General features: G+C 34.5%; 5 protein-coding genes across 5 annotated transcripts; 4 read left to right on the top strand and 1 right to left on the bottom strand.

Moving 5' to 3' along the window:
• Positions 1 to 1,221: 1,221 nt before the first annotated feature.
• On the top strand, positions 1,222 to 1,897 carry LOC115950702 (early nodulin-75-like). The gene has a single exon (XM_031067929.1). It carries the CDS (start codon positions 1,232 to 1,234, stop codon positions 1,607 to 1,609), a length of 378 nt encoding a protein of 125 aa, XP_030923789.1. The 5' UTR covers positions 1,222 to 1,231; the 3' UTR covers positions 1,610 to 1,897.
• A 3,868-nt stretch (positions 1,898 to 5,765) lies between these two features.
• On the top strand, positions 5,766 to 6,506 carry LOC115993948 (early nodulin-75-like). Its single transcript, XM_031117949.1, has one exon. The coding sequence runs from the start codon at positions 5,780 to 5,782 to the stop codon at positions 6,308 to 6,310; it is 531 nt and encodes a 176-aa protein (XP_030973809.1). The 5' UTR covers positions 5,766 to 5,779; the 3' UTR covers positions 6,311 to 6,506.
• A 17,040-nt stretch (positions 6,507 to 23,546) lies between these two features.
• On the bottom strand, positions 23,547 to 24,172 carry LOC115995386 (early nodulin-75-like). The gene has a single exon (XM_031119938.1). It carries the CDS (start codon positions 24,157 to 24,159, stop codon positions 23,725 to 23,727), a length of 435 nt encoding a protein of 144 aa, XP_030975798.1. The 5' UTR covers positions 24,160 to 24,172; the 3' UTR covers positions 23,547 to 23,724.
• Positions 24,173 to 31,575: 7,403 nt separating this feature from the next.
• On the top strand, positions 31,576 to 32,359 carry LOC115993851 (early nodulin-75-like). Its single transcript, XM_031117828.1, has one exon. It carries the CDS (start codon positions 31,590 to 31,592, stop codon positions 32,118 to 32,120), a length of 531 nt encoding a protein of 176 aa, XP_030973688.1. The 5' UTR covers positions 31,576 to 31,589; the 3' UTR covers positions 32,121 to 32,359.
• Positions 32,360 to 47,619: 15,260 nt separating this feature from the next.
• On the top strand, positions 47,620 to 48,563 carry LOC115995035 (early nodulin-75-like). Its single transcript, XM_031119444.1, has one exon. The coding sequence runs from the start codon at positions 47,634 to 47,636 to the stop codon at positions 48,366 to 48,368; it is 735 nt and encodes a 244-aa protein (XP_030975304.1). The 5' UTR covers positions 47,620 to 47,633; the 3' UTR covers positions 48,369 to 48,563.
• Positions 48,564 to 72,089: the final 23,526 nt, after the last annotated feature.

The following is a 72,089-nucleotide window of genomic DNA, read 5'->3' as shown; positions in this document are numbered from 1 at the left end:
CAGATTAGCTTCAGATGGGAGAGGTTGGGTCGGCGGTGTGGAGGACTGGGCGAGACGGATTCAAGGGATGAGAGAGGAGCTTTGGTCTGAGAGAGCAGAGAGGGAAGTAACGTGAGAGAGAGAGAGAGATGAGTTGTTAACGGAAAGAGAAAAAAAAGAAATATTATTTTAATGAGAAGTGTAATAAAATATTATTATTATTTTTAGCTTCTTGCTACAGTACACATTTATTTATAAATGTGCACTGTAGTAAGAAGCTAAAATTTTTTACTTATACCTTCATTGCTGTGGTGTAGTTTTTTGTATTTTAGTGGAGCTAAAATAGCTATATAGCTATATAGCTATTTAGCTATATAGCTATTTTAGCTCCACTGCTGTGAGTGCTCTAATTACAATTAGTCACATTAATTAGAATTATAACAATAGTTATGGTATAAGAGTTCTTTATATTGAGTCCCAATTAAAATATAATCATGTTAACAGATGCCCTAAAGACAATTGTTAATAAACTATAATAGAAAAATTTTAACACAATTTTTATGAGAAATATAAAAAATTATCAACAACATTTATTATTTTATCTCTCTCGATAAAATATTTTCCGCAGGTAATAAATATCTAAATCCTACATATCTTGCGCACTTAATTTTGAAAAGTAAATTACAAATTTGACATTATTATGGTTTAATTGAGAAATATAATACTAATAATAGGCTTAATAGCCAGTAGGGGGTGCTTTGTCATTTCCAGTCCTGTTAATATAGCGAACTCTGACATTTCTTTTCCCATTTTATCAAGTGCCATATTAATAGATATTTTCTACGAAATCATAATAAGCTCTCATGTAAATAATAAATGCATAGAATTATTTTTTTTCGCAGATAAATATCGTTAAATTAAGGAAAAAGTGTACAGTTAACTGCATCTTATCAGCCAATGAAAGAAAGAAAGAAAGAAAGAAAAAACATTGTATCTTATCCATTTCTTTCGCTAGGTTCAATTTTTTGTGGGCTAACATGTCAATATAGTGGAAATGAAGGAAAGATATAGTTAGGTGATTAGGTCTTACTGTTGTTGGGAGGGACCTCTGAAATTAATCTTCCATACAAAAACAACAAATGCTAGATCATGAATGACATCATTCATGAAAACATAGTTTCAAGTCCAAGCAATTATAAAAAGCCACCACATTGCACTAGTTTTGCACCATCCTTAATTTGAAGAGCCCAAAATGTCCTCCAAGTACTTGTTAGTGTTACTTCTTGGAGTGGTGCTTCTTAGTCTCACCACTTCCACTCTTGCTGATATAAAAAAACCTCCAGTTAAAAGCCCCCCACCTCACAAGCCACCTCCTCTTGTGGAGACCTTAGATGGCAAGCCACCCCCGAAACACAAGCCACCAACCCCACTCGATAAGGAAGAGAAGCCATTCCCTGGACAAAAGCCACCAAGCCCTTTCGAGAAACCTCCAAAAGGTAAGGGAGAGAAGCCACCACCAGAACACATGCCACCAAAAGAGCATTTCCCAGGACACCCTCCACTAGAGGATGCCAAAGACTCGTACGAGCCGACCGCTGAGAAGAAGCCACTTCCTACTCCAACAAAGTAGCCGCCAGTGCTACCATACAAGCCCCCCCACAAGCCTCCATCAGCCAACTGATCAGTGGTTTAGATGTGTATTTAGTTAAAAATAAGAGCTGCACAACTGCTGTGTTAAGTGTCGACTATGGTTCAATTACTTTAGCGCAGGGTCATGTGCATGCTTAATTTGTACTTGGTTTTTCGGTACGTAGTCTGCATGCATGGACTGATGGACATGCAGGTGGTCTTGTTACGCTTAATTAATTAATGCCATGTATGTTATTATCACCATCTATGACATACACTCTATTCTACGTAATGATTGTGGATAGAAACTCTAATTAATTCATTCTAAAATAAATTAATTATTCTCAACAATTCTGTAAAATATAAATTAAAGTAAAATGCACTTTTTGTAATGACTAGCTATTAAGAAATTTAATTTAAGTTATTAACACGTAAAACCTATATGATATCGCACTAAAAAATTCCGGTAAGTAAAATAGGAATAAATTAATTTAGCTGGCTTTCGGTGGTTTGTACAAATCAACCGGCTCAGTTTCCAATCCGATTAAGATAGGGAAGATTTGTACAAATCTCTTAAACAACTTCTCATAGATCGACTTTATGTGGAAAGAGAGTTGCACGTTATGCACAATTTTGTTTGGGTCCCGTTAATGTGTGTCTTTAAGAAACATATTAAACCATCAATTTTTAAAAATATTTTCTCAAGAATTGAAAAAACTGTCAATATTTTTTCAATTTTTGAGAAAATATTTTTAAAAATGATTAATTATTCTGTACCCTTAGGACACACTAGCAAAATCCATTTTGTTTTAACAATGGTTTATATTCCTATTGGCAGCAATATTATTGTTAGTTTGTCAAAGCCATCAGTTTACCTATACATAGACAAGTGACTTTTTTTTCTTTTTCCTACCTACCACACACAAGAGTTCATTGAGATGAAGGAAACCGATGATAAAGGAATGTCGGTTCGTTTTAGGAAAAAATAAAAAGTATCCATTATTAATGATAATACTCAGGGACGGAGCCAGAATTTGAAATTAGGGGGGCAGTTTTATTGTTAATTGCGTGCGGTGGCTCTAGCTTCCGGCTTAATTGCTTAACAGCTAATGAGTTTTTTTGTGTGTTTTTTATGTGTGCATCCAGGTATGGACAAAATTATTTTGTTTAAATTTTTTTAAAGGGTTAAGCTGTTTGTTTTAGATAAAATTGGTTGATTGAGTTTAATTGTTTTTAGCTTTACTATTGGTAATTTTTGTTGTTGAATAATTTTTTGGGCTTGTTTATTTTGCTTTAGATTTTAGATCTGGCCTTTAAAAGCAGGAAAATGCTAGAATTACAAACCTTTTTTTTACAAATTATTAATGTGGTGAGTGGTTTTTAGTAAGTAAAAATGCGATATAAGTGATGAGTCTAGATGCAGACTAATAAAAGTTTACTACCATAACAGTTTGTAAAAATGTTATAGAAAATTTTGTAGCTAGATTAGTACTCCTAAAAGAATCAATGATAATATTAAGGGGGCAAAATGTGATTTTATAGAACAAAATTGTTAAAATTAGTGACTATGTATATATTAATTAAAAATATATATATAAATTAGGGGGGCAATCCAAGTCTCCCTCCGTCCTTGACAACACTTCATTGAAAATATGAAAAGCATAAACTGGTGGTGCTATTCATCAGTCCAAAAAGAAAAATGTTATGGCTAAAATTATTTTTATAATTTTTTTTACAAAGTTAAAGTGGTGAATTGTTATTGGTAAGTAAAAAGTAATGTTAATAATAAGCTCAAATAAGAATCAATAAAAATTTGTCACAATATCAATTTGTAAAAATATAGTAAAATAATTTGTTTGCAGCATTTCTCATAAAAAAAATAGTATATGTAATGGGCCACATGATAAGTGTGCCTTTAGTCACACTCATTTGTGAATGGTTAATTAGTTGCTATCCATTAAGATATGCTTACTATGTTTCTCAAAAAAAGAAAAAAAAGAAAGAAAGAAAGAAATACTGTATATGCTTACTACATTATCTTTTGTATAAGTTTGATTTCTGTCAGATTATTAAAGGTTTTCGTAGACTTCACTGAGCCAGCTGATGGTGGCCAGTACTATATATTCAATTAAAATAGTTATGCATTATAGAGTTCAGTCAGTCACATGACTTGTTTTCATCCCTCTTCTAACCACCGCTGGTTTGATGTCTAGTAATAAAGTTGTTGTGCTAATAGTATATTTAGATACTGCTTATTTTACTGAAAATTGAAAATTGAAAACACTGTAATAACTGTAGTAAAATAATTTTTAAATGTGTGAATAGTACTATGAGACCCAGTTTTAAAGTTTTTTTTGAATAAAGTACTTGCGAGTCCCTGAATAGTACATAGGACCCATTGGAAAAGCATAATTTTGCTGAAAAAGCACTGTAGCCACATCTGAAAACGTGAAACGCTATTCTCAAAAAAAAAAAAGAAAAAAAAAAGAAATGCAGACGCAGTTTCAACACTATCCAAACGAAGGCTAAGTGAACGTTTGGATGCAACTGAAATGATTTTCAGTTGTGTTCAGCGTCTGTCAGTGGGTCCCATGCACTGTTTACGGGATCCATAAACCTATTTTTTCAGCAAAATTTTTATTAAAAATAGATTCCATAGTACTATACACATATTTAAAAATTATTTTGTCATAGTATTTTTAGTTTTCAATTTTCAATAATGAACAGTATCTAAACAGACTACGTAAAAATTCGAGAAACCCTACTGTGCACTTTTGTAGTGTTATTGGAATGTAGCTCAAACTGTATTTATCGTGCCAACATGTATTTAAATATCTTTTTTTTTTTTTTTTAATGGGATGTATTTAAATATCTAATCAACGCACGATGTGGGACTTCAATGCCATATTACAATGTGATAAAAAATGATGATTAATAATAGAACTAAAAAATTCATAAAAGCTTCGCTGGGCATGTGACCCATGGGACCAACCGCTAACTTTTTTTTAATTTTTAATTTTTAATTATTAATTATTATTATTTAATAATTATGAGAGAAGAGATTTTATCATTCAGGGTATGTTTATTTGGAGATGAAATAAAGTGGATGAAAATTTTTGCAGAGAAAATAGAAAGGAAATTTTTTTTTGGAGTGTGCTTGGTTGGGTAAAGAGGAAGGAAAATAAATAGTGGGGTCTAGGTGTTTTCTTCTTGGGTCCTTTAAAAAGTTTTCTCCTTAAAGTGGGGAGAAAACTGAGAGGGAGAAGCTCAAAAAATACCCCTTATGTTGGACTTCACCTTTAACGCGTTGGCTTTTTTTTTTTCTTTGATTTCTGGATGTGTTAGCTTTCTTCTTCTTCTTTTTTTTTTTTTAGAAAACAATTTTGGGTTAATTAATTAATTAATTTTTTACTTTAATAAAGTTTCTATCTATACACAATTTTCCATCCCTTTACTTTTCCTTCCTTCTAAACAAATACAAATGAGAAAAATTAAAATTTTTTCTATTTTCCTACTTTTTCATTATTTCTTCATTTTTTTATCTTCCTATTTTTTCATCCTTCCAACAAAATATATCCTAAATATTTCCGGAACATTACACAAAATCCTAGTTGAGGTATGAGACACTTGACAACACCAACCCTTTTTCCTAAATTTTTATATATCATGGATTCGACTGTTTTTTTTACTACTTTGCGCTAAGGTGTTTATGTGGACCACATACGTATTACGGACCAATATATAGATGTTTTTCCTTTCGGTGGGAATGATATCCAAGTATAGGATAGGATATAAAAAATCAAAGTAGGAAAATTGGGTACGTAACTGAGCTTAAACTTAAAAGATTCAAGGATTGCATGTAAAAGAGATCGCTGCATCAGCATGGAAAGCAAAGAGATAAATTCGTTTATGTTACTAGCCTTCACCAGGAACAAAGTAACATGCATTGCACATTGTCAAACTTTTGAACTCAGTAGGACCCAACTGGACCCCCTCCCCTGACATGAATAATTGCACATTCAAGAAGAAAAGATATCCATTTTGAACTGTACGTGTCTATGGTAGGGTATGTTTTACATGCTTAATGACGTATGATCTGACGAAATAGGCTCTAATATCCCTTATAAAAGGCCAAGAAGTATTGCTGTTTTGAACCATCCAGAGACCAAAGATGACTACCAGCAAATACTTTCTAGTGTTGCTCCTTGGAGTGGTGCTTCTAAGCACTGCCTCAATGGCTGATCACCATGAGTCTCCCAAATATGAGCGCAAACCTCCTAAGGGAGAAAAGCCACCCCCAAAACACAAGCCACCAACTCCACTCGATAGGGAAGAGAAGCCATTCCCAGAACACAAACCACCAAGCCGAGGTAATGAACCTCCAAAGGGTAGGGGAGAGAAGCCACCACCACATGATCATCACCCTGGACACCTTCTATTGGAGTCTTCTTCCATTGATGGCAAACCTCCTCCCAAGGGAGCAAAGCCACCACCAAAACATAAGCCACCAACCCCAGTTGAAGACGGAGAGAGAAAACCATTCCCAGAACACAAGCCACCAAAGGGTAAAGGAGAGAAGCCGCCACCAAAACACAAGCCACCAACCCCACTTGAAGATGGAGAGAGAAAACCATTCCCAGAACACAAGCCACCAAAGGGTAAAGGAGAGAAGCCACCACACAAACCACCAACTGCCAACTGAATGCATAGCTAAATGTTTAGAAAATAAGAGCTACAACTTATGTTATCTTTCATGTCAGTCACTGTTCTATGCGTGGAACAGTTACTAGTAGCAGTGAGCTATGTTCATGTTGTGTACTCTACCCGTTTTAGTGTATGTAGTTTGCTCTGTTGCTTATGAGTATATTGACATGCAGTTACGCTTCCTGGTACTACTATCTCAATGAGTTGATCGAATCGTTTTCTATCTTACATAGAAGAACAAAAAGTCACGTTTGCATTATATATTCTCGTAAAGATTCTAATTTTTCTTAATATTGACATCTTATCACATATCTCAATCGGGACCCGTGATTCTCATCCAAGGAAATTAAGATTTTACGAATATTATTCTCAGCAGAACGAAAAGCACCAAAAGTGTATTTCCTAGGACACCCTCCCACGGTTGATGCCAAAGACTCGCACGAGCCGACTGGGTACATTACAGAATTTTGGTCGAAATTTAACTAAGACAATTTATTGCTAACCCAAATTTGTGAGAGTTGTAGTATCTCATCATTGGGTCTAGTGGGGTACTCTATGTGGAGTCTGTGGACACCAGATTTTTGGGACCCACTTGCCTACCCCAACTTTTTCTGTATGTTAAGAGAGTGACGTGTGTGCATTGGCGACACTAGGATGATTTATGTGCAAGTGAGCCTCTTTATTTATTTAATTTTTAATCTAAGAGTAGACACTATCTATTTGTTTTTTTAAGTGTATGATTGATCATCTAAAATCTAATTTATTTTAATTACTTAATTAACAAAAGAATTTTCTAAGGCTTCTAAACTAATTACGGAAGAAAAAGTCTCAAATGAAAGATTTAGGACTCAGAAACTTGATTTTTTTTTTTTTTTTGTATGAACTCAGAAACTCGATTATATACAAAGAAGATGTTACACATCACATAACACCTGCCCAAAAGATAATACTGAATTTTAATTTAAGTAATTGCGGACAAAGGCCTTTTACACAAGTTGAAGAATAAACTTAAATTACTTGGTGGTATTATATTTATGTTACAAAGTTTCAGAATGAAAGTAGGAATTAATTTTTTTGTTACAAAGTTAGGTATTATATTTATGTTACAAAGCACGGATCTCATCGAGCACGTCCACCAAAATCTATCCATGAGCCGCCTGAACGGTCAAGACATGATCCAACGTACGTGAAATGTCTGAATCATCTGAAGTAGTCGATGGAGGAACATCAGCATCAGCAACAGCAACACTAGACACCTCAGCCGTATCAGCACCTGTAGAAGAGAGAGGATGGGGAATAGCACCAGATGACTCACCTCTAGGATGCGTAGAGCCAACTCTCAAATGAGCAGCCCTCTACCTAACGAAGGTGGCACCTATGGGAGCTATGACATGAACAGGCTTCACCAGCAGGGAAATCAGCTAAATCGAGAAACAACAAAATCCTATGAATGAAAATAGGATGGATAAGAGCATAAGCTACGGCAGAACTCCTATGAACTTCGTTCAAAGAACGAAGAAATAGATGAGGAAAGCTGATAGGCGCACCGGAAACAAAGGCATACAAAAACACATGTCGCTCAAGAGGGATGGTGTGGAGATGAGAAATAGGCCACAAAGAATGACATACTATCTTAAAGAAAAGATAGGCAGTCTCAGTAAGTTTAATTAGCAGACGTGATCTAAGGATCAGAACCCCACTGGATAGAAGACCTAGTGATGTAAGACATAACGTCATCTAGGGATGGAGACTCCTTATAAGGATAGACAGGCTCCCTAACGACCGGAACCCCAAGAGCTTCAGGCACTATTCGAGGGGTAATGGTGAACTCAACACCTCGTATCTAACTCTTAACCAGGGTGTTGGAATCATAGACGTGGCAAGAGAGATTCGAGAAGAACTCTCTAATTAGGGCGGTCAGGGGTGGATGATATACCTCTAACAAAGGCAACCAACCTCTACTCTCAAGGTTTGCCCTAATGGCAGGATCAACCTCATCTAACACAACAGAACGCTCAGCCCAAATCTTTCTCTTACAGTTCAATTTCTCATAGACCTCTCTGCTTTTGTCATTCCTGAACAACTCACTCCTAGGGGGAGACTAAGAGGAAGTGGAAGGGGTCCTATGGGCTCTAGTCTTCCTAGGCATGGTGCTAGGATAAAGACAAAGATACAAAGCAGAAGAAAAGAACAAAAACCAAAGGCAGACTGCAAGTTAGCACAAAAAAATAGAACAAAAATCTATATGATGCATGAACAATTTAAATATCATGATGCATGCCCTAATTCAGTGAAATTAAGTTTAAATTAAGTTCATGTTCACAAAATTGGCTTGAGCATAGAGTTTCTAACAAAAACTCCAAAAATTTGAAAAACCACTTATTCAATTTGTAACAAATTGACCAATTGATCATCACACAAGATTGAATACATAAAATAATGATCAATTACATCAATTTGACAAGCCAATTTCATCAATTGAAACCAATTTGAACAAAATCCCCAAATTCGGATAAATACAAGCCCTAGAATTTTCAATTTCTTACAAAACACCAAATTGATCAAATTAAACATCATAGATCATGATTATAACATTATAGGATCAAAACCCAATGATCAATTTTTAAAAAAATGGCTAGAATCATCAAAAATCCCAGTTTGAAAAGTTTCGAAAATACCCAATGAAATGCATGAAAAAATGCATGAAACCATGAAATAAAATGCAAAAGGAGGCATAAAGGACTTACCGGCTTAGAGAGAGGAAAATCTTACAAAAATTTTGGAGGAAAACGACAAAAAATTTGTTGGTGAGCCTTGTCCAATTCAGAGAGAGAAAAGTTTGAAAAACTTTTTGAAAAGTAAGTTTGAACAAGTCAAACTCTGTTTTTAAAAAACTTGATTCACGATTTTTGATTGATCGAAACAGACAGAGGCTTCTTTTAAAAATTTTAAAACAATTTCGATTGATCGAAAAACAGATTGGATTAACCAAAGCAGACAGAGGATCACAAAATTTTTGTGAAAAAACACAATTTTTGAAAATAACAAAGACACATTTTAGAAACACCTTAAAGCATTGAAATTGACGAACAAAATGCATGAATATATGATGAAATGTATTTCAAAAACAACTATTTTAAACCCAGTTTTCCCAAAATTGAGATCATCAAACGTTCTCCATAAATTCTCAAGCATCAAATCTATTTTGCATAAAAATTCAAAGTATTTGCAAACTTGGTTGGTCAAACCATTGACACACACAATAACATGTACAGTGTTTAGCAAATAGTAACTTGTGTAGTATGTGCAACTAGCAAAATCTTGAGATACATGTGAGGTGATATGTGTATAACAATTAAACACAAAATCTGGAGTTACATCATATAACTCCCATATCTCCTAGATCATAAGCTTGCAATCATATAAGTTTTTTTTATTTTGCCTTATATTGTACACACAAATTTTAATTATTCAGAAACTTATTAAAATAGTCGGGATAATGTACACACAAATTTTAGCATTTAAATCGAGGCTACACTTTATGATCTTTTTGTGCATGTGCTACACTTTTTCAAGTACAAAATCTTACGATATACACTAAGGTGTTCATGATTGGCTATTGAACAATGGTGAGATAGTTATTTATGCCATTCTCTAAAGGTTCAAGTCCGATAGTCAAAGACATGTGACTTCAAAATCAAGACAAAGTGATCAAAACCATAAACCTCTTTCCCACACAACATGCACTACAAAGCTTCAACTAGTAAAGTGTAATAAGTAAACTCATCAAAGCTAAACAAAGTACAAATGATATGTTATGTGAAAATAAATTGACCAACCTTGTTTTCACAAACCAAGAAAATAGTACAAAACACAACTTGCTTTCTTTTTCTTCCTTTTTTATTTTTTATTTTTTTTATTTGAAAAAAGTAAACAAAAAACAACCTAGAATGAAATGCATGAATGTTATGCAATGCAAATCCAAGAAGCAAAGAAAACAAAAACCAAAGAACAATGGTAACAAAGAATTGCAATGAAGCACAAGGACCATGAAAGCCAAGACAGATCAAGGACACAGAATCACACCAATTACTTGACGAAGTGTCTCAAACTTACTTCTATCAAGGGGTTTGGTGAAGATGTCAGCATTCTGTCGTTCAGTAGGGATATACTCAAGATACACAATCTTTCTTTCAACAAGATCCCTAATTAAATGATATCTAATCTCTATGTGTTTAGTCTTAGAATGTTGAGCAGGATTCTTAGATATATCAATAGCACTAGAGTTATCACAATAAACAACCATGGTATCTTGGGATATCTCATAATCAATTAAAACCCTTTTCATCCAAAGAAGCTGTGAGCAACAACTTCCTGTAGCAATATATTCTGCCTCTGCAGTAGACAAAGACACAGAATTTTGCTTTTTACTCATCCAAGCAACAAGATTGACTCCTACATAAAAACAGTCACCGATGGTGTTTTTTCTATTATCAACGTTACCAGCCCAATCAAAATCAGAAAAACTAGCAAGAGACAGATTAGACTCTTAACTATAAAATAATCCATAATCACAAGTTCCACCAACATATTTAATGATTCTTTTTACAGCATTCAAATGTAAAACTTTAGAATTGGATTGAAATCTAAAACAAACACCAACATTAAAGGCAATATCAGGTCGACTAGCAGTCAAATACAAAAGGCATCCAATCATACTTTTGTATAATGCAGCATTGTCTAGTCCAAATCTGTTGACTAGATTTCTTGCGTACTTTGCTTAGTTAATGTAGATTCCTAAGTCCGTTTGTTTCACTTGTAATCCCAAGAAATAAGTTAGTTCACCAATCATATTCATTTCGAACATAACCTTCATTTCATCTGCAAAAGAATGAGCAAGAGAGTCATTAGTAGCACAAAAAACAATATCATCAATATAAATTTGAGCTACAACAAAACTATTCTTATCCTTTCTTATGAAGACAGTAGTGTCTACAGATCCCCTTTTGAATCCATGCTCAGTGAGATATGTAGTCAATCTATCATACCAAACTCGTGGAGCTTGTTTCAAACCATACAGGGCTCTTTTCAACTTATACACATCATCCAGTCTGTGAGGATCAACAAACCCTTCAGTTGTTCAACATATACCTCTTTTTGCAACATTCCATTCAAGAAAGCACTTTTGACATCCATTTGATATAGCTTGAAATTCAGATGACTAGCTATAGCCAAAAGTATCCTAATGGATTCCAATCTTGCTACTGGTGCAAAGGTCTCATCAAAGTCAATCCCTTCCACTTGTGTGTAACCTTGAGCAATAAGTTTTAATTTATTTATGATAATAGTGCCATGTTCATCTGACTTGTTCTTAAAGATCCATTTAGTTCCAATCATATTTACACCCTTTGATCTAGGAACTAATTCCCACACATCACCCCAAACAAATTGATGAAGTTTTTCATGTATAGAATTTACCCAATCAACATCTTGAAGTGCTTCATCTACCTTCTTCGGTTCAAATTGGGACAAATAACATGAGTATGTAATTACACTTATGGCTTTTGATCTTAATCTCATGTTATCATTCAAACTTTCCAATATGTTTGTGGAAAGATGATTTAGCCTCACTCTAGAGGAAGGACCTTTGAATAGAGATGTGGAGGTACCTTTTTTTTCTGATGAAGGATTGAACTTATGTTGTGCTTGTTGAGTCTCATGAACCGGTGTGGATGGTTCCAGACTTGATGGCACAGAAACTGCATCATTTAGCATCATCAATTCTTCATCACTATGCTTCCCAGCATAATCAACAGGAAGTGAGTTATCAACCTCCATAGGCTTATCTTGAATTGGAATAGTATCTTCTGAGCATATTTCATCATTGATCACAACATTTGAAGATTTCATGACTGCTTTGGTTCTTAGATTGTACACTTTATATGTTCTACTAGTAGAGGAGTATCCTAGAAAATATCCCTTGTCACTCTTTGTATCAAATTTTTCTAGGTTCTCTCTATCACGTAGAATGTAACAATCACTACCAAATATCTTGAAATACTTAATAGCAGGTTTCTTTCCTCTCCAGAGTTCATAAGGAGTCTTCTTGGAATTAGGTTTGAAATACAACCAATTGAGTGTATGGCAAGCAGTGTTAACTGCTTTTTCCTAGAAGGATTTGGGCAACTTTTTATTGTGTAGCATGACACGAGTCATCTCTTGAACAATCCTATTCTTCCGTTCCACTATTCCATTCTGTTAAGGTGTCTTGGGTGAAGAGAACTCTTGATGTGTGCCTTGATCATTGTAGAAGGTAGCCAGCTTAGTATTCTCAAATTCTCTTCCATGATTACTTCTGATTCTGGCTATCACATTATCTTTCTCAACCTGCAATTTCTTGCATAGATGTATCATCTTTTCAGGTGCTTCAGCTTTATCTTTCAAAAACACAACCCAAGTATATCTAGTAAAGTCATCCACAACCACTAGAATATATTTCTTTCCATCTAAACTCTGAACTCTGGTAGGACCCATAAGATCAATGTGCAACAACTCTAGAGGTCTTGAAGTTTGAATACTAACTACAGACGGATGTTTGGATTTCACTTGTTTACCTATTTGACATGGTCCACATATGCACTTATCTATCTTCTCAAATTTAGGTAAACCAACAATTGCATTACATTTGGAAATCTTCTCTAATTGCTTATGACTTGCATGCCCCAACCATTGATGCCACAAATCAACTTGATCAATCTTTGCACTAAAGCATTTGTTGCTTATACTTGGTGTTAAACCATAATAGTTGTCAGCTGTCCTTACACCAACACACATACAGTCACCTCCTTCATCAAGTATTTCACATTCATACTTAGTGAAGAGAACATTCAGTCCATTGTTGTAAATCTGACTGATGCTGAGTAAATTTGCTTTAAGTCCATCAACATACCAAACATCTTCAAAGACTGGCAACCCTGGAATGTCCACAATTCCAATGCCTCTGATTACAAATTTGCTTCCATCTTCAAAAGTGACCGTCCCAATCTTTCCTTCAAAAAGAGTGTTGAATAATCCTTTTTTTCCTGTCATATGCCTGGAACAATCACTATCCAAATACGAAAGACAAGAATCACGTGCCTTTAAGGCAATTAGAGCAGTATAACAAAAGTAATTATTATCACATGTGATAAGACCAAGAAACTCAAGGAAAGATTAAACAAAAGCAACAAGGGACAAAGACAACAAGTAAGCAAGTTGATACATAAGCAAAAAGATTTTCCAAAAATCCATGACAACAGGAGTCAAGGATCAGCTTAGAGATCAAAAGATCAACAACAAGAGAGCAACCTGCTCTTATACCACTTGATAGTTTTTAGACCCTTTAAAAATACCATTGGATTAACCCAAGTAATTAGCCAAGTTATTACTTAGTCCAAATTCCAAATCTATGTTATCAAAATCAAATAATCATATCATACATAGCAGCGAAAATATAAATAACACAATGATATGATGACCCAAGAAACCAAACCGGTAAAAACCTGGGGAGGATTTAACCTAATTATTCTTAAGGTAAACTTGAATCCATTATAAAAGAATTGAAGTTAATAGGACTTAGACCACTACATCCTATTGCTACCCACCAGTAGAAACCTACTGACACGACCACGTGCAAACTTTGAGACCACAGACTCCTTCTTTCTTGGATTCTTCAACAAGTACAAGCACACCCGCTTGTGTTTCTTTAAATTCTTATGGTAGCAACTGAATGATCATCAAGTTCTTGAACGAATCTCCTCTTGATAATCCTAAGCTTGTATAAAGGAAAGTTCCTCACAGATCTCACAAAAGATTTACACAAACAGCAATATGAGTAACACTAAAACGTGGCTAGGGTTTGCCTTATATACCTAGGGTAAAAACACAAAACCCTAAACGTTTTAAATGAACTAGGGCTGAGTTGGAATTCTGCAGAAAAACGCATTCTGCCTGAATTTCGATTGATCGAGCCTAAGCTTTGATCGATCGAACCAGGCCGAAATGTACTTTTGATTCTACATCAACTTAAATCCAACTTTACATAAATGACACAACTTTGAGCAAGTCTAAACATGACTAAACATCTTGTTTTGATCATGATTTACCAACAATATACATTAGAGTTCTAAATACATAAGTTCCTAAGTCTTTAGAACCTAACAAAGATAGACTACATATTTGATTTCTTTTATTTTCTTTCTCATTTCCTTTCTATTATTCATTTCTTTTCTCTTCTCTTCCCTCGTTTGTAACCAAACAAAGCCTAAAATATAAAACTATGCAAAGTTTGACATTTAATAACACACACAAAAATTCAAAACTAAACAAACCAAATAGTAATACATGATAATATTAAACAAATCTTTAACACAAATACCCTAGTCTAATCCCTATTATGTTGGGAATGGGTTCCCTTCCCTAGGAAGCTTATCAAGTAGATCTGAAAGCCTATATTTCAGGAGATTAATGACATGTTTGGTAGTGGAACTTGAAAACTATTTTGCATGATTTAAATGTTGAAAAATATGAGTCCTAACAAGTATTTGTAATGGATTTGTTCACAATAGAGTCACTAACGTTTATGTTGGCTGTCAACCTATCACAACCTTCCTTGGTTCTCCTAGTTTGGGATTAGCTGTGAACAAAAGATATGACACTAAGTATTGACACAAGTAGTGGTGTTAGCTTAATTTGCCATGGGTGTTAAATTTGTTTATGAAATTTTCTTTCATAATGTTAATCGACATGCTCTTCCTTGTTTAACTAAAGGCTTTTTGCACTTTTTGTTATCCCCAAGCTATCAATAAGTGTCTAGAATCTTGTAGTTCAACTAGTTAATGTCACTTAGACCTTAGTGTTTCCAATCGAAGCATTCAGGAATTAAAAAATCTCTCCTCCCCCATTATTGCTATTGAATTATATATAATAAAAAAAATTTAAAAAGGATCATCAATAAACTGGCTATGTCTGACTTAATTCTAGACTAGGCTTCAAGTAATTTGTTGTCCTTGTATAGCTTGTAAAAGTTGTTGGCTCGAGTGACCTTTTTATTCCAATTTCCAAACTAGTGTAGATGTAATGTACATTCTAAAACCCAAAATGTAGAGTTATAGATTCTAAAGCTCAAAAAAAATGTGCATCATAGATTTATAAAGTCTAAAATATGTAGAGAGAGGACATGATCATAAAAGTCCAATCTATGATAAGAACACATGGATCTTTAAGCTCAATCTAGGATTTAGAGATGTGATTCATAAAACTACTTCATAAGGTGAAGTAATTTTGATTTGTCAGTCAAGCTGCACGTTTAATATAGAGAAGAGATGAACTCAAGGAACACACTGTAAAATGAAGATGACAAGGTCCGAGTCTGAGACCAATTTTGCATAATGAAAATATGAAGGATATCAAACCAATACATGTATATTGAATTATACAGGCATTGGAGATTTTATTTTAAAATTTTGTATACTACTTACCTTTTCTTTTTTGTACATGATGGATTATACAAATGGGAGGTAAATAGGTGAGAGAGTGATTTTTTTTTTTTTTTTTGGGTGAAAAAATCGATATCTTTAACAAAATTGATATTTTGACCAATGACATACATGATACCATATTTAAAATTTTGAATTGCACTTTGTTTATTTTTGTTTTTATTGTTGGCAAGTCTCAAATCTAGCTATGAAGCGAATCATATTATATTCTATGAAGGCACCAATCAACATTTCTTTTCTCTATTTTTTTTTTTAATCATTTTTTTCTAGATGAATTTATTGTACTAGTATTTATATAGTTTAAAGAAAAGGTCACACAAAAACTTCGACATAAGAAAGCCCAAACCAACATATCATATCATAGGTTCCAATGAAATTTCTACATAACAAGAATAAAGTGCATGTCTATACTTGCTAGACTTGTTAGCAGTTTAACAGTTTGGATGGAGGATGTTCTACTTCTGCTGCTTGTATATGTTCATAGGTAAAGACAGGCATGGAATACAGACACTACTTAAGTGCATTAATTAACATGAACATATCCAACTAGTAGCTATAGGAATATAGGAATATAGGAATATAGGTTAGAAGTAGTAGCAATTGGTATGAATATTATTAATAATAATATTTATTATTATTATTATTATTATTAGCCTGGTGTGTCGATATTAACGTAAAACCCTGCTGGACCAATTAGATTTGTTGACACCTTCGAATCAAAAGATAGTTGTGTTCACATTACTGTTATGGTAAAAAGAGTAGGTTGTTATTAGCTTAATGGAATGCTCTCGAGAGGAAGAAGACATGTTAGCCAGAAGTACGAAGAAACTTAAAGATCACCATGATACGTCAACACCCCAGCTGGGGAAGCACTCAACGTCGGCCCTTTTCTAGGAAACTCTAAGGAAAAGCTCATGGGAGCGATTCCTGGAGCATTTAAACAGGCCTTTGGGCTTCAAGGTATCATGCAAGAGGAAGAGGAGTCTGATATTGATGAAGAGCCAGCTCACGAAGGATGGGCATCTGTTTTGTTCTCTAGGGAAGATAAAGCAAGGATGAGAGCCCCATGGTTGTCTGCTATTATTGTAAAAACTTATGGTAGAAATGTTGTTTTTTCATTTTTATCTTCTAGGATTTGCAGCTTATGGAATACTTCTGGTAAGCTAGACTGCATTGATCTAGGCCATGATTATTTCTTGATCAAGTTTGACTGTCCACAAGATTTAGACAAAGTTTTGATGGGTGGGCCTTGGTTCATTGGCCAATAGTTTCTTACTATTCGTCAATGGGAACTAGAATTCAAAGTCTTAACTACCTTTCTCTCATCGGTGGCAGTTTGGATAAGGCTTCTAGAGCTTCCCATCGAATTTTATGAGCTGAGTGCCCTTTTGAAGATTGGCCAGGCAATAGGTCCTATTTTACATATTGATTCTCATACAGCTTCCAATGTTAGGGGTCGTTTCGCTAGACTATGTGTTCAAGTGAACCTTCATAAACCCTTGATTAATACTATTCAAATTGGCAAAATGGTCCAGATGGTGCAATATGAAGGTCTGAACTCTCTTTGATTTGGTTGTGGATGTATTGGTCACTGTAAGGAGTCTTGTGCTTATCTGATTAGAGAACAACCTACCTAGGACTCTCATAAAGTCATGTTTTATAATGCTTCTCCTTCCCTAGAATCATCAGAAGTTATCGTTAGCTCTACTTCTAAAGACAAGACGTATGGGGAGTGGATGGTGGTGAGTAGAAGGAAAGGCACATCAAGGGACCCTTAGTTTGCCTTTGGAGAAAAGCTCTAATGGAGATGTCACATCTAAAGAAAAAGTTGGTGAGCTTGCATTTGATGCCCAACCTTGCCATAGAGAAGGGAAAAGAAAAATCTTGGGCCCCACACCCAAAACAGTCACAATCCCTATTGAAAAGTATAAAAAAGCTAGCCCTAGAAAGAATGGAAATAGGAAAAGTTCAAGTCCCAAGAGAAGAAGCGCCAAATCTAGAGGCATCCTTGCCCAATTGTTTGGTGATCCTTCCTAGACAATTTCACACCTACCCTTTAGAGCTTTCAATTTTTCAGCTAGATCTAATCATAATATTGCTTATCCAAACCATTCATCCTCTTAGAGTACCCAAGCCCTACGCACCCCTCACACCACCTCCATAGCTAACCATGAACCCTCCTTAGGAGCACTAGACAATTTTTTATCAGAACAAGCTCATCCCCATAGGGGAAGACACAATAAAAATGATTCGTAGGGACCCCACTCACATCATGGGGTGGTTCGAGAAGGATCTGATGGAGGCTTAGTTGAACATCTTTCCTTTAATCGAGGAAAGCAGGCAACTGGGTTTCCTTTTGACAGACGAGGCATGGATCATGGGGTGGTTCGAGAAGGATCTGATGGAGGCTTGGTTGAACATCTTTCCTTTAACCGAGGAAAGCAGGCAACTGGGTTTCCTTTTGATAACAGACGAGGCATGGATCTTGACTCCGAATCCATGGTGACAGTTCGTCATAGATTGTCCAGCCCTCGCTCCCATTCCTCTGAACAACTTTAGGCTGTTCGTGAGGCATTCAAATCCGCCCCTTTTAGAACTCTCTCTGTGTGAGCTGGAAACGGACCTGATCGAACCCATGATCATAGAGAGAAAGATATTGTTTGGGAGACTAGTGGAGTGTGCAACGATGGGAAATATTCATTGGGTGAAGCTCCTCTAGTTCTCTGCTCCCAGGATCATGCATACAATTTTGGTCAAGTGCACAGAGGGGAACCTGGGAGTATGGAAACACTCGGTAACTCTGTTTTCAGAGATGATAAGGATGAAGTCCCTGTTGAGGCAAGCATGGAGCTTGAGGGATATAGGGGATAGATCTTCCCCTATTTGTTTTGATTCCACCACCAATCCTTTTGCTATAATGAATATTCTTATTTGGAATTGCAGAGGTGCATATAAGCCCTTCTTCAAAGAGACTATTTTGGACCTTGTGAATTAGCATCACCCTATTATCATGGTTATTACGGAAAACTCGCTTAAGTGGAAATAGAGCTAAAAGTATTATGGCTTCTCTTCCTTTTGATGGAGCTGTGTGCTCTAATACCATTGGCTTCGTTGGAGGCATTTGGCTACTGTGGCAGTCTGACCTGGTTCAAGTGGAAGTGGTATCCACCACTGAGCAGGAAATATGCCCTTATTCGCCCTTATTCTCTCTCATTCTTTTTCTTGGATTCTTAGTTCTATTTATGCTAGTCCTAGACTTTGTGAGAGACTTGTTTTATGGGATAATTTGAAACTTCTTGTGGGCCTACATAACCTCCCGTGGGCCTTAATGGGAGATTTTAACGAAGCAATGAATGAACATGAGAAGTTTGGGGGTAATCCTATTAGCTAAAGAAGAATTAGGCCGTATGTGGATTGTATGAATTTTTGTGGTATGCTTGATTTGAGGTTTTCTGGGCTAAAGTATACTTGGACCAATAAGAGAGGCTTGGCTGACTTAATCCAACTTAGGTTGGACAGATGCTGGGCTAATCCTAGTTGGAAATCTCTTTTCTCAAAGGCTAATGTTACTCACTTAGCTTAGGTAAACTTTGACCATTGTCCTCTTCTTTTGAATCTATCTCATCCTCCTCCTTTAAGCTCTAATAGACCTTTTTGCTTCCAACCCATGTGGATGAGTCACCATAATTTTCCCAAAGTGGTTAATGAAGCTTGGGAAGGTAGGGATCTCAATCTCCCAGTGGCAGTTGATGAATTTACTATTAAAGCTAAAGTTTGGAATAAGAAAATTTTTGGTAATGTCTTTGCTAATAAGAGACTTACTCTTGCTCGAATTTTGGGCATCCAGAGAACTATTGCTAACCATCTTAATCCTTTTCTTTTAAAGCTCCAAGCCCAACTTTCAGATGAGTTCAATCAAATTCTCCAATGGGAAGAGGATATATGGGCTATAAAGGCAAGGTCTAATTGGATTGTGCATGGGGAGAGAAAAACTTCCTTTTTCCATTTGACTACACTGATTAGAAGAAGTTTTAACAAGATCACTTGTATTGAAAATGAATATGGTATCTTAACCCACGACATGGAGGAAGTTAAAAGTTTGTTTTTGAATGGGTTTAAGTCCTTATACCAAATTGAGATGGCTTCTAGTAGTATATCCAATCAAATTAACTCGGGGTGGTGTGACCAAATAACTCAGGTGGATGTTGAAACCCTAAGTCTCCCTCCCTTTGATTTGGAAATCTCTAATGCCTTGTTTGCCATGAAACCCTTCAAAGCTCTAAGGCCTAGTGGTATTCATGCTAGCTTCTTCAAAAGGTTCTAGGGGAATGTTGGTGATTTTGTTAGGTATGAAATCAAGCAAATTTTTCTTGATAGGAAAATCCCCCCCATCCTAATCAAACCTTGGTGACTCTCATTCCTAAGCAGGATGGCCTGACCTCTATTAGCCATTTTAGGCCTATTAGTCTTTGTAACTCTATCTACAAGATTTTGTCTAAAATTCTTGTTCATATACTTAGACACCTTATTCCTGCTCTTGTTTCCCCACTTCAATCAGCCTTTATGGTAGGAAAAAGAAGTTCTGACAATGTCATCATAGCTCAAGAACTCATCCATTCTCTGAAAAGGAGAAAAGGGAGGGAAGGATTTATGGTGATTAAAATCAACCTTGAGAAAGTTTATGATAGATTAGAGTGGAGTTTCATTAGGATGGTCCTAGATCATTTTGGTTTTCCTAAGAATTTCTCAGAGCTTATTCTTAGCTGCGTTTCTACAACCTCTACCTCCCTTTTGTTTAATGGTAGTAAACTAGAAGCTTTCTCTCCTTCAAGAGGTATTAGACAGGGAGACCCTATATCTCCTTATATTTTTCTTCTTTGCATCAAATACATGAGCTCTCTTATCACCAAGAGTTGTGAAAGTAGAGAATGGACTGTTGTTAAGGCTTCTCAGGTGGCCCAGGGTTCTCTCATGTTTTCTTTGCAAATGACTTACTTTTATTTGCTAAGGTAAATACCAGAAACAGTGAGGCTATTTTGGGGGGTCCTTGATAGTTTTTGTGGAATTTCTAGCCAGAAACTCAGCAAAGGCAAGTCTCGTATTGTTTTATCCCCTAATGTGGATGCCCAAACTAAAATTTCTATTTGTAACAAGTTGGTAATTCAAGCCACATATGAGATTGGGAGATATCTTGGGTTTCCTATTTTTTATAATGGTTGTAATTGTAACGCTTTCAACTTTGTTATTGACAAAGTCCAGTCCAAATTGGCCGGGTGGAGGGCCAAAGTATTATCCCCTACAGGTAGACTTGTGCTCATTAAATCTGCATCCACCCTATACCAGATTACTATATGCAATGCCATGCTCTCCCTATTAAGACTTGTTCTGCTACTAATAAGCTTAATAGAGATTTCCTTTCGAGCTTTACCCAAGATAAGAGAAAGGTGCATCTTGTTAACGGGAATACTCACTCTCCCCAAACAGTATGGTGGCCTTGGTATTTTCCAAATGAGAGCTAGAAATGAAGCTTTGCTTGCCAAACTTTGCTAGAGAATTGCTAATAACCCCAAGCTCTATGGGCAAAAATTCTCATTAAGAAATACCTTTCAGGTTCTTTTGTTGGCAGGAAAAAGAATGGTTCAATTATTTGGGTAGCATGTAAGAAAGGAGACCCAATTTTTATGTAAGGCCTTAAATGGACCATTTATAATGGACGTTCTGTAAATTTTTGGAAAGACTTTTGTCATCCTTTGGGGCCTATTAGGAATCTAGTTTAAGGACCTTTGTCTCTCCAAGAGGAAGCTCGCTCTGTTTGGGATGTCAAAGAAAATGGGATGGCTATCCTTTCGTTGCAACTTCCAGATATCATCATTCAAGCCATTTCTGCCACTCCTTTTACGAATAATTCAAGATTCCTCAACTTGGGCTTTTTCTAATAACGGCTCCTTCTCTCTTAAAGCTGCATATGTTATGGCTAAAGGGTTAAATCCCATGAACCTTTGTTCTTCTCCAATCTCTTGGGTCTGAAAAATCAAGTTGAATCCTAGAATTATCTTCTTCTTTTGGCTGGTCAGCCATAATAGCATTACCACATTTGAAGTCTTAGGTTCAAGAGGTTTCACTCTTGACAGTTACTGCCCGTTATTTATGGAGTGTTCTGAATCCATCATCCATGTGCTACGTGATTGTAAATATGCCAAGTTATTTTGGAAAAAGCTTGTGTTCCCCATCCTCTTCTCAATTCCTTTTCTTTACCTCTTCTTGATTGACTTAAAGTCAATGCTGGTAATTCTTTTTCCTCCAATCACTTGGGAATACCTTGGGAGGTTCTTTTTCCTATGGGAATTTGGCATTTATGGCTGCAAAGAAATGCTTTTATTTTTAGATTAGTTGTGGTGGAGCCAAACCTGATTGGTACTTGTGTGAAGAAAGGGGCAAAATTTTTTTCTATTGGTCTAGGTAGTAAATCAAACCCCAGTAAAGCTGTCATTCAAATGGCTTGGAAAAGGCCTCCCGTAGGGTGGATTACCCTTAACACTGATGGGTCGGCAATGGGAAATCCTGGCAAAGTTGGATGTGGCGGCCATCTTCGTAACTGTGAGGGAGAATGGTTAGGGGGTTTTGCGAGGGGTGTGGGGTTCACTACTAGCTGTGTTGCGGAGCTTTGGACACTTCGTGATAGATTGAATTTTGCCTCCTCTTTAGGAATTGAGAACCTTATTGTTGAATTAGATGCTTTAGCTATTGTGCATTTGTTGAGAAACTCTGCTGCTAACCTTGCTTTGGATCCACTTTAATTTGGCTGCAGGAACTGATTGAGGACCTTTCCCAGGACTCAGATTGAGCATGTGTTTAGAGAGGCTAATCAATGTGTTGATACACTAGGCAAACTAGGTGCTAAGTTTTTTGCTATGTATGTTTTTTGTTTTATCCCACCGGCTGTGGTGGTGAATTTGTTGGCTCTTGATAAAGCAGCAACATCTTGTAATAGACTGATTTTTGTTTTCGGTTAGTTTTTAATATATTTTCCCTTTCACCAAAAAAAAAATTAAAAGCCTGCTAGCGCAAATGTTGTAAGATTGTTGTGTTGTAGTATTGCATTATTACTATTACTTATTCCTTTGGGGCCTCCCATTGTTGGATATTTCTGACCTACAATACAAGTAAATTGGGGACCTCAGCCCAAAACCTTAATTCCATTAGGCTGAGCCACCACAATAATAATACTTAAAAACAACCTGTTAGGGACATTGTGCTACGTAGTGTTAGCAACAAATTTGCAAGTTCCTCTTTCGCTTAATAAGTACATAATCCAATCACAAGAGATTAGTCTAGTGATTCTTAAAATTTCATGAAACAGTGAGGTCTCAAGTTCAAAATTCAATTATTTTTAGTGACACCACTAGCACATGGCATTATACTGTAATGAATTTTTGGTTTTGGTCACGTGCCACCAAATAATCCATTTTAATATAATTATATCAAGTCCAATGCCCTTAAATTATCTTCTTCTTTTTTTCTTTTTTTCTTTTTTCTGATGAGAATAATGATCTTAATTTCCTTGTATCTGATATATCAAGGGTCTCAATTGAGATATGTGAAAACATGTCAATATTAAAAAAAAGTAAGAAACTTCACGAGAATAATGCAGACGTGACCTTGTGTTCTTCTATATCTATATATAGGAAGCGATGCAACTTACTGAAATAGAAGTACCAGGAAGCATAACTGCATGTCAATACTCATAAGAAACAGATCAAATTACAACAAAAACTACAACGAGTAGAGTACATAACATGAACATAGCTCAATACAATGACTGAGAAGATAGCTAACATAAGCAGTAGCTCTTATTTCTAAAGATTTAGCAATGCATTTAGTTGGCAGTTGGGGGTTTGTGGGGTGGCTTGTGCTCTGGTGGTGGCTTCTCTCCTTTACCCTTTGGTGGCTTGTGTTCTGGGAGTGGTTTCTCTTCCTTGTCGTGTGGGGTTGGTGGCTTGTGTTTTGGTGGTGGCTTTTCTCCCTTTGGAGGAGGTTTGCCGTCAATGGAAGTAGACTCTAATAGAAGGCGTCCAGGGTGATGATCATGTGGTGGTGGCTTCTCTCCCTTACCTGGGGTTGGTGGTTTGTGTTCTGGCAATGGCTTCTCTTCCTTATTGAGTGAGGTTGGTGGCTTGTGTTTTGGGGGTGGCTTTTCTCCCTTAGGAGGTTTGTGCTCATGTTTGGGAGACTCATGGTGGTCAGCAAGTGAGGCAGTGCTTAGAAGCACCACTCCAAGGAACAAAACTAGGAAGTATTTGGTAGTAGTCATCTTTCGTCTTTGGATGGTTCAAAACAACAAGACTTCTTGGCCTTTTATAACGAATACTAGAGCCTATTACGTCAGATCCTTCGTCATTCAGCACTTAAAATATACCCTATCATAGAAGCAGTTCAAAATCGATATCATCTCTTCTTGTTTATTCAATTATTAATTTCTGGAGGTCCATATAGAGTTCAAATGTTTGACAATGTACCAAGGTTACTCCTGGTGAAGGCTAGTGACATGTAACGAATTTTGCTCTTATGCTTTCCATGCAACCATATCCCATAACATGCAATCTTAGAATCTTTTCACTTAATGCATAGTTCCTCAATTTTCTTACTTTGATTTTTTATATGCTAAACATATATATCATTCCCATAGAAACGAAAAAAATCCATATATTGGTCATGTAATATGTATGTGGTCCACATCAAGACCTAACAGCAGGAAATGTAAGAAAAATACAAAAATAGTTGAATTTATCAGAAGGGTCATAGGTTTATATGATATATCGATGATTTTTTTTAGGGTGCGGTGGAGAAGCAAACCCGTTATACATGACACATAATATGGGAAGGGTTTTAATTGTTTCACACCCCTTTGTACACTGTTGGTACAAATTATATATTTTTGTGGGTTAACTATAGACATACTTGAAAAAAAGTGAATTTCTTATTTGATATCGCAGTTATTGTATTTGTGGAATATATATTGATAACATGAAACAGTAATTTCCAATATAAGTGTATGTGTCGTTGGGCTGCAAGCTCCTTGAGGGCTTTATGAATTTTCCACTTCTATTATTATCATCATTTTTTTATCACATGGGATTAGAGTCCGATGATAATGCACAGTTTTTACCAACTTTCCAAAAATTCAATAAAAGTGCACAATGGTGTTTCTCCGATTCACACTTAGGATGGCGACTTTATTAATTACTACACATATTGCACCAGTGGTTAGAAGAAAGATGGAAACAAAACAATTCATGTGATTACTATATACCAACCAGTCAAACCTACTATAATTTTCATACTACTGGCCACCGCCAGCTGGGCTTAGTGAATTGATAAGTGTTAACCTTCAGTAGTTTATAAAGAAAATTAGAATAATCTAATGGGAGCAGAAATTAGAGTTTAAACTATCATATAAAATATGTAGACACATGTATAAATAAAAAATATAAAATAAAAAAAAAAGATAATGTAATGAGTACGTTAATGAAGGCAAATAATTATCTATTCACAAATGAGGGTGAAGTGTTGAAATTACAGGCACACCAACCACGAAAATTTCTTAGATAGTTTGCGAACAATGCTCCTTCCTCTCACATCAAGGGTGGGCATCACATTTGGGTCCCGCCATGAGACCCACCCCTTATGCGAGAGAAGAGCATTGCTAGTACCTAAATATTTTCCATTGATCACAAGGTTGGTAACAAGTTCTATTTAAAAAAAAAGATCATTAATTATGCACAAATGAGTATGAATTGTTGGGATTCGCTAGTTATAATTTTACAAAAGAAAATCCTTCATGAAAGGAATGGTTCTTTTACTTTAAGTGAGTGTTTGGATCCATGACGCGTTTTTGCGTTTGCCTTTTTTTTTCTTTTTTCTTTTTTTTTTAAGCGCTTATAAACAGTAACATCACATGAATTCATTGTGCAAAAGACAAAATACACTGTTCATGGGTCTCATGACACTATTCACACATTTAAAAATTATTTTGTTACAGTGTTTTCAGTTTTCAGTTTCAACAAAAATAAGTTGTATCCAAACAGACTCTAAGTGCCTAGATTTTGGACTTTTTTTTGAGTATGAGCAAATCAATTACGTTAGATTGTAAGAAAGACACACTTAAAAGTACAGCTAATTTGAATTACCAATTTAAGAAACGGTTAGAAAATAATGTCTAGCTAGGAAGAGAAACACCTCTACCTTAGGAATTATCCTCATTTTTTTTAAAGGGGCTATTGTCTGGGGCTAATGCGTTAATTGGATGCTCAAATTGTAATAGGTAATGGGCTAATGGGCCTTCAAGGAACTACCCTTTGTCACTGCAAAAATTAACTGTCATTGTTGTCTTTCATGTCTTGGTCCCAATTTCCATTAGGTAATGGGTCGTCATATATGCCCTTGATTTATTATTATTATTATTATTATTTATGTGTGTTTTTGTTGTTTGTAAAGTTTGTCCACTCTAATAATGCGTGCTGAAATTCACAAAGAAGAAAATAAAAGAAATTAAGTTGTCATTCATAATAAAATCTATGTAAGAAGGATCTCTGTTATATAGCTTGGATACATATACTAAATTAAACTTAGCATCCGTTTGGGTATTAGTACCACACAAATTTTAATAGCTTATTTGTATAGTATTTTTCAAAAGATCTTTTTTTTTTTTTTTTTAATGATTTTATGCAAAATATGTGACAAAAAGCTAAAGTTAGCTTACTTTCAAAAAAGATAATTTTGTTTTTGAAATTTTTTTTTTTTTTTTTTTTTTTTTTTTTTAAGTTTAGACAAAGCAAAAAGCATAAAGTTAAAGGTTTTGTGCCAAACAGACATTTAATTTACCAACTAACTGCCTAATATCTGTTCTAATAATGTGACTAATTTGAAAGCAAGAAAATTGAATTGACCTTCCTTAAGGTTTACTGAAATCACACTAACCTCCCCATCTTGGTTCAAATTGTACATAGACCTCCTTTACTTTTTAAAATGAACGAAACTCACCTCCTTTGCACATTAACACCATTAGATTTAGTAATAGAAATGGATAGATTTGTGCTATGTACACATCTTCACGAGCCTACTTACACGGGTTAAACTAGCAAAATTGAGTAAGGTAAGTTTTTGACAGAAATTAGTACAGAGCCAATCTCACATCGCTTGGAAATGGCCATGCACCCCCCTTAACACTATAAAAGGCCTCCTAGGCTTTTTTCCAAAACACACTGAAATCACTAGAAAACTAGTGATTCAAGAAGAATTTCTTTTTCTTAAAAAAAAAAAAAAAAAAAAAAAAAAAAAAAAAAAAAAAAAAAAAAAACCTTCAAACTCAAAGTTTTCTTAGCAGTGACCATTTTTTGGTCTAAGCCCCTTAGTAAAACATTTACTAACCCTCTGAGTTTTTGTTTTGATAGATTGACCGAGGGGAGTGATCAAAACCAAGCTTTAACCTTCTTTTCTCTTGTTTTATTTTCATGTTTATTTCTTGCTTTATTTTACTACTTTAGGTTTTTGCTTTCCTAGGTTAGTAGCATGCTAGGTTAAATTTATTTTTTGTTTGTTGTATGTTAGTTCTGGGTCGGGTTGGATATGCAGGTTCATCCCAGTTTATGAAGCTCCACAAGCTTGCATACACATGCAAGTTCACCCAGAAGAATCAACATTCGTTTGTTTGCTATTTTCAACCTTTTTAGTTAGTTTAGATGCATGCTTAGGCTTCTATTTATACTTAGTAACATGTGTATTAGTCCCCGCTTTTTTTGAAATGTGTTTATTTTCTTTGTTTGTATAGTTGAATGATTAGGGTTTTGAATATGCTTTAATGAGCACATAAACATGCATAATCACATGTCATGCATCTGAATACGTGGTGTTGTGGTGATGTAGTGAGGTAAGTGCATGCATATGAGTATGAACATGCATGTTTGTTTGAGATGAACATGTGATGTATGTGATGGACTTGTTGAATATGAGTTGGATGTGATATTATGAGATGACTATAATAAGTAGGTATGATTGCTGGCTTGGAAGAGATGATATGAGATGTGATGTTATGTGATGTACGCTAGGTTAAGATACATTGCTTGGATATTTAGAACTAGTTTGTGTGTGCGTGTGTGTATTGAGGATAGCCTACTAGAGGATTTCTTAATAAAACTAGGATGTGAAATACAATGAGTGGAAGTCGGCTTACGAGCTAGGGGAGATTGGGTGCCTAAAGCCTTCTCATCCCCGTACCTTAACTCTGGACCTAGAATCTGGATATACAAAGCCCTATGCAAGGTGCCCAGTTGGTTCCTGGACCTAAATCAAGTGACAACTCTAAAACCCTTCACCTTTAGTCTATTCAGCTAAGGCGTATTCCCTAGAGAAGTTCAAAGAGCACGTGACGCAAACTGAATGTTGGAAAAGTTTAAGGTTATTGATTGTAATATGACTTTGATCGATTAAATCCATGTTGGATGAGTGTAGTAGAGAATTTTTTAAACCATTGTTTGGATTCTTGTTTAAAGCATTACTAGGATTTTTTAAGCTTGTATACTTAATGCTCTCTGTTACTGCGAAAACCTAGAAGAAGTGTCATGTAAACCTCTTCATAAAGGTCACCATGAAGGAATACATTAATAACATCCAATTGGATGAGATACCATTGGTTCCCAACAGTTAATTCCAATAAGCATCAAACTATATCAGATTTAGTTACTAGTGAAAAAATTCTCATACTAGTCTGACCTCTCATGTTAAGTGTACCCTTTTGCCATCAATCAAGCCTTATACCTTTCAAGACTGTCATATCTACATTGTATTTCAATTTGTAGACCCATTTGCATAGAATTGAATGGTTACCAACAATGAGAGATGTGATAATCCAAGTATTATTTATCCCTAATTCTCAAATCTCAATATCAATGGCAACCCTCCAATTAGCACCTTTCATTTTTAATTGAGAATTAAAATTAATTCTTTGAGATATTTTGATATTTAGTTTTTGAATAGTGAATTCTTTGGATGCATGGAATATGAAGGGCCGCAATTGAGATACATGATAACATGTCAATCTTAAGAGAAATTAGAATCTTTACGAGAATAATGCAAATGTGACTTTTTTTTTTCAACGTGTATATAGTAAACGACTCAACTCATTGAGAATAATAGTACCAGGAAGCATAACTCCATGTCAATAATCATACCCTTAAATAGACATTTTTCAGTTCAAAATCGATAGCTTTTCTCTCAGTAGTCAATTATTTGAGTTCAAAAGTTTGACAGTGTACCAAGGCTAGAAGAAGAAGAAGAAGAAGAAGAAGAAGAAAGAAAGAGAGAAATATGTGCTAATAGTGGCCAGTACTATATATTCAATTAATGGTTTTCATAGACTTCACTGAGCCAGTTGTACTATATATTCAATTAAAATAGGTATGCATTATAGAGTTCAGTCAGTCACATGACTTGTTTTCATCCCTCTTCTAACCACCGCTGGTTTGATGTCTCTAGTAATAAATTCGTTGTGCTAATAGTGTGTTTGGATATCACTTATTTTGTTGAAAACTGAAAACACTGTAGTAAAATAATTTTTAAATGTGTGAATAGTACTGTAGGACCTAATTTTAAAGTTTTTTTTTAATAAAGTACTTGCGGTCCCATGAATGGTGCATGGGACCCACTGAAAAAGCATAATTTTGATGAAAAAGCACTATAGCCACCTCTGAAAACGTGAAACGCTATTCTAGAAAAAAAAAAAGTGAAACGTAGACTCAGTTTCAGCACTATCCAAATGAAGGCTAAGTGAACGTTTGGATGTAGCTGAAATGATTTTTTAGCTGCGTCCAGCATCTATCAATGGATCTGTGCACTGTTTACAGGACCTATAAACCTTTTTTTTTCAACAAAACTTTCATTAAAAATGGATCCCACGGCACTATTCACACATTTAAAAATTATTTTGTTATAGTATTTTCAGTTTTCAGTTTTTAATAATAAGCAGTATCTAAAGAGACTCTACGTGAGAAATTGAGAAACCCATGGTAAACTTTTTGTAGTGTCATTGGAATGTAGCTCAAACTGTATTTATCGTGCCAACATGTATTTAAATATATATATATATATATATATATTTTTTTTTTGTTTTATGGGATGTATTTAAATATCTAATCTACGCACGATGTGGGACTTCAATGCCATATTGCCATGTGATAAAAAATGATGATTAATAATAGAACTAAAAAAATTCATAAAAGCTTCGCTAGGCATGTGGCCCATGGGACCAACCACTAACTTTTTTTAATTTTTAATTTTTAATTATTATTATTTAATAATTATGAGAGAAGATATTTGGGGCCATTTGGTAGAAAAATTTGAATAATGTTGTTTGTAGTTTTTTGAAATACGTATGGGTGAAAAAGTGAATGAAAATGTGCGTAATGTTGTATAAAACTGAAAATTAGTTTTTTGAAAACTCTACCAAACGGGACCTTGATCATTGAGTGTGTATTTGTTTGAAGGTGAAATAGAGTGGATAAAAAACTGTGCAGAGAAAATAGAAATGAAAACTTTTTTTGGAGTTTGTTTGGTTGGATAAAGGGAAAGGAAAATAAATAGTGGGGTCTAGGTGTTTTCTCCTTGGGTCCTTCAAAAAAATTTCTCCTTATAATGGGGAGAAAACTGGGAGGGGGAAGCTCAAAAAATACCCCTCACCTTCAATGTCTTGGCCTTTTTTTTTATTTGATTTATTCTGGATGTGTTAGCTTTCTTCTTCTTCTTTTGGTGATCATATGTTTATTTTCTCATTAATTTTGGTTGGTTTTTGTTTTTATTCTTTTTTTTTTTTAGAAAACAGTTTTGGGCTAATTTCTTATGCTATTTTTATTTTTATTTTTAACTTTAATAAAGTGTTGATCTATACACAATTTTTAAAAAAATTTAATAAGGTCATGATGGTAAATTTATACAAATTTTATTTTTAACCAAACAAAAAATTTTTCTATCCCTCCACTTTTCCTCCCTCCCAACCAAATACATATGAGGAAAACTAAAATTTTTTCTGTTTTCCTACATTTTCATTATTTCTTAATTTTTTATCTTCTCACTTTTCTATTATCCTAACTGAACATATCCTAATATTTCCGGAATATTACACAAAATACTAGTTGCGATATGAGACACTTGACAACACCAACCCTTTTTCCTAAATTTTTATATACCATGGATTCGACTGTTTTTTTACTACTTTGCGCTAAGGTGTTTATGTGGACCACGTACGTATTACGGACCAATATATAGATGTTTTTCCTTTCGGTGGGAATGATATCCATGTATAGGATAGGATATAAAAAATCAAAGTAGGAAAATTGGGTACGTAACTGAGCTTAAACTTAAAAGATTCAAGGATTGCATGCAAAAGAGATCGCTGCATCAGCATGGAAAGCAAAGAGATAAATTCGTTTATGTTACTAGCCTTCACCAGGAACAAAGTAACATGCATTGCACATTGTCAAACTTTTGAACTCAGTAGGACCCAACTGGACCCCCTCCCCTGACATGAATAATTGCACATTCAAGAAGAAAAGATATCCATTTTGAACTGTACGTGTCTATGGTAGGGTATGTTTTACATGCTTAATGACGTATGATCTGACGAAATAGGCTCTAATATCCCTTATAAAAGGCCAAGAAGTATTGCTGTTTTGAACCATCCAGAGACCAAAGATGACTACCAGCAAATACTTTCTAGTGTTGCTCCTTGGAGTGGTGCTTCTAAGCACTGCCTCAATGGCTGATCACCATGAGTCTCCCAAATATGAGCGCAAACCTCCTAAGGGAGAAAAGCCACCCCCAAAACACAAGCCACCAACTCCACTCGATAGGGAAGAGAAGCCATTCCCAGAACACAAACCACCAAGCCGAGGTAATGAACCTCCAAAGGGTAGGGGAGAGAAGCCACCACCACATGATCATCACCCTGGACACCTTCTATTGGAGTCTTCTTCCATTGATGGCAAACCTCCTCCCAAGGGAGCAAAGCCACCACCAAAACATAAGCCACCAACCCCAGTTGAAGACGGAGAGAGAAAACCATTCCCAGAACACAAGCCACCAAAGGGTAAAGGAGAGAAGCCGCCACCAAAACACAAGCCACCAACCCCACTTGAAGATGGAGAGAGAAAACCATTCCCAGAACACAAGCCACCAAAGGGTAAAGGAGAGAAGCCACCACACAAACCACCAACTGCCAACTGAATGCATAGCTAAATGTTTAGAAAATAAGAGCTACAACTTATGTTATCTTTCATGTCAGTCACTGTTCTATACGTGGAACAGTTACTAGTAGCAGTGAGCTATGTTCATGTTGTGTACTCTACCCGTTTTAGTGTATGTAGTTTGCTCTGTTGCTTATGCTTCCTGGTACTACTATCTCAATGAGTTGATCGAATCGTTTTCTATCTTACATAGAAGAACAAAAAGTCACGTTTGCATTATATATTCTCGTAAAGATTCTAACTTTTCTTAATATATTGACATCTTATCACATATCTCAATCGGGACCCGTGATTCTCATCCAAGGAAATTAAGATGTTTAAGATTTTACGAATATTATTCTCAGCAGAACGAAAAGCACCAAAAGTGTATTTCCTAGGACACCCTCCTACGGTTGATGCCGAAGACTCGCACGAGCCGACTGGGTACGTTAAAGAATTTTGGTCGAAATTTAACTAAGACAATTTATTGCTAACCAAAATTTGTGAGAGTTATAGTATCTCATCATTGGGTCTAGTGGGGTACTCTATGTGGACACCAGATTTTTGGGACCCACTTGCCTACCCCAACTTTTTCTGTATATTAAGAGAGGGACGTGTGTGTATTGGCGACACTAGGATGATTTATGTTTATTTAATTTTTAATCTAAGAGTAGACACTATCTATTGGTTTTTTAAGTGTATGATTGATCATCTAAAATCTAATTTATTTTAATTACTTAATTAACAAAAGAATTTTCTAAGGCTTCTAAACTAATTACGGAAGAAAAAATTTCGCATGAAAGATTTAGGACACAGAAACTCGATTATATACAAGACGTCATACAACATCTATTCAAACGATAATACCAAATTTTAATTTAAGTAATTGCGGACAAGGGCCTTTTACACAAGTTTAAGAATGAACTAAAATTACTTGGTGGTATTATATTTATGTTACAAAGTTTCAGAACGAAAGTAGGAATTAAGTATTAGTAATATACTTTTATTTTTATTTTTTTTTTTTTTTTTGTTGGGGTTAGTCATCATGGTGGCATGGTGTATATGGTTTAATAGGAATGCAATGAGACAAGGTAAAACATGACAGTCAGCGGCTGAAATTTTGCGGAAGGCCAAGTACTTACTGGAGGAGTTTCAAATGGCTAACTTCAAGATGGCTTGCCATGAAACGAGTGATATATATATATATATAGACAGTGGATACCCCCAACCCAATCTTGGTATAAGACTAATAATGATGGGCTACTTTTTTTAATACACAGTCTGCAGGAGTTGGGGTTATTATTCGAGATTACAAAGGGCAAGTAGAGGCAGCCCTAAGCAAAACTTACCAACCCCACTGGGTCCTATGGAGATTGAAGCAAAAGCATTGGAGGAAGGGGTTCTTTTTGCTTGGGACATAGGGGTATGAGATGTGGTGCTTGAGAATGACCCCAAGATAGTTTTTGATGTGTTAATTGGAACTAGTGAAGCTCCAATTGCTATTGACAACATTATCGGCGAGATTAGAGCAAAATTGCAAAATTTTAGATATGTGGAAATTTCCATGTTAAGTGAGATGGCAATTGTCCAGCTCACCTTTTGGCATAGTATGCCAAATATTTAGATAGTTATCAAACTTGGATAAAGGAAAACCCTAATATGGTTGAGTCAACTTTAGCTCATGATGTATTATATTTATCTTCTACTTAATAAAGTTATGGTATTTTTATAAACAAAAACAGTATGAGTAATATACTTTATTAGTTTAAGAATAGATAGTTTTTAGAGATAAAAAAGGAAATTTGCAATTTCTTATTTTGAACAAAATAACTTTGTGGAATTTTGAGCAAAGACGCTTGTTGTAACCAATGAGAGAGAGAGGATATACGCTTTGGAATTAGGTTACATGTGGGTCTAGATGAAAACTAATAAGTGGTTGGCCACATCAACATTTTGTAAAAATGTTATAAAATAGTTTGTACCTATAACATTACTCTTGTCTTTAGAATTGTTGGGTTATGATAGCTTGATTCCGGTTAATAAATTCAATTACCCAAATTGATTAATTAGGTTCAATTGCATGCAAATCGTGAAGGCACCAAAAAATCACCAAAAATACTAAATGCAGTGAAAAATAAATTTTACACGATGATTTGTTGACAAATGAGGAAAACCTCACAAGGTAAAAATCCCACCGGGTGATTTTAAGGTCACCACTCCCAATAATCCACTAATCAGCAATCAAACGGTTATAAGTATAAAAAATCTTACCAACTACCTTAGCCTATTCCAAAATACCAACCTATAGTTAAACCTTTACTCCAATACTTAATTGAACTTGATCTTGTAATAACTTTTTTTCCCTTGATGCACAAACCTCTAATCTGTGACTAACATTTTGCGTGGATCTCAACACATGACTAACTCCAGCAACTTGAAGAGATGTTGTTGGCTACAAAGTGTTTCACCTGATCAACAATGAAGATCTAGAAGTACTTAGTTATAAAACCCTATGGCGTACAAACGCAGTAGCTTCTCACAGAAAAAATAAGTCTCTTGGTCTCTATATCCATATGTGACGACTTTAAAAAATAAGCCTTATATATGTCTAGATTTGTGAGAAAATAAACCCTAACCAATTACACAAGCTAGAACGAATTTCTGATCTAGAAAACTGAAAATCGTAAGTCTCAATAGATCGAGCTACTGTCGAGCTCTCTATTGAGCTTCACATTGAGTCTCGATAGCAGGCATCTGTCGAGCTATCTGTCGAGACTTAATGAACAGCTTCTCTTCACTTGTTTCTTGGACCAATTTTCATGTTTTTAATACTTGATTTGAACAAACATGTTTCTTGAAGAACTAAACCTATCTTAGATCTATCCAATTACAAGTAAAATGCATTTTGTCAAAAGATTAGTCAATTATAATAAAATATGATCCTAACAAGAATAATGTTAGAGATACAAATTATTTTACAAAAATTTTACAAAGTACTGATGTGGTAAGAGATTATTGGTAAATAAAAAAATGATATTAATGGTGGACTTAGATGAAAACTAATAAGAGATTGACTACATCAACATTTTGTAAAAATGTTGTAAAATTGTTTGTACCTGTAGCATTACTCTTATCTTTAGAATAATATTAGATATACAAATTATTTTACAAATTTTTTTACAAAGTGTCGATGTTGTGAGTGATTATTGGTAAATGAAATATAATATTAATGGTGGGCTTAGATAAAAACTAATAATAGGTTGACCACATCAACATTTTGTAAAAATGTTGTAAAATAGTTTGTGCTTATAGCATTACTCTTATCTTTAAGTAGTACTACGACCACAAATTATTTTGCAACACTTTCACAAACTGTTGATGTATCCAACTTCTTATTGGTTTTCATCTAGGCCAATCATTAACATCATTTTTTCATTTACCAATAACCACTCACTATATTAGCAGTTTGTAAAAATTTTTGAATCTCTAGTATTACTCTTTATCTTTTTTAACTGTTAGATATTTTATAAATTTATGCTATAAAAAATATGTAACTCTTTCAAATACCGTTCTATATATACACTATATTATATATTTATACGATAAAAAACAGTGAAATTAGAAAGCTCCGACCTACACTGGAAATTTAAGAATAATCAAATTGATAAATCACTTCACTTATGTAAAAGTAAGAAGTCTTGGAATGGCGCCCATGAGTCATGAGTGGCATGGTTGCAGTAACTACGGCTTACTCAACGTTTAGGAATTCAACTAATGGCATTAGTATAGTTTCCCTCATATTCTATTGACAAATGGACAGAAACAGTGAAGGCCTAGTAAGCTTATCTGGACAACAATTTCATAACTTTTGTTTTCATAATTTGCTGAAGTTGAAATTTGTGGTTGGTGTAACATCATTTCAACACAAGCTCATTACGAATATTAGTTTTATTATATACTAATAAGAACATGCCACTTCAATGGATTAAAAATATTGCGGTTTTTTTTTTTTTTTTTTTTTGTGGTACCAAAGTCCAAACGTATTTTTGGTCTTGTTTGAGTTTGAGAATGTGTTTCTCCATAAACTAATTGGGGAAAGGCTACTTGTCAATTCTTTGGCCAAAAATCCTAAAAGTGAGAATTTTGCGAACGTGATACGAACAATATTTTTAGACTTATTTTTCGTTGTGGGATATAACTCTAGCCAAAATGATAATTGGACTTTGTTTCTTGCTAATGTGATTGTGAACCATAGTTAATCCTTAATTAAAGTGGACCTTTAGGCTATTTATATTGTATAAGTTGTTTAGAACCGCATCCATGTTCAACAGGTCTCCCTGTTTCTACCTATTTATTGTCTGAAACCGATTTTATCAAAATAGGCTCCACCTCTGTTAAAATATGATCCCGACACACTTCCTTAAAAATAAAATCCCTACTTGACATAAATTTACCTTCTAAAGTCTACAAACAACAGTAGTAAGTGACTTTAAGAATGCTTCACATAATAACTCGGATCTAATTAATTATTTGCACTTGCTTTCAACTTCATAAATTTAACTATAAATTCATTTTTATATTAGAAGAAAGATTGCATACAAATTTTGTTATAGTCAATGACTACAACGGCTACTAAAAAAATAATTAACATAGACTACATATTTTGAAAATATTAACCGTTGAAATGTATGATCTTTATATTCGTAATACGCATGTCAAATTTCGTGTTAATTGAATGTTATTTATTATTTGATCTATAAATTTATTTTTATGCATAATTTTAGCCTACAAAAATTTGAGATTAAACATTTGATTAATACCATAACTATTGATTTTTTTATTTTCTTTAAATTTTGCAAGAATGAAGAATATATAAAAAAATGTTATCCTCCAATTGTTGATTTTTCAAAATTCACATCCAATAAAAATATATTAAATGGAGTTATAACCAATAGGCACAACCAACTTTATAGCCGAACTTTCTCCTTTCTACTATTACCATTATTTTTTTATGTGATTTAGTTTTAGATCATCAAGCCATAAAAATTACTACTTGTTTGAGTTGATGTAATAAATTTGAATAATAATTTTGTGTTTATCAAATGATTAATTAAATAGTAATATCACTTTTTTTTTCTTTTTTGGGTTAAAAGTAACATAACCTTCTCTCTCTTAGTCAAAGACCATTAAGTGTGTTGGGTTCTAAGACTTTAGGTTTAAATATATTAGAACTTCATTTTGTAATGTTGGCAAACCATGATCAAAATGTTTAGTCTTGTTTTAAACTTGCTCAAAGTATGTTTATGTGTAAAGTTGGAATTGAGTGTACTGTAGGATTTATTGTGTAAATCCACTTGGCTAGATCGATCGAGAATTAGACTTCATCGATCGAAGTTCATGTAGATTGTTTTTCTGCAGAAATTTCCAACTCAACCTAAGCTTGTTTAACGTGTAAGGTTTTATGTTTTGCCTTAAGTATAAAAGGAAAAACCCTAGCCACGTTTTATAGTTGTTTTTCTTTTTTTGAGAAACACGTTTTATAGTTGTTGTTTATGCTGTTTATGTGAATCTCTTGTGAGATCTAGAAGTGTTTGCCTTCACATATACTTAGAGTTATCAAGAATCAAGATTATGTCAAGAACTTGATGATCAGTTCGGTTGCTGCATCAAGAGCTTAAAGATATACAAATGGGAGTACTTGTGCTTACTGTGAATCTAAGAGAGAAATAGTTCGTGGACTCGGAGTTATCATGGAGTCATGGTAGTAAGTTTTCTACTCAAGGTAGCAATAGAATGTTAGTGTTTTAAGTTCTATTATTCAAACTTCAATTCGTCGATTTGTTTTTTACCTTGAGGATAGCTAGGTTAAATCTTACCCAAGTTTTTTACTCGTTTGGTTTTCTTGGGTCATCATATCATTGTGTTCTTTATATTTCTGTTGCTTTACATGATATGATTGTTTTTTTTTAACCTAGATTTGAATAATAAATCTAAGTATTCACTTGGTTAATTAATTAGATTAAACAATCTAGTTTTATAGGGGTCTAAAAACGTACAAGTGGTATTAGAGCAGGTTAGCTCTATTTTTCTAGATCCTTTAATCTAAGAGTTTATTCTTGACCCCTATTATCATGGAACACGGTCACTCTCTTGTGATCCCACCTCACTTTGATGGGAACAACTATACTTATTAGAAAGTAATGATAAAAGCATTTCTGAAATTTATTGATGAGAGAGTTTGGAACTCCGTTGAATACAGATGGGAGAAGCCCACTACTCCAGTTAGTGAGTGGCAAACTTCTCAGAAAGAAGCAGTTGCTTTTAATAGCAAAATTATGAATGTTATTTTTAATGCTGTTTCTATAAATGAATTCAAGAGAATCTTAAATGTTGAGGTTGTTCACACTGCTTGGAATATTCTCCAAATTGTGCATGAAGGCACAAAGACAGTTAAGATTAACAAACTGCAGTAGTTAACTACTAGATTTGAAAGTATTAGAATGTCTGATAATGAATGTTTTAATGAATTCTATGCTAAACTGAATGATATTGTTAACTCTGCTTATAACTGGGGTGAAATCTATGATCAATCTAAAATTGTTAGGAAGATACTTAGATTCTTGACTGAGGACTTTAGACCCAAATTGACTGACATCACTGAAAGTAAGGATGTGGATTCCATCTCTGTTGATGAACTTGTAGGATCTCTTCAATCCTATGAGTTGGACTTACCTAAGACAAGCAAATCCAAATCAATGGCTCTTAAGTCTGTTAATGATGTTGATGTGAATGGATTTGATAATGAGTTCTTTGCTATAGAGATTGCTTACCTTGCCAAGAATTTTAGAAATTTTCTCATGAACAATAATAGAAGGGCAAAAGGTAAAAACAATGCTGAACTTAGAAATTTTAGGAGGAATGATCCCACTAAGGTGAATAATATTGAAAAACCTAGAGAGAAAGTAGGTCAAAGCCCTAATAATTCTATGGGCCAACAATATTTTGGATGTCAAGGGTATGTTCATATGAAATCAGAATGTCCTACATTCTTGAGGTCTAAGGTAAGGTTATGGCTGTAACTTTTAGTGATGATGAAGTTTTTGAAGGTGTTGCTGTTAAAGAGAACCCTTCTGATGGGGAACTCTTTGAGGATGTAGACTTGCAAGAAGCCTACAATAAACTTTGCAAAGTTGCTGCAAAGGATGCTATGAGTGTTGATTTAGGTTTACAGAAAATTGCTTCTCTTGAACTTGATAAAAAGAATTTGCTCTTAAAATTGTTTGATGCTAATGAATTGCTTGATAAGGTGAAGACTGAGAACATGATGTTGCTTGATAAAATTAAAAATTTGAAACTAGAATTATCTGTTGCTAGAGAACAAAATAATAGGACTGCTAGTTTCAAACTTGAACACATAGCATCTCTGTTTCTAAGACTCATTCCAAAAACTTTGTTTCTTCTTTTGAGCCTTTTGTGAGTGAGATTGTCAAACAAGCTGAAGTTATACCTCTTAGGAAGATTAAGGTTGATCTTCAAGAATCTAAACCTAAGACTCCTAACCCTCCTAAGGACAAGTTGCATGATAGACCTACATGGGTTTGTCATTTTTGTAGAAAGTCTGGGCACATTCGTTCAAACTGTTTTAAGTTGCAAGATGCTAAGTGAGCAAATAAGCCAAAAGTACTTGTGTTTCAAGCACAAGATCCTATGGTACTTATTGGTGAATTGGTAAAGGCTTTAAACCTTTATTCCAATCTTGGAGTTGCTCAGCATTTTCATTTGAATAATAACTCCAATGCTAGAATTGCATCTAAAAGGTTTTGGATGCAAAAGGCTCGATCTAATTGAGTCTTTCTAACATGGTTCTTGTGCTTCATCGTTCTATTCTTTGTGACCTTTCTTCTTTGTTGTCTTTGTTTTTCTAGGATTTGCATTGCATAACATTCATGCATTTCATTCTAGATTGTTTTTGTTATTTCTCTTCAAAAAAAACAAAAAACAAAAAACAAAAAAACAAAAAAAAACAAAAACAAAAACAAAAAAAATGGGGAGGGGGGGAAAGGGAAGCAAAATGTGTTTTGCATTATTTTATTTGGATTTGAAATCAAGGTTGGCCATTCTATTTTTATATAACATGTTTATGTACCTTGTTTAGCTTGAATGAACTTATTTATTGCACTTTATTAGTTTGAGCTTTATAGTGCATGTAGTGTGGAAAGATGTTTATAGCTTTTGATCACTTTATCTTGATCTTGAAATCACATGCCTTTGATTGTTGGACTTGAACTTATTGAGAAAGGTATAAATAACCATCTCACTACTGTTTACTAGCTAATCATGAACACCTTAGTGCATATCATAAGATTTTGTGCTCGAAAAAGTGTAGCACATATACAAAAAGAACATAAGGTGTAGCCTTAGTTTAAATGCTAAAATTGGTGTGTACATTATTGAACTATAATTAATTCAATCAATTAAAATTAGTGTGTACATTATCCTGGTTATTTTGATAAGTTTCTGATCAAATAAAATTGTTGTGTACAATATAAGGCAAATCAAGAAACTTACATGATTGCAAGCTTGTTTTCTAGGAGATAAGAGAGTTATATGATGTAACTCTTTAGGTGATAGTCTCTTTCGAATTTATGTGATGAATTTTATAGAAATTGTGATTGCTTAATATTCACATATCACCTCACATGTATCTCAAACTTTTGCTAGTTGCCCACACTACACAAGTTACACTTTGTTAAACTTTGTACATGTTATTGTGTGTGATATTGTTTTGGCCATCTAAGATTGAAAATTCCTTGATTTTAATGCAAAATGTGTTTAAACTTTGAGATTTAAGGAACATTGATTGAAAATATTTTTTTTTTTGGGAGTTCTGGGTTCAATACAAGGGTTTTTGAAAAGCATTTCATCTCATACTCAGGCATTTTAATCATAACATACTATGCTTTGAGGAGTTTCTGCATAAAATTGCTTTGTTTTTAAAAAATTTGATTTTTCCAGATTTTCGATCGATTGATTTCGTTTCTCGACTAATCAAAATTGCGATTAAAATTTTGTTTTGAATCTGCCTGGTTCGATCGATGCTCAATCGCTGTTGGATCAATCGAAGGTATTTTTGATTGATCAAATCTATTTTTCGATCAATCGAAAATCGCATAGAGAGTTTTTTTAAAACCATTAGCTTTTCATGTGTTTAACACTCTTTCAAAATTTTCAAAAACTTCTCTCTCTTTTCGGTCGGTCAAGGATTCAAAGCAAGATTTTATCGTTTTCCCTCAAATCTTTTCAAAGTTTTTTGTCCTCTAAGGCCGGTAAGACCGTTTTGCCCTTCCTTTTTCATTTATTTCATGTTTCATGTATTTTTTTCATGCATTTTGGGACATATTCGAATCTATGAAAATTTGGGGTTTTTGTTGATTTCAACCTTTTCTTTCTAAATTGATCATTGGGTTTTTGCTGTGGGACGTTATTAAATTGATCCTTGTAGTTTAATTTGACCAATTTGATGAATTGGGAAAAATTGGATTTTCTAGGGCTTGAAACTACCCGAATTGGGGATTTTGTTCGATTGAGCATAATTTGATAAAATTGGCTTGTTAGATTAATTAATTTGATCATTATAATCTGTTCTCTATCTTGTGTAATGATCAATTGGTTAATTTATTGAAATTTGTGAAAGTGGGTTTTCAAAATTTGGGGTTTTTTGGATATAAACTCTATGCTCAAGCCAATTTTGTAATTTTACAGTGAAATTAAACTTATTCTCACTGCATTAGATTGTTATTTTCTATATTTCTTTTGTTCTAACTTGCAGTTTGCCCTTGGGTTTTCCTTTTGTTTTGTCTTTTGTCTCTTCTCTGTCTGTCCTTTCTAATCTTTAGAATCATGGTTAGGAAGACTAGAGCCTATAGGACATTCACCTCTTCTTCTTCTCCTACCTTTGATAGTGAGCGGTTTCTGAGTGAGAAAAACCAGGGGACATATGAGAAGCTAAACATTCTTAGGAATGTGTGGGTTGAGCGTAAGGTAGTTTTAGATGAGCTTGACCCGAAGATTAGGAGAAACTTTGAGCGTCGGGGCTAGTTACCTTTGTTGGATGTTGATCATCCTCCTCCGGCTACCTTAATCAGAGAGTTCTACTCGAACCTCTCTGTCTACTCTAATGATTCCAATACTCAATATGTGAAAAATTGGATAAGGGGTGAAGAGTACACCATTACTCCTACGGTAGTGGCCTCTGCTTTTGGGGTGCCTAAGGTCCAGCATCCCGTCTATTCTTATGATGAGTCTCCTGCCCTAGATGACATCATGTCATATCTTACTGGATCTTCTATCTAGTGGGGTTCTGATCCTCAGATCACCTCTCATGAGTTGACCAAGATTCATTATCTCTTTTTCCGGATTTCTTGCCATTCGTTTTGGCCCATCTCTCATTTGCATACTATTCCTTTAGAGAGGTGTGCATTTTTGTATGCTCTTGTCACAGATGCTTCTATGAGTTTTCCTCATCTTTTCATTCGTTCTTTGGTTGAGGTTCATTGGAGTAGTTCTTCTGCTCATGCTCTTTTCTTCCCTGTTTTTATTAATAGGTTTTTGCTACATTTAGGATTAAAGTCTTTTCCTACTTCTGAGCCTATGCATAATATAACTCCTATAGGTGCCACCTTCCTTTGGCAGAGAGCTGCTCAGATGCGAGCTAGCTCTAAACACCCTATTCTTCCTCTTCGGGTGTTGCACCTCCTCCTCCTTCTTCTTCAGGTGATCTGGCTACTGATGAGTTTATGGATCTGACTATTGCTGTTGCTCCTCCACATTCTACTTCGGATGATTTGGACATTCGTCGTATGTTGGAGACTGTCATGACCGTTCAGGCGGCTCATGGTCAGCTTTTGGTAGATGTGCTTGCCGAGCTTTAGTCCTTAAAAGCAGATTTGGCGAGTATTCGACGGTCACCTCCACCACCTCCTTTTGATGATGAGTGATTGCTCTTTGGCAATTCGTCACAAAAAAGGGGGAGTACATTTGGATAAGAGAGATTTTGTTGATAGGGAGAGTTTTTTGTTGTTTTGGAGCTGTGGAGCTTTAAATTGTATCTAGGTGCTTCATCTTGTATTTATATTTTTTGGCTCATGATGTATTTTGATTTATTTGAGTTGTCTATGATAGGGGGAGATACTATGATGTATTTATATCTGTTTCTTGTTTCACATTGTGCTACATTGATTATTGATTTTATATTTATGAGTTTATTCATGATATATGTCTTGTAATTTATGCTTATGTGAAATCAAGAATTTATTTTGTTTTACTTGCATTTTCCATACATGCGTTTATGTGTTTGTTAATTGTTATAGAAATATACAGGTTGATTCAGTTGGGCTACTACCCATACATGGAACTGATAGATAGTAGTTAGGTTAACTTTGTTTTTGTTGGGCAATGTTTTTGTAATGAGCTGTTTTTGTAACTTTGAGCACTTTGTCTAGTTTGTATTTTGTCATGGATTGCCAAAGGGGGAATTTGTTGGGTTCTAAGACTCTAGGTTTAAATGTATTAGAACTTCATTTTGTAATGTTGGCAAACCATGATTAAAACGTTTATTCTTGTTTTAGACTTGCTTAAAGTATGTTTATGTGTAAAGTTGGAATCGAGTGTACTACAGGATTTATTGTGTAAATCTACTTGGCTCGATTGATCGAGAATTAGACTTGATCGATCGAAGCTCGTGCAGATTGTTTTTCTGCAGAAATTTCCAACTCAGCCCAAGCCCATTTGACGTGTAAGGTTTTATGTTTTGCCTTAAGTATAAAAGGAAAAACCCTAGCCATGTTTTATAGTTGTTGTTTATGTTGTGTATGTGAATCTTATGTCAAGAACTTGATGATCAATTTGGTTGCTGCATAAAGAGCTTAAAGATATACAAGTGGGAGTACTTGTGCTTGCTGTGAATCCAAAAGATAAGCAGTTCGTGGATTTAGAGCTATCATGGGGTCATGGTAGTAAATTTTCTACTCGAGGTAGTAATAGAATATTACTGGTCTAAGTTCTATTGTACAAATTTCAATTATTTCATAGTGGATTTGCATTTTACCTTGAGGATAGTTAGGTTAAATCCTCCCTAGGTTTTTTACTGGTTTGGTTTTCCTGGGTCATCATATCATTGTGTTTTTTATATTTCCGCTGCTTTACATGATATGATTGTTTTGTTTTAACTTAAATCTGAATAATAGACTTAAGTATTCGCTTGGTTAATTAACTAGATTAAACAATCTCGTTTTATAGGGGTCTAAAAATGTACAAAGTGTATTGGGTGTGATCTTCTTATAGTGTAACCTGACCCTCGAACTCATCATTGGTAGAATGCAAGCTATTTTTATCTAAGAAGTTATTTCTAAATAAAAGGGTTTTTATTTCTTATATTGTTTTTCTCTTAAAATAAATAAAGTTTATTGATCAAATAGTAAATATTATCCAATTTGAACGAAATTTTACATACATGTTAAAAATATAAAAAACTTGCAATCTAATCATTAGATTTTCAAAATTTACATATAATAAAAGATATATAAGAAATTTGAAAAGTTTCTTTCCAAAATAGTTCTGAGAGAAAATAACATCTAATTTGAAAGAAACTTTACATGTATGTTAAAAACGTACGGAATATGCAATTAAATTGTTAAATTTTCAAAATTCACATTTAATAAAATATATATAAAGAGTTTTAAAAGTTTCTCTCCAAATTAATTTGAACTTGTATAAAGACTAGAGCTTGACAGGCCCATTATCTCTTTGAAATTTGGACCAACACATGAAAGACGTCTTAATGAGGTTGTTTTTGGTAGTGAGAAAGAGTAGTCCCTTGAAGGCCGATTGCCTTTTACAAATTGGGCACCCTACACATTAGCCCCTTGAAAAAAATGAGGATGCTGAGTCGGACGTAGGTGTCTTTCTCTTCCTAGAGTCAAATTAACTTTAATTTCATGAGTGTCTCCTCTTACACTGTAACGTCATTGATTTGCTCATCGTAATCAGAAAGTCCAAAATTTAGACACTTTAAGTATAAAAAAAACCATTGCGTTCATGGAGATTTTCCATTTGTGACACTACTAGCTAGCAAATCTCGGTTTTTGAGGAACGGAATGATAGTTGAGTTTGAACACAACGAAAAAGTTTGTTGAGCTAGTTTATCCATTTCCATTTCAATTGTCCCTCTAACTTTATTACTCGCCGGTCATTTCATTATAAATTAAAATAACTGTCAGTTGCAATTATCAATCTTGAACTTTGGCCTTTTTCCTAAATTTATAATTTGGTTGGCCTAATAAGTGGTTTTCTCTCTGAGATCACACAGCTGATTTTAATATGTTTTCTCTGTTTTGGTCCAAAGCGGCAGTGCCAAGAATGGGCTTTGTAACGGGGTTTCTTTGAATGCCCCAATTGAACTTTTGGTAAAGATGGGAATTTGTATTAAATCTCTAATACAGCCCGTTAGAGATAAACTTTATATCAAAAGAGAGTTCTATTTAATTATTATTTCATTTTAACAATGAATTACAGTCCTATTTGCAGACAGAAATATTATTGTTAATCTGTTAAAGCCATCAATTCAGCACATAGTTTTTTTTCCCACCTAACACACTCAAATATAAGTACATAGTCATAGAGATGAATGAAACCATCATGTCTAATTGTTTTAGAAAAAAGTATCAGTTTTTAAATACAATTTCATTGAAAATATGAAAGCATATAGAATAAACTGCATCATAATGGTGGTGCTATTGATAACTCCAAAAATAGTATTTGTAACAACTCACATGTGCCTCTAATTCAACACTTCACACTCATTTGTGAATGGTTAATAATATTATTTGCTATCCATTAATTAAGAATCTTAGTACATTATCTTTTGTAAAGGTTTGTCTACATATTTTATATTACACTATGAAGTTTGATTTCTGCCCCTATAAATCAGATTATTCTAACATATTTATCGACAACTGAAGGTTTAATTTTCACAGGCTTCACCAAGCCCAGCTGACGGTGGCCAGTACTATTCAATTAAAAAATGGTTTGTATATTGTATTACTAGAGTCACGTGACTTGTTTTCATCTTTCTTCTAACTACTGGTGCAGTGTCTAGTAGCTAGTAAAGTCGCCATCCTATATAAGTGGGAATTCGAGAAACACCACTGTCCACTTTTTAGCGTGTTTGGAATTTAGCACTGTTTATTTATCATGCCGACATGTAATCTACTCACTCACGATGTGGGACTTCAATGCCATGTTCTGAATAATGTTAATAATAATAGAAGTAAAAAATTCATAAATGCCCGAATGGGCCTTGTAGCCTAATGGCACATACCCCTTTCCTATATTTCATGTGTTATACCCTTTTTTTATTTTTTTATTTTTTTTTATTTTAGACAAAGTTTAACTACAAAATTGATTGTACTTTTGAACTACCTTAATCAATATTTTTTTTTATTAGTGGTGAATTTTGACAAAATTCACCATTGAATTACATTTTTTTTTATATTTTCTATATTTGTAAAATTTCTAAAAAATTAAAAATCAATAACTATATCATCAATAAATTATTTAAATTATAAATTTTGTAGTTTAAAATTATGCATAAAATATAAGCTTATGGATCATATGGTAAATAATATCCGATTAAGATAGAATTTAACATGCGTATTAAAAGCGTAAATAATATGTAATTCAACTGTTAGATTTTCAAAATATGTAGTAATGTTTTTTCTTTTAATACCGTTATAGTTTTAGGTTACAACCAATTTTGTAACTAAATTTTGTCATTCATCACGCTTTTTGTGTCACATCTTATACTTTACCAATCATGCAAGTTATATTGGTATGACATATATATGGTTTTTTTTTTTTTTTTTTTTGAAATTTGGTCATTTTATAAGAAAATTTAAATAAATACATAACAATTTGTGATTGATAAGGTATAAAGTGAAATAAAAAAAGAAAAAAGAAAAAGTGAAATAGAGATTTTATATTTGAAAAGCCTAAACATTTGTTAGGATAAGGTGTTGATGTGAACCATGTACATATTACGTGACTAATATATGAATTTTCTTCCTTATAGTGGGAATGATATCTATGTTTAGCATATAAAAATTCAAAGTAAGAAAATTGAGTAACTAGCTTTAGATTATAAGATTCTAAGATTGCATGCAAAAGAGATCTTTGCATGGAAAGCAAAGAGCTAAATTCGTTATGTCACTACTCACTAGCCTTCACCACGAACAACTTTGGTACATTGTCAAACTTTTGAACTCGGTAGGACCAGATCGGACCCCATATATGACATTAATAATTGCACATTCAAGAGGAAAAGATATCCATTTTGAACTGTGTCTATGGTAGGGTATATTTTATGTGCTGAATGACGTATGATCTGACGAAATAGGCTCGAGTATCCGTTATAAAAGGCCAAGAAGTCTTGCTGTTTTGAACCGTCCAGAGACGAAAGATGAATACCAGCAAATTCTGCCTAGTGTTGCTCCTTGGAGTGGTGCTTCTCAGCACTGCCTCACTGGCTGACCACCATGAGTCTCCCAAACATGAGCACAAACCTCCTAAGGGAGAAAAGCCACCCCCAAAACACAAGCCACCAACCTCACTCAATAAGGAAGAGAAGCCATTGCCAGAACACAAACCACCAACCCCAGGTAAGGGAGAGAAGCCACCACCACATGATCATCACCCTGGACGCCTTCTATTGGAGTCTACTTCCATCGATGGCAAACCTCCTCCAAAGGGAGAAAAGCCACCACCAAAACACAAGCCACCAACCCCACTTGACAAGGAAGAGAAACCATTCCCAGAACACAAGCCACCAAAGGGTAAAGGAGAGAAGCCAACACCAGAGCACAAGCCACCACATGATCATCACCCTGGACACCTTCTATTGGAGTCATCTTCCATTGATGGTAAAGCTCCTCCCAAGGGAGCAAAGCCACCACCAAAACACAAGCCACCAACCTCAGTTGAAGAGGGAGAGAAGAAACCATTCCCAGAACACAAGCCACCAAAAGGTAAAGGAGAGAAGCCACCACCTGAGCACAAGCCACCACATGATCATCACCCAGAAGATCATAAAGACTCGCAAAGGCCACCCCGAAAGAACTTGAAGCCTTCAACTGCTGAAAAGAAGCCACCAAGTCCTTCTCACAAGCCACCCCACAAACCCCCAACTGCCAACTGAATGCATAGCTAAATATTTAGAAATAAGAGCTACAACTTATGTTATCTTTAAGCTTGTAATTCACTGTTTCATTCGTGGAACAGCTACTACTAGTAGTGAGCTATTTTCATGTTGTGTACTCGTTTATATAGTGTTTGTTGTTAGTTGTGTTGCTTATGGGTATTGACATGCAGTTATATATGCTTCCTCGTACTACTATCTCTATGCGTTGAATTATTTTCTATCAGACATAGAAGAACAAATATAGTCACCTTTTTGCATTATTCTTGTAAAAGATTCCAACTTTTCTTAATATTGACATTTTATCACATTTCTCTCAATTGAGATCCTTGATATCCCATACAAGGAAATTAAGAGCATTATTCTGAGCAGAAATAATTATAAACTAAAAAAAAAAAAAAAAAAGCTGCCAAAAGAGCATCTCCCTAGACACCATCCTGCTGTAGAGGATGCCAAAGACTCGCATGAGCCGACTGGGAAAAAGATGCCCCTTCCTCCTCCAGCAAAGAAGCCGCCATTGCCACGCCACAAGCCCCCTTATAAACAACGTCCATCAGCCAACTGAATGGATTAAATTGATTTGATTTAGATGTGTATGTAGTTGAAAATAGGAGCTGCAGCTGGTGTTGAGTGTCTATGGTTCGGTTTCTTTTAGTGCATGGTCATGCACGTTATTGTTATATATAGGTATATACATGGATAGATTGTAATAATGATGTTTGAGTTTAGAGAATATTGTTTCATAAAATTGTTAAAGTGAAAATTCAAAATACAGTATTTTCGATCGGTCAAAATTTTAGCTCGATTGATCAAAATGGTAAGAAAATAATCCTGAAGTCTCTGGATGAATCGATTGCTATTCGAATCTTGTTTGATTGATCAAAAAAAGCATTTGATCGATTGAAAGGAACTTTTAACCGAACGAAAGTCGTAAAATAGGATTTTCTACAGAATTTTTTTGTTACTGTTCAGAGAGTTTGAAGAGTCTTCAAGCCTTGTAAATAGTTTTATAAAACATTTTAACTCTTTATACGTGCCTTTTGACGAAATATAACCTTATGAGTATAAATAGAGAGAAACACAAAAAATCCTGTGGTCATTCTCTAGAATTGTTATCTGTAGAACCCAACATTTTGATTGTATCTTGAGGACAAGTTTGCGATAACTTTTTAGCAACAATAGTGTGGGGGCAAATATTGTCTAAGGAAAGTGATATATGCCTCAAAGTTATCCATTTTCTGTTTGTCTTTTGTGTAAAGCTTGTTCTTCCATTATTACTTTGTGTAATATTCCCAACAATCTTAGACAATATTTCCAAAGATGGAAGGAACAAGTGATGTTTCAGCATTGAAGATGTTGAATCATGAGTTGGTGAAATTGGATCGCTTTGATAGAACCAATTTCTCTTGATGGAAAGACAAGATGAAATTCTTACTTACTGCACTGAAACTTTTCTATGTCTCGGACCCAAATTTGATGCCTTTTCCTACTGCAAGTGATGAATTGATATGCAGAGGGCACAAAGAAAGAAACGGGAGGAAGATGAGTTGATATGCAGAAGGCACATTCTCAATACTCTTTCAAATCTTCTCTATAATTTCTGCACATAAATGAAGTCACTAAAGGAGATTTGGAATGCTTTGGAAGCAAAGTACAAAACTGAGAAAGTAGGTACGAATAAATTTATTATTCAAAAGCATTTTGATTATAAAATGCTTGATAATGTTTCAATTTTGGATCAAATGCATGAGTTACAGATATTGGTCAATAAACTCCGTGATTTGTCAATCAATATTCCTGAATCATTCCAAGTGGGTGCAATCATTGCAAAACTCCCACCAAGTTGGAATAATTTTAGGAAGAAGCTTTTACATATGTCAGAAGATCTCACTTTAGAATAATTCAGACAACATTTTCGAATTAAAAAGGAAAGTCGGGTTAGAGATGGGACTAATATCGATTCTAAAGTGAATGTGAGCATGTTCATAGTGGGAGTTTGAGTAAGACCGATAAGCATTTGAAAGTGAACAAAAGTGGGAGTGGTTTCAAGTGGAACAACTCCATGAATCCCAACAAGGACAAGAAGAACTGGGCTTGTTTCCATTGTGGAAAGAAAGACCATTACATTCTATACGTTTTTAGATCCCTGTAAACTAGATTGTTTAACCTAATTAATTAACCAAGTGAATACTTAGGTTTATTATTTAGATCTAGGTTAAAAAAAAAAAATCATATCATGTAAAGTAGTGAAAAAATAAAGAATATAATGATATGATCACCTAGGAAAACCAAACTGGTAAAAAACCTGAGGAGGATTTAACCTAGCTATCCTCAAGGTAAAAAGAAAATCCACTATGAAAGAATTGAAGTTTGTACAATAGAATTTAGACCACTAACATTCTATTGCTACTTCGAGTAAAAAACTTACTACCACAACCCCATGATAGTTCCAAGTCTACGGACTACTTCTTTCCTTGATCTGTAGCAACCACAAGTTCTCCTACTTGTGACTTTGAGACTCCATTCAAAGGTTTTAGATCTCCTTAGACGTTGATCTTGTATGTAGCATCTTCTACAACACCGGATCTTAAGATTCTTCAAGAAATAACATTGGTAGAAGACTTTAGAGAGCTTTTGGGTATAAAACCCTAGATCTACAAAAGAGGCACAAGATGCACTATAATCTCTCTAAAAAGCTCTGAAAACCTTTCTCTAGGGTTCGCTTATAATTTCCTTTAAATACTGGAAAAAATGGATCGCAATTTGGGCTTCAAACGAATAAGTTATGACCTTTTTACATTTGCTGATTTTTGTTGATATGCGACTTTCAATCGATCGAATCTAATTTTCAATTGATCGAGCCTTGCAAAAATTGAATAGTAATTTCCTACAATTACTTGATTCCAAACTTAATTTAAACCAAACTTTGAACAAGTCTAAACCTAGACTAAATATTTTGATCATGGTTTGCCAACATATGCCAATTGAAGTTCTAATACATTAGTTCCTAAAGTCTTAGAACTTAACACATTCATGAATGTAACCTCTTAAAGAACAAAAAAAAGGATGAAGAACAAGAAAAGGGATGAAGAAGGTAATGCCATTGAAACAAATGTCATTAAGGACATTATTGCTATGGTAAGTGGCATACATATTGATATGATCACTGAAATTCATATGACTGTGATTGCAAATCCTTTTGATTGATAGTTCGATTCAGGTGCAAAGGTGCATGTATGCAACAACAAAGAGCAATTCAAGACTTATGATGAGTCTTCCATAGAATAAGAAGTGCTGATGGGCAACCACAATAAAGCAAAGGTTCTTGGAAAGGGTATTGTTGAAGTGAAAATGAGTTATGGCAAGATGCTGATCTTGACCAACGTTTTTCATATACCCAATATCAAGAAGAATCTAGTGTCTGCCAATTTGTTATGTAAGAATGGGGTAAAAGCTATACTTGAATCAGACAAGTTAATCTTGTCCAAGAATGGGATATTTGTAGGAAAAGGATATGTTACTGATGGCATGTACAAACTAAGTATTATTAATAAAAAAGTTTCTAGTTGTACTTATATTATTGATTTTTCATATTTGTGGCATGCTAGATTAGGAAATTTAAATTTCAAATACTTGAAGTTTATGTCAAAGCATGACATGATTTCATATAAGCATGACGATGAAAAGAAATGTGAGATTTGTATTTGATAGGCCAAAAAAGTATTTACCTGTTGTGATGAATTAATTGATTAATTAGCCAAGTTTATTAATTAATCAAATTAACATGAAATTGTACGTGGTAGCATAAACAAATCACCAATAAACTAAAGTATGTAGCAGAAAATAAATTAACATGGTAATTTGTTTACGAATGGGAAAAACCTACATGACAAAAACCCCAACGGGTGATTTTAAGGTCACCATTCTCGAGAATTCACTATTATCAAAATAAGCGATTACAAATAATGGAATCTCAATACCTTATACCAACCTACAGTTGAACTCTTACCCCAATACCCAACTGGACTTGTTTTGTAGTGACAATCTCTCCTTTTCAATGCACGACTCCTAGTACATGACTAACTAATTGCACGAATCCCAGTATGCGACTTGATCACCAACTTGAGAAGGATGTTGGTTGCAAAGTTCTTCATGATGAAGATCATGAAGTTGCTTGGTCACAAAACCCTATGGTGCACAAACACAACAGTTTCTTCAAAAGATAGAAGAACTAGGGCAAAACTATATTTCTGGTCACACTCTTCTTCACACTATGGAATTATGTTCTTGTGCAACTTCTGTAACCTTTTACAGCTCTTAAAATAATCTTTATATATGTTTAGGGTTATGAGAAAAGAAAGCCCAAACATACATTCACGGATTGGATGAAAATCAGCTTGAAAAACTGAACTTCATAAACCCCGATAGATAGCCATCTATCGAGCCACAGTCTTTAGCAGCTTTTAAATCTCAATAGATACTAACTGTCGAGTTTTAAAATCCTGCACTTTCTCACTTGATTCTTAGACAAACTTGCATGGTTTTAACACTTGAACTTGAAATCTTGTTTCTTGAAATATTAAACATATCCTAGATCTACCAAATTACAAGTAAAGTGCGTTTTGTCAAATGATTAGCCAGTTACATAAAATGTTGACATATGTTCCTAACATTGAATCACATATGTCCTAACAATTACGAGTCATCGTGTCCTTATAGATATCTATAAGGGAGAGTATAAAGTGTGAGGGGAAGTCAATGTGAGACCTCCAATGAGAGACAACAAAAATTGAGTACGAGACTCTGTGATAGTGTTATAGTGAGACAACGGATGAAGAATAAATGTCATTACCATGCTTAGGAATCTCGGACCTTTAGCAGAGGTAGAGCAGGAGGTGTTTTGATTGTTACCCTATGAAGAAGGTGTCTCAGAAAACAGAGACGGGAGTTTGTCCTTGGACACTTTCCTTAGACGTTGATAGCCAGGGTAGTTAGGATGCGTTACCCTAGACACGTGTAGTACCTTGGAAACAATCTTCGAAGTAACTACCATGTGTATACCCCGAACGCGAGTAGAAAACTGGGGTATAGAGTAATCAAATCCGTGCATATTGGAGTTGAACTCCTATATGATCACGGAAAGGCACATGACCGGGGCGCCACATAGGGACTCCTAACCATTACTATAGATGACAGTGGGTAGGTCAATATTAGAGAAATCTGATAGAACAACTTGGCTTTTCGAATGAATGCCGCGTCGTGAAAAGTTCTCAAAGAAGTTCGATTTGGCTTTCTCATCATGGAACCACGTGAGAGGGAGTGGGGTTAGAAGGAGAAGAAGAAGAAGATGCCCCAGAACGAAGAGGATTCCAGGACGGAATAAACTTACGCTTAGGTGCCATGATGCAACTAACATAAGAGGGAGAGAAAGAAAGAAAGAGAGGGAGACAATTAGAAGAGTACTAAGCAGTTTTAATATCAAATGATAAAAATTGGAAGGTATGTATGCATGAAAATTCATGAACATGTGACATGCAAATTTAAATATATCATGGGCTTAGCCCAATCCAAACCTACCAGCACAGCATAATAGCAAAGTAAACACACATCTAAATGCATGAAACATTGTTATAATGCAAGTGTGATGCAATGCATGAGGTTTTAAACTTATTTAAGCAACACCCATCTTAAAAATTTCACAAAATCTTCATCAATTTTGAAAAACCCAAAATTTTTTCAAACCACCCAAAACCTAGATCTAAATGCACGAAATGCATGAAGAATGAGAGGTAGAGAGGTCATACCAAGTGATTAGAAGCAAGAACAGACCGAAAAATCACGTGGAGTGAAGGTTTAGAGAGAGAAAAGTGAGTTTGGAAGGTCAAAAAGCTTGAAAACTATCGAGAGAGATCGAAGGTGTGAGATTTGAAATCGCAATGGCTCCTTATATAGAAATCTCATAAATCTCGATCGATCAAGAGCTGTTGAGGAGCTATCGAAGTTAAAATGCGTGTTCCAGCTGTCGAACCTGCTATCGAGGATCTATCGAGGATCAAAAAGGAGGTTTTTAACACAAAGAAGTTCGATGGATTAAGGTAGCTATCGAGGAGACAGAAAGTTTATCAATTGATCGAACTAGCTATCGAGAGCTATCGAGAATGCAATAAAAAAAAAAAAGTTAAAGGATTTTGATAGATAGCTTATCTGTCTAGAGCTATCGAGAAACTATCGAGATTGCTTAAAAACAGTTTTTCAAAGAAGAGAAAAACACAGATATGAATGCAATCAAGCATGCTATTTAAACAAAGATCCAAACAACATTTTAAGCTCTTAAAATCATCTCTCAACAATAAAAATGATGGGCATTTTAGATCCAAAACACACACACACACTAAACAAGTCTAACCAATTTTATATTTCAAAAGCAAGTTAAGACAGTTTAATGAGCATACATTAATACAAGTATTCCTTGTGATGGCTAAATCACATTGTACCTGCACATGTATCAAGAGTAGTAAAGAATATTGTGTGTCGTGTGTGAAAAACATCGCAAGATTACATAAGTGTCTACATGTTATGACGATTTGAGATATGAGAAAATCACTTTAACTCACACACAATCACAACTGTTTGATGGAGACTATCACCTTTGAGGTACATCCTATAACTCTCACATATCCTAGAATAAACACTTGCAATCATATATAAAACATTTTGATCTTTTTGCTTTTATTTTTCTTTGCATATTTTTCTTTTTAAGCAAACCATGCATGGGCATATAAGAGAGAGAAAAGAAATACCCAATTATGTTACACATTTGACATTCCACTTTTGCTATGCCGAAGCATACAAATGTTATTTCATGATTGGCGGGCAACAATGGTGAGATGGTTATTTATGCCTTCCTCTTAGGATTTTCTAGTCCTTCCCATCAAAAAGAGTGATACAAGTGTTAAGTATAAGAGATTACTTAATATTACTCATTATAAACACAAGCCACAAAACTCACTTACTTAGTTGTGCATAGAGATGCTCATTTAAGGTACAAAAGATACAAAGTTTAGAAAACTTTTTTTCAATGGCCATTCAAGGTACACAAGTACCAAAGTACACAAACACATACTATTTTTGTATTTTTCTGATTTTTCAATTTTTTTTTTAATTTTTATATGAAAAACAAAATAAACCAAAATTGAAAAAAAAAACAAACAAAAACAAATTAAACAAAGCAATGCATAAAACTAGTTGCAAATGCATGAGGAAGGAGAAAGAGAAGAGGAGATGAATCCATGGAGATAACACCAATGTTTTGGCGAAGAAATTCAAACTGTTTACTGTCAAGAGGTTTGGTGAACAAATCAACCTTCTGATCATCAGTGTGAATAAACCCAAGAGTAAGAGTACCATCTTTGACAAGCTCCCTAATGAAATGATGTCAAATCTCTATGTGTTTAGTTCGAGAATGTTGAACCGGATTTTTAGAGATGTTGATGGCACTAGTATTGTCACAGTAGATGGTAAGATGCTCTTGACAAATACTGTAATCATGGAGGAGTTTTGCATCCATAGAAGTTGAGTGTAACAGCTATCAACAATGGTGTACTTAGCTTCTGCAGTGGATAATGAGATGAAATTCTACTTTTTACTCATCTAGGAAACAAGATTGTTACCCACATAGAAACAACCTTCCCATGTACTCTTCTATCATCAGCATTCCCAGCCCAATCAGCATTAGAATACCCAGCTAAGACATCATTTGTGTCCTTGTTGTACCACATACCAAAGTTGGTAGTGGTTTTGACATACTTTATGATTCTTTTCAAAGCAATCATATGAGACTCTTTGGGATTAACCTGATATCTAGCACACACTCCCACATTGTAACTAATGTCAAGTCTACTAGCAGTAAGATAAAGAAGACTACCTATCATGCTTCTATAGAGAGAAGAATCTACACTTTTACCTAACAAGTCAATAATAAGTTTAACATTTGGGCTTATAGGGGTTCTAATAGAACTAGCATATTCCAAACCAAACTTCTTCACAAGATTTTTAGCATATTTAGATTAAGATAGGAACATAACTTAATTTTGTTGATGAATCTGCAATCCAAGGAAGTGAGTTAGCTCTCCAATCATGCTCATCTCAAACTCGGCTTGCATGAGTTTTGAAAAGTTATGAGCAAGTTCATCCTTAGTTGACCCAAAGATGATATCATCAACGTAGACTTGAGCAACTATCAACTCGCCATCTTCCCTTTTTATGAAAAGAGTTTGATCTACTTTTCCTTTGGTGAACCCATGTGACACAAAGTATTGTGTGAGCTGGTCATACCAAGCTTTAGGAGCTTGCTTTAACCCATAAAGTGCCTTCTTGAGGTATAGCACATGATCCAGATATTGTGGATCAATGAAACCTTTTGGTTGAGCCACATAGACATCTTCTTTTAGCAGCCCATTCAAGAATGCAGTCTTCATGTCCTTTTGATAGAGCTTGAACCTCAAGTGACATGCTAGGGTTAGGAGAATTCTGTGAGTATCCTTGAGCTACAAGATGAGCCTTGTTGTGGATCACATTACCCTCCTCATCAGTTTTATTGCAAAATATCCACTTTGTGCCGATGATGTGCTTACCCTCTAGTCTAGGTACCAAACATCATTCCTTTGAAACTGAAGCAGTTCATCATGCATAGCTTCAACCCAGCTTTCATTCTGAAAAGCTTCCTCAACTTTAGTGGATTCAACCTGTGACAAGTAACAAGAATAAGACACAAAATTGGCAACACATTTATCAACTATACGTTTCCTTAGTGTAAGTTCATTCATGTTTCTCACAATAACTTCAGGAGGATGGTTCAATTTGATCCTGGAGAAGGTCCTTTCTCTTTATGGGTTTCAGAATCAGGTGAAGTAGATAAGTTTGCTGAATCTTCTACAACACTTAGAGTATCTTGAGTACTAGGAGATGCAGGCTCTTGTTCAACAATTTCTTAAACTTCCCTGGGCTCGTGAGGAAGAATCTCTTTAGGGATTTCCTCACTAAATTTCTAAAAACCAAAATCTGAAGACTCATCAATAACAACATTCCATGTTTCCATTACCTTCATGGTTCTTTTGTTGTATACCCGATAAGTCTTGCTTGTAGAGGAGTATCCCAGAAATATTCCTTCATTACTTTGGGAGTAAAATTTTCCTACAGTCTCTCTATTCTTGAGAATGAAACAAGTACTTCCAAAGATTTTGAAATATTTAACATTTGGCTTCCTTCCTTTCCATAACTCATATGGAGTCTTCTTAGTACTGGGTCTAAAATACACCCTATTAACTGTATGGCAAGCAGTGTTGACGGCTTCTCCCTACAAGTTTCTAGCCACTTCCTTGTTATGCAACGTGGCTCTAGCCATCTCTTGAATAACCCTGCTCTTCCTTTCTACTACATCATTTTGTTAAGGAGTAATAGAAGCAGAGAATTCTTGAGATATACCTAATCTTGTAGAAAAGGACTCCATATATGAGTTCTCGAATTCTTTACCATGATCACTTCGAATTTGATCAATCTTCAGGCTCTTTTCATTATTCAATCTTGTGCACAAAACTTCAATGTGCTTAGGAGCATTAGACTTGGATCGTATGAGAATGACCCAAGTGTACCTAATGAAGTCATCCACCACAACCATGATGTATCTCTTTCCACCAAGAGACTCGGTTCTGGTTGGACCCATAAGATCCAAATGTAATAGCTCCAATAGTCTGGATGTAGCAGATGTCTGAGTACTCGGATGTTTAGCTTTTGTCTGTTTCCCAAGCTGACATGGTCCACACACCACATTGCTCACTCTACTGAGCTTTGATATCCCCAAAACTGACTCATGCTTAGATACAATTGAAAGATGTTTGTAACTAGCATGTCCCATTCTTTGGTTCCAAAGATCTTCATTTGGTAAACAAATGTTATTGCACACAATATCAACATCAAGAACCAAGCAATAACAATTTTTCTAGAGTGCGAACACCACTTATGAGCTTCTTTCTAGACTCATCCATGACAAGGCAATTTCCCTTTGAGAATAGTACCATGAAGTCTTGATCACATATCTGATTTATGTTGAGCAGGTTCATTCTTAAACCTTCTACATATAGAACATTTGCAATGTCTGGCAGTGATATGATTCCTTTTCCTTTAATTTGTGACTTGCTCCAATCACCAAAAGTGACATTACCACCTTTCTTAGACTCGAAAACCTTGAAGAGAGAACGGTCTCCAGTCATGTGTCTTGAGCAACCGTTGTCAAGGTACCACACACACGTGTCCATAACCTTAAATGCGGACTTCATCATGAAGCACACTTCGTGCTTAGATGACAGATCAATGAGAATGGTGTTTTCTCTTATCTGCCTTTTATGAGCTAAACTTTTAACTTTCACTCTTCTCAGACGAACTACTTTGCACATTTTCATTCTGAGATAGTATAGTTTTTTCTTTGTCAATTTGAGATCTTTTCCAATAGTCATCATAAAACCTTTAACTTTTAGACTTGCATTTTCTAATACACTCAAACAAGTATAGATTAGAAAAACAAGATGTATTTGAAAACAATGATCTCTTTATGCCGGTTGCAGCCATGACAATAGGGGTTAATGAATCACACAGCAAAGATTAACTTTAATTAGAGTGTGCCTGCTCTGATACCACTTGATAGGCCAAAAATGTATTGACCCCTTATGATGAATTAATTGATTGATTAGCCAAGTTTATTAATTAATCAAATTAACATGCAATTGTACGTGGTAGCACAAAAAAATCACCAATAAACTAAAGTATGTAGTGGAAAATAAATTGACACGATGATTTGTTTACAAATGGGGAAAACCTATATGGCAAAAACCGTACCGGGTGATTTTATGGTCACCACTCCCGAGAATCCACTATTATCAAAACAAGCGGTTACAAGTAAAGGAATCCCAGTACCTTATACCAACCTACAATTGAACCCTTACCCCAATACCTAATTGGACTTGTTCTGTAGTGACAATCTCTCATTTTCAACGCACAGCTCCCAGTACGTGATTAACCAATTGTGCAGATCCCAGTACGCGACTTGATCACCAACTTGAGAAGGAATGTTTGCTGCAAAATTCTTCAGTTCATCACACGATGAAGATCATGAAGTTGCTTGGTCATAAAACCCTACGGTACACAAACATAGTAGCTTCTTCAAGAGAAAGAAGAACTAGGGCAAAACTAAATTTCCGGTCACACTTTTCTTCACACTGTGGAATTGTGCTCTTGTGCAACTTTTGTAACTTTTTACGGCCCTTAAAATAATCCGTATATATGTTTAGAGTTGTGAGAAAAGAATGCCCAAACATATATTCACGGATTGAATGAAAATCAGCTTAAAAAACTAAACTTCATAAACCTTGATAAATAGCCATCTATTTTGCTAGCTGTCGAGCCATGGGCTTCAGCAGCTTTTATATCTCGATAGATGCTAGCTGTCGAGTTTTAAAATCTTGCACTTTCTCATTTGATTCTTGGACAGACTTGCATAGCTTTAACACTTGAACTTGAAACCTTATTTCTTGAAGCATTAAAACACATCCTAGATCTATCCAATTCCAAGTAAAGTGAGTTTTGTCAAAAGATTAGCCAATTACATAAAATGTTGACATATGTTTCTAACATTGAATCACATATGTCCTAACAGTATTCAAGCAAAGATGACAAAGAAACCCTTTTCTAAGTTAGATAAAAATTCTATTATGCTTGAACTTGTACATTATGATGTATGTGAATTGAATGGTGTATTAACTAGAGGAGGTAAAAGATACTTCATTACATTCATTGATGATTTCTCTAGATTTACATATATGTATTTAATGAGAAATAATGATAAATCTTTTGACATGTTCAAACGCTATAAAACTGAAGTAGAAAATCAAAAGGATAGGAAAATAGATCCTAAGAAGTGATAGAGGTGGTGAATATTTTCCTAATGATTTTTCTACGTTTTGTGAGGAACATGGTATAATACACCAAAGTTCAATCCCTTATAAATCCCAACAAAATGGTTTGGCTGAAAAGAAAAATAAGACTCTTGTAAAAATGGTAAATGCCATGATCTTAAGTGCAAAGCTCCCATTTAGTTTATGGGGAGAGGTATTGCTTACAGCATGTCATGTGCATAATAGAGTATCTTCCAAGAAGATTAAAGTATCTCCATATGAGTTATGGAATGAAAGGAAATCAAACCTTGATTATATCAAAGTGTGGGGGTGTTTAGCCTTTTATAGAGTGATTGATTCGAAAAGAACAATGTTTGGACTAAGAGCTATAAAAAGTGTGTTTGTAGGTTGTGCTAAAAATTCAAAGGCATAAAGATTATTAGAGTTAAGCTCTAATACAATGGTGGAATCAAGAGATGTCGAATTTATTGAGTATAAATTCAGTGAAGATCCCATGGATGCCTTGATATCTACTCAAACACAACAAGGTGACTCTAATCCTAATACTACTTTGGATGGTACTAAAAGAATTGAATGTGGTTCACCAAGTGAACAGAGAAAGAGTCAAAGGATATGAAAAGTAAAGGACTTTGGTCTAGATTTGACTTCTTATCAAGCTCAATTGTTTCTTGTTAAAGGAAATAGACAAGTGGTCTTAAATAAAATACCTATAGTGTTTAACATAGCGGATGATCCTAAAACATTTGAGGAAGCTATGGCTTCTAGAGATTCAGTTTTTTGGAAAGAAGTTGTGAATGATGAGATGGACTCAATATTATCCAATAATACTTGGGTCCTATTGGATCTACCTACTGGTTCTAAACCAATTGGTTGTAAATGGGTATTTAGAAGAAAATATAATACTAATGGATTAATGCAAACTTTAATGCAAGTGTTTGTAGCAAAAGGCTTTAAATGAAGGGAAGGAGTAGACTATTTTGATATCTATGCACTGGTGACTAGGATCATGTCTATTCCTATGTTGTTAGCACTTTCATCCATATATAAGTTTATTGTACATCAAATGGATGTCAAGACAACTTTCCTAAATGGAGATCTTGATGAGGAAGTTTCCATGGAACAACCTGAGGGTTTTGTACTTCCTAGAAATGAAAAGAAAGTTTACAAGTTAATCAAGTCTTTGTATGGCCTGAGAAGTTTGACTTCACCATTTTGTTGGATGGCTTTGTGCACAATAGTTCCGACAAATGTATGTATTCCAAATTCACAAAGGAATATGGAGTCATTGTATGCCTTTAGATGGATGATATGCTCATATTTGGTACGAATATGAAAGTTATATGTGAAACCAAAAAGTATCTTTCTTCTATGTTTCAAATGAAAGATTTAAACGAAGTAGATACTATTTTGGGAATCAAAATTAAAAAACATAGTGAGGGATTTGCACTGTGTCAATCTCATTATGTTGAGAAAGTACTTCAAAGATTTGAACATCTTAATATAAAGGAAACAAATACACATTTCGATCGGAGCATAAAGGTGGGTAAAAACTTTGGAAGAGCAATAGCACAGCTTGAGTATGCTAGTGCTATTGGTAGCATGATGTATGAAATGCATTGTACAGGATCAGACATATAATTTTCAGTGGGCAAACATTCTAGATTTACAAGTAATCCAAGTGTGGATCACTAGAAAGCAATTGGTAGAGTTCTTAGTTATTTAAAGAAAACCATGAGTTTGAGACTCTTTTATTCCGAATTTCTAGTTGTGTTGGAAGTTTATTCGGATGCTAATTGGATTACTACTGTGAGTGATAACAAATCCACGTCTGGTTGGATATTCACTCTTGGTGGGGGTGCCATTTCTTGGGCATCAAAGAAACAAACGTGTATTTATTACTCCACCATGGAATCAGAATTTATAACTTTGGCTGCATCAAGCAAGGAAGCGGAATGGCTAAGAAATATGTTGTTAGACAAAGAGTTGTGGCCACAACCAATACCGGCCATTTCGATGTACTGCGATAGTGAAGCCATCTTGGGCAAATCATACAACAAAATGTATAATGGTAAGTCTAGACATATAGGTCTAAGACATGAATACATAAAAAAATTAATAGAATCTGGTATCATTTCAATTGTCTATGTAAGGTCAAATAGTAATTTGGCAAACCCTTTAACCAAAGCAATGTCTCGAGATATGGTTGGGGTAACATCCATTGGAATGAGACTAAAACCCTTCTTTTAAGAGAATCACCAATAGTGGGAACCCAACCTCGAATTAATTTAATCTAAAGAGGTTTAAAGGGTAAAAACAAGCTATTTATAAGTGTTTAGTAAGAGCACTAATTTTGTGTCTCATTCAGGATGGATTAGTGCATACTGTTACAGTGTAATTGAGGATGAGTTTTACACTCTTAATGAAGTTCATAAAGTATAAATGTCTGTGTAATAGGGACATAAGAAGGAACTTCACATTTGTAAACAAAAAAGTGGTGCTGCTTCTAACAAAAGTAAAGAGTTTTTTCTTGTAAATGTTCACTAAACCAGGAAGAGCACAAGACTATAATAGTGCTAACAACAATGGATTTCTAAATGTGTTATGGATATTCTCATGTGTGTGTTATTTCCAATTTCAACACATAAGAGTTTCGGTTTAAGCGCCAAGCCACCATTAACTCTGTTGATTTCTTTAGCAATTACACTAAGGGGAGGTTTAAGTTGAAAGACACTTTCCACTATGCATGATAGAATATTAATCAAGTGAGACATATATTATTACAACCTAGTGGGGGATTGTTGTATATATAGGTATATACATGGATAAGTTGTAATAATGATGTTTGAGTTCGGAGAATATTGTTTCATAAAGTTGTTAAAGTGAATATTGTTTCATAATGATGTTTGGAATTTTCTAAGTGAAAATTCGAAATACAGCATTTTTGATCAGTCGAAGCTTTGGCTCGATCAATCTTGGAGTCTTTGGATGAATCGATCGCTATTCGATTCCTGTTTGATCGATCGAAAAGAGCACTTGATCGATCAAAAGGAACTTTCGACCGATCGAAAGTAGTAAAACAGGATTTTCTGCAGAATTTTTTGGTGACTGTTCAAAGAGTTTGAAGAGGTTTCAAGCCTTGTGAACAGTTTTATGAAACATTTTAACTCTACATACGTGCCTTTTGATGAAATATAATGCTATGGGTATAAATAGAGAGAAAAACAAGAAATCTTATGGTCATTCTCTAGAATTGCTATCTATAGAACCCAACATCTTGGTTGTATCCTGAAGACAAGTTTGCGATAACCCTTTCGCAACAATAGTGTGGGGGCAAATATTGTCTAAGGAAAATGATATTGTACCACCAAGTTATCTATTTTCTGTTTGTCTTTTGTGTAAACCTTGTTCTTCCATTATTACTTTGTGTAATATTTTCAACAGTTATCACTATCTATAAATTATATCTCTTCTATGTAATGACTCTTTTTCTTTTTTGAGAAAATTCTATGCAATGACTCAGTGGGTAGAAGTTCCAATTAATTCATTCAAAAACTATAACTTAATTAATCTCAATTCTTGTATAAAATATAAATTCAAGTAGAAAACAATTTGCACGCACTATTATGATATTCAATTTAAGTTATTAACAATTAAAACCTATATGATATCCCATTTATAAATTCAATTTTCAAAAACTAAATATCAAAAGCTCTTGAAGAATTAATTTCAATTCTCAACTAAATATGAAAGATCCTAATTGGAGCGCTGCTATGGATACTGAGATTCGAGCCTTAGGTTTCGTTTGGGAATGACATAGAATGGAATGAAATTGTCATAAAAGAATGGAATGTATTTAAGCAAGGGAAATGAATAGAATAGAATTAAGTAACCTTATTTGTATGTTTTAAAATAAGGGTTTGGCTTACATCCAGTACTTTTTTAACTGGAATCTCCTTTTATTTTAATGAAAAACTATCACAACATCCACCAACTAAATAAAAGGTGGAAATTAAAACTCATTACCATTTCCTTCATTAAAACTACATTACAGGAGAAAGGAAGAATATTCTAAAATTATTCTCTTTATTCCATTCCATTCCCTCCTTCCAAACGAGGGGTTAGAAATAAATAATACTTGGATTGTCACATCTCTTCTCTCCTTGCTAGTAAGCACCCAATTAAATGCAAATGTGAGTGCATTGTCTCAAACCTGCTGGTTGCATGACATAACTTCTCTTTTCTTTAAGAATCGCCATCTAGTTTAGATTCAAGAACCAATTTGGATATCTATGTACTTGCGAGAGACCAGGGTAGAACCTATGGGTACTCTCAGAAAATGGTTTAAGCATCGACACCTTCCCTTTACAGGATCATTTGGAGTCGCCACTTATTTTATAAGTAAAATAAGAAAACTTTACAAAATATAATATATCTTGAATAGTATGCATTCCCATTAATTGAAAATAATTACATCTTGGTAGAAAGAACTTTACATTGCTTTGATTCCTAGTTACAATCTAGTAAAAAAAAGGAAAATACAAAGCTTTGTTTCCTAGTTACAATTTACCCAAAATAAAATGAGACACTAAATCTACTAGCCTAAGATTCTAATGTTTGGGGGCTAGGTTATAGGATGGGAAGATGTTAGGCACCCACTCTGCCCAGACAAAGTCTGGTCTTCTAGACTTTAAATGACCTTTTAAATACCCATTAAAATGTGACATGCACATTATTGTATCAAAATTCCTAGATCTAAAGTGTGTAGAATACTAGATTTGTTGCATTTATGCAAGGAGAAACCACATTTGAATTTTATTTATAGGAAAAGGATTTTTAAGTGAATTTTGAAATTGGGCAAAATGAATTTTTTGATAAAAAATTCAGATCTGATTTTTTTAAACAGCAAGGAATGGATTTTTTTGAAAAGTTCCCAAATTTGATTTCTTAATTAAATAATAGAATGAATCTCCAAAAAGAAAATCCAAATCTGATTGTTTTAATTAAGAAATATAATGGGTTTAAAAAGAAATTTTATTTTTTTGTTTAACATAAAGCAACAGACCTAATATTTAATGGTATGCATTACATCATTACATAAATACAACACATATGCATAAATATGTAAATAACCAAAAGAGAATCAGGGCAAACAAAAGGAAGGACAAGTTAAGAGCATGGAGAATTGAATCAGTTATATGAACATGTAAATAAAGAGATAGAAACTTACTTGCATGAACGTGTTCCACAAGGAGAGAATTCTTCAAAAATCAAGGAGAATGAAATTTTTTTTAAAGATCTAAATAAAAGCCACTTAACAGAATAGAAATTCCTAAAGCAAAGCTTCCAAAATTTCTTTAACGTAAGGGGAGAGAGGGGTCAGAAAAAGGGGTCCTGATTTCTGACTTTTAATTCCCTATTTATGGAGGTTTGGTGCTTAGAAAATAAGCTAGGTTTGATTAGATATGAATTAGGTCAAATCTTTATCCCTAAAAAATTGAATTGGATGTGCTTTGGCTTGATCTGATGATTTCTGGGCCAGGCCTCAAAGTTGTGCCAATTGGCACTTGCCATGTGCCAAGCCCAATCCCCTCTTTTGGTTCGATCTAGACTCTTTTTTAGCATTTTTCTGAGTTGGGAATTGCACTTGGGCGTGTTTTTAACTTGTATAGCAAAGTAAACCCCTTTTATTTTGATAATCGGGTCCTTAAAATAATAATTATCTGATAGATAAATATTCTAAAAAGACTTAATTACCAACAATTCCCTGGTTATCTAATTATCCATTTTATTCCTATGCAACCAAGCTTATTTTTGATAAAATCCAACGGGCAATCACACAAATTATTCAATTAATTTTAATTGTTGACCAATCAGAATTAATTTCAATTAATCACACGTGATCAGCCTCACCCACATATAATGCATGCAGATGCAGATCGTGAAACTTGATCTTGTGATATATTTTAATCTGAAGGTCCAATTTGGGAATCAAGTATATCGTCACGATTGTTAGAATCTCAAGATTATTTTTATGATATGTGATGGATAATTTAATGCATGAAATGCAACTATGATTTTTTAAGTATTTGAAATGGTCATTTTAGTCATCTTCCAAAATTAAATTATGAGTACAAAATTGAGTGGTTACAGTACTAAAATCTAGGTCCAGAGTTAAGATACGAGAATAGGAAGATGTTAGGCACCCAACCTCGCTTGGCCCATGGGCCAGCCTCTACTAATGTTGTTAGGTCACAATATTTAAATAAGGATTTTTTTATTTTATTGGATACACGATAGAAATTCTACTCTAACCTAATTTAAGTGTATATGTATATGAAATTCCCTCCTGGAGATTTGAACCCTAGCCCTTGCCCCTCACACCCCACAAGCACTTAAATAAGGATATTTTTAACCAAGCCCAAGTTTAATCATACAATTATTAAATCAATTAAAAGCCCACACAAGAAAATATATCATCACATCATGACATAGAAGGAAATAAATTAATAATCAAATCAAATTAATTTGGTTAAGTCAAATATCCAATTAATTACAACTCAAATCAAACAAACAAACATTCTATTCTAAAAATGTCAAATTAATTTTTTATGAAAAAATAAAATTGGAAATCATGGCAAATAATTAATTCATAATTTCTAACTTAATAGGAGTCAAATGGAATAACTAAATATGAAAAATGTCACAACATGTCAATCAGGCAATCAAAGCATGAATTCCATGAGTCAAGCTGTATGTGCAAGAAGGAGGTTGCATATGCACCTTCAATCATGCGTGCGCAAATCGACACAGAAACACAATTCCAAAATCGTTTCCAATGTTCAATCAGATTAACACGTCAATTCAACTCCTAAATTTGAAAACAAACTAAAACGTACAAAACAAAACAAATCAAAATCTATCTCTAATCAGGCTTAGAATCTTACATTAATCCAAGAACAACAAAAAATAAAGCAAAGCGTGTTCAATGATTCGCATATTAATTAACTTGTTCATTTAAGTCTTAACTTGGAATAAAGGCTGGCGATTTGTTGCGCCCGTAATAGAGAGTCACGCATCTTGCTGCCGATCTCATTCGTGGACCTAGTCGCCAATCCAAAAGACATGGTTTCATTAATTTGGGCTGAATGTATGTTTTTATGTATTCATGTAATTCATGTACATGGATTGCTTATTTTCTCTTCAAAATGATCTACCTATCCCGGATCGCTATTCCTTTTTATTTTGGTATTTTTTTATGGATTATTTATTTTTATTTTTATTTGGTGCTAGTGGTTTTCCCTTTTTAATTAAAATTTTCATAATTAATTTTTGTTTAATTATTAATTTATTTTAATTTAAAGGTTGATGTGGCATTTTTGCCATCTAAGTGCTGATGTGGACACTTAAATTTGGACACATTAGTATTAGGCATGTCAGTAGTGTAGACCATTAGCCACATAAGAATTTTTTGTTATTTAGTTGACAATATGGACTAAATTAATTACAAGTTGAAGATATATAAATAATAATAAAAAAAAAAATTAACTGTAACTAAAATGTAGGGACAAATTGATTGTAACCCCAAAATGTAGAGACCAAAATGATATTTTTGGCAAGTTTTTATGTTGTTTTATGGAGAGTAAGAAGAAGAAAAAACTTTATAGAAATCTAAGCTTTTGGTTGATGAGAAAAACATTGCTAGAGATCTCCTAGTATTGTTCCTCATGTTTCATGCCGAAGAGATACTAGTGTGTTGACGCCCATGCTACATTAGCCATGTAGGAATTCTCCATTATTGAGTTAACGATATGGACTAAATTAACTGCAAGTTGAGAATAACAAAAACCAAAGTGACTGTAACTAAAATGTAGGGACAAATTGATTGTAACCTCAAAATGTAGAGACCAAAATGCTATTTTTGGCAAGTTTTTATGTTGTTTTATGGAGAGTAAGAAGAAGAAAAAACTTTACAGAAATCTAAGCTTTTGGTTGATGAGAAAAACATTGCTAGAGATCTCCTAGTATTGTTCCTCATGGTTCATGCTGAAGAGATACTAGTGTGTTCACGCCCATGCTACATTAGCCATGTAGGAATTCTCCATTATTGAGTTAACGATATGGACTAAATTAACTGCAAGTTGAGAATAACAAAAACCAAAGTGACTGTAACTAAAATGTAGGGACAAATTGATTGTAACCTCAAAATGTAGAGACCAAAATGCTATTTTTGGCAAGTTTTTATGTTGTTTTATGGAGAGTAAGAAGAAGAAAAAACTTTACAGAAATCTAAGCTTTTGGTTGATGAGAAAAACATTGCTAGAGATCTCCTAGTATTGTTCCTCATGGTTCATGCTGAAGAGATACTAGTGTGTTCACGCCCATGCTACATTAGCCATGTAGGAATTCTCCATTATTGAGTTAACGATATGGACTAAATTAACTGCAAGTTGAGAATAACAAAAACCAAAGTGACTGTAACTAAAATGTAGGGACAAATTGATTGTAACCCCAAAATATAGAGACCAAAATGATATTTTTGGCATTTTTTTATGTTGTTTTATGGTGAGTAAGAACAAGCAAAAACTTTAGAGAAATCTAAGCTTTTGGTTGATGAGAAAGACATTGTTAGAGATCTCCTAGTATTGCTCCTCATGGTTCATGCCCAAGAGGTAGTGGTGTGTTCACGCCTAAGCCAAGGCTAAAACAACTGCTTACCAATACCATTATACCAAAACCAAACAAACAAATTAACTTTGATTGATTGACATTGATGTGTTTGGTTTAGGTTTAATTAATGTAAGGAAGGTAAATGGGAATTTCAATTAAAAAAGTGAGGTAAAAGCATGTTGGGAAATTTAGACCCCAATTAAAATTAGTTAGTTACTCAAGTTGATTAGTTATTCAAGTGATGTAATGGTCCAATTTAACATTTATTGGTAGTTTGGTACATCCGAATCACACAAATTAAACATGAACACAAGCGATATGGTCATAACGGGATACCTTTGTGGGAAAAACACAATAAATAGTTTGACATTTAAAACCAACTTGAAGAATTCTCTATGTAGAATGGAAGTTGTTACAATACAAGAATATCCCTAATCCTAGTACTGTTACCTATAGTATAACTCACTCATGTAACCAGACATAACTCCCACTCAAATGGACTTTTCTACCTTTTTAATATTTTTGATGCACGTCACCACAACAACTCTTTCATGCAATAGTCTTGGTGCAAAGTTTTCAGAGGAATACTTTGGATCTTCAATGGACTCTAAAGATGCGGCTTGATACAAAACCCTTGGCGCTAAGTTGTTGAGATAGCTTCTCCAACTTTCATGGTGTTATCTCTTATGTCATGATGACCTAAAAAGGCTTTTTGTATGACAAAGAGCCCTAGTGCACTTCCTAGGTCACTTGGTCATCATGCATCGCAAACTTAAAAAGTCTGTATTTTCGAATCTCAACTGATTGACTAGAGTTGAGGTTAACTTAAACTTAATCAATTGAGCTACTTGCAATCGAGGTAGTAAAACCTTCACCTTTTTGAGCGGTCTCTTGAGTGTTTTCTTGTATCTTCAATATAGATCTTCATCCACTATTTAGATATTTAAAAGCTTACAACTCAAGTACAAGAGAAAGATTTTTGACTACTAATTTGTCAACGTCAATATGGGTTGACACTAAAAAAGCACAAATCAACCAATTTCTATTATTGAATTTAATGGTGTTAAGGTGTGAGTGTAATTTATTTTGAAATGTAAAGGAGGTCTATGTACAATTTAGGGGAAGAATGGAGGTTAGTGTGATTTCAATAAACCTCTAGGGAGGTTATTTCAATTTCCTTGTTTTCAAATCAGTTACATTTTTAAGATGGCTATTAGGCAATTAGTGTCTGTTTGGCACAAAACCTTTAACTTTTTGTTTTGTTTTTTTTTTCTCTCTCAATTTTTATTATAAAAAACAATAATAATAAAATTAGCTTTTATAAAAACAAGGTAACTTTAGGTATTTGTCACATATTTAGTTTAAAAATTATAAAAATACAATGTCATTTGATAAATACTATGCAAATAAGCTATCGAAAACTGCGAGATACCCAAACAGAGGCTAAGTTTAATTTAGTATATATTTTCAAGCTATATAACAAAGATCCTTCTTGTATAGATTTCATTATGAATGAGAATTAATTTATTTTATTTTCTTCTTTGATTTTCTTCTCTGTGAATTTTAGAAATTATTATTAGCATGTACAAATTTGACAAACAAAAATAAATAAATCAATCAATCAATGATATAACTGGCCATTACCTGTTAAAAATCTGGACCAACACATAAAAAGACATCAATGACTTTTAAATTTTCAAATTTCACATCCAACAAAAAGATATCAGTAGAGTTTGAAGAGTTTCTCTTCAATTAGTTTAGCAAGAAACCCTTTTTTTTTTTTGGCAGTGATGAGGCGTAGTCTCTTGAAGGCCCATGAAGCCATTACTTGTTACAAATTGGGCATCCAATGCATTTGCCTGAGACCTTGAAAAAAATGAGGATGCTAAGGGTGCGTTTGTTTCGACTTCAAATGAATTCCGGAAATCAATTTCCGGAAAATGGAGCGTTTGGCTGTGACGGAAAATATTATTTTCCGGAAATGAATTTCCTGTTGACCGAAATTTGAAGCCTTGACCACGGAAATGAAAATCTGCCTTCATTTTCACTTCAATTGATTTCCGTGGCTTGCAAAACGCAGAGAGAGGGAGAGAAAAAACAGAAAACACAACACGCGAGCTTGAAAGAAAGAACAAAAAAAAAACAATCTACCTCACACCCAGTGCTCCGATCCGACGAACGATCCGGCAAACGAGCGTTTGAAGTCGATTCAAACGCACCCCAAACGGCGATCGAACCTCACACCCAGAGCGCCGCGAAGATCGCGCCATCGCGAGATCACGCAGTTGATCGCGATCTCGCCTTCGACCGAGATCGCGATCGACGGCGCGATCTCGCGAAGCGTCGATCGCGATCTCGCGCCGTCGCGAGATCGTGATCTCGCGACGCGTCGATCGCGATCTTGCCCGCGCCGTTGATCGCGATCGACGGCGTGATCTCGCGAAGCGTCGATCGCGAGATCGCGCCGTCACCGTTGATCGCGATCTCGCGCCGTCGCCGTCGCCGTTGATCGCGAGATCGTTGATGATTTTTTCTGGATTTGTGTTTTCCTTCTTCTTTTCCAAACACCAGAAAATATTTTCCGGAAAATTTTTTGAAATGCAACCAAACACATGGAAACATTTTCCTTTTCCGGAAATTAGCATTTCCGGAAAATATGTATTTTCTGGAAAACGATTTCCAGCAACCAAACATAGCCTAAGTCCAACGTAGAGCCGTAGAGGTGTTTCTCTTCCTACCTAAACTTTATTTTCTAATAGTTTTTTAAATTAGTAATTCAAAGTAATTTTAATTTAAGAGTGTATCTCTTACTCTCTAACGCGTCTTTGATTTGTTCATACTCAGAAAGTCCAAAATCTAGACACTTTAAAGTCAAAAAACCATTCCATTCACGGAGATTTTTCTTTTTGTAACATTACTAGCAAATCCCATTACCAGCTGAACCGAAAGATAGAACTTAATTGTAAACTAGCCACGTGATCGGTGTGAATAATTAATTAATTAATTATTTGCTATCCGTTAATGTTCTTATTACATTATCTTTTTTATACACTTGTATACATATTTTTTATGACACTTCAAAGTTTAA

The sequence above is a fragment of the Quercus lobata genome, chromosome 6, assembly GCF_001633185.2.
Source record: "Quercus lobata isolate SW786 chromosome 6, ValleyOak3.0 Primary Assembly, whole genome shotgun sequence".
Taxonomy (NCBI): Eukaryota; Viridiplantae; Streptophyta; class Magnoliopsida; order Fagales; family Fagaceae; genus Quercus; species Quercus lobata.
Note: the sequence above shows the minus strand (reverse complement) of the source record. Positions and strands in the feature narration are given on the sequence as shown.

What these genes read in the sequence shown, in the direction of transcription:
- LOC115995035 (XM_031119444.1), top strand. Translation starts at nt 47,634, where the DNA reads ATGAATACCAGCAAATTCTGCCTAGTGTTGCTCCTTGGAGTGGTGCTT.
- LOC115950702 (XM_031067929.1), top strand. Translation starts at nt 1,232, where the DNA reads ATGTCCTCCAAGTACTTGTTAGTGTTACTTCTTGGAGTGGTGCTTCTT.
- LOC115993851 (XM_031117828.1), top strand. Translation starts at nt 31,590, where the DNA reads ATGACTACCAGCAAATACTTTCTAGTGTTGCTCCTTGGAGTGGTGCTT.
- LOC115995386 (XM_031119938.1), bottom strand. Translation starts at nt 24,159, where the DNA reads ATGACTACTACCAAATACTTCCTAGTTTTGTTCCTTGGAGTGGTGCTT.
- LOC115993948 (XM_031117949.1), top strand. Translation starts at nt 5,780, where the DNA reads ATGACTACCAGCAAATACTTTCTAGTGTTGCTCCTTGGAGTGGTGCTT.